Raw genomic sequence first — 72,089 nt, 5'->3', positions numbered from 1 at the left:
TCTTCGAGGAGCTTAATGTCCTCAGGGGAACACAGTATGTCAACCCATTGACTGTTCCTGAACTCCCTCAACCTCCAAGCCAAGATCTTGTCAGCTTTTTCTCCTTTCTCCATATACGTTTGTTTCAGGATGGCCAGTTTATGTTCAGTTTGGCCAACCAGGAGAGCCCCCAATTTCACTTTATATTGCTGGAGCTCTGCCCATTTACCCGGGAACATTTGGGGCTTCAATTTTCCCCCCGGCTGGACGGCTACAATTTTCTCTCTAAGGAGTTTTCATTCTTTCTGCCTTTCCCTATTTCTCCTTGCTCCCATCCCAATGAGAACCCCCCTTATCATGGCCTTAAATGCTTCCCAGAAAAAAAGCCACCCCCACCTCCCCGTTATCATTGATTGTGCAGTATTCCTTTATTGCACAGAGGAGGGTCTGGGACAGCTCTTTATCCCAAAACAACAAATCATTGCATGACCACCTTGTACTGCCTAAGGATCTCGGGGGCAAACCCAACCGGACCTTCACCAGGTCGTGATCTGACCACAGGGTGGTCTCCACCATGAAGTCAGCTATTCGCTCCTGCATGGAGGAGTCAGCCAAGATGTAGTCGATTCTCAAGAACGTGGCGTGAGTTTTAGAAAAGAAGGTAAACACGGGGTTGTACCCCTGCCGTGTTATGTGAGTGTCCAACTGTCCCAAATCCTCATTGACTCTGTGGAAGTGGGCGGTCATCCGCCACTGCGCCTGTGTGTCTGAATAGTTTCCCCCTGTCTTCCTGTTGGTTTTGGGATGTAAGACCATGTTGAAATCACTACCCATGATCAACACCCCCTCTGCAAAGGACATGATTTTGTTTTAAACCCTTCCCAATATTGGTCCTGGGCCTCATACGGACAATAGATAGAAATCACCATGAACATGGTTCCCCTAATCTCCCCCTTGGCCATCAAGTAGCGGCCCTCAAGGTTTTTACGTTGTGCCTTCGCTGTGAAGTGTGCCCTGGGAGAAACCACAAGTGTGACTTCTCTTTTTTTAACTGGGCATGAAGCATGGAATACATCTTTTATGTATTTGGCTCTCAGAGACGGCTCATAGCCCCTCACCCAGTGGGTCTCCTGTAGAAACAAGAAATGCAACTTTAATTGGTTGAATTCCCTCACCAGTAGGGATCTTTTGTGTGTAGAATTCAGACCTCGTACGTTCAGCAAACCCAACACCAGAACTTGCTGGGGTTCATCCATCAGGGAGGCAAATCCTTCCCATGATCCCTCCCGGGTCACATGTATTACATTCACCCTCGCTCTGGCTCAGACTCAGTGCAAACGTGCAGATCCCTGTGTGCACTGGATTACGGCCTGGTAGCTTGTGAAGAATAAAAAATCATATAAACAATAACACACACCTCAACTCTCCCGCCACTACCCCCCCACCCCCAAGCACCTGGGCAGCCTGTGACGTAGGAGTTTCCGCTGTGCCAGGCCACCAATCTCCTCCTCTGAGCTTATCAGAATGCAATACCACCTCTGAGCCCTCTCACCCTGCCCCCATTTGCACACAACAAAGTACGAACCATCACCAACAACCCTCCCCCCACTGCATCAGACCGCAAACCACCTTTACTTTCCCTCTAGTGTAACAAACATCATCCGGGACCCAAGACTCAGTTCCAGGAACCTGGGTCCGCGCTCCAGCAGCATCCAGATTCAAGACGGCACGTAGCCAGGGATCCGCCCAAGATTCCATGACCCGGGCTCTCAACCAATGTCCACTTCCAAAGCAGAGCAAGTGCCAAAGATTTCAGAGGCCCTGGGAGGATTGCAAAGACTCGGGTCTCTGCATGCTATGTGAATAACAAAGTCAGTTATTAGGAGCTGATGGGGATGTCGGGTTCGCTCTCCTGAATTTTCTGTTGCCGCAAATGCGGCCTCTTTCAATGAAACCATTAGCTTTCTGGGATTCCATCAGCTCCCTCCCTTGACGCTCAAGGTTGCCTTCCAGGGCAGTCCCATCCAAGAGCTCCTGTGTTACCCTCTGGATGTCTTCTTCCATAATTAAAGAGTATTTGCATCCATCATATTCAAAAGAAAGGGAGAATGGGAAGCCCCATCTGTACCTCACTCCCTTGGTCTGGAACCACTTTGTTAGGGGGCCACACAAACTTCGTCGTGTCAGGGTAAATGTTGAGGGTTCTTGATAAACGGTTATTGGAGTGTTTTCCCACTCGATCAGGCCTTTCTTCCTTGTGAGCCCGGGTGTGGTTTCGGAAGGGTTTTGATAAGATAAATACTGTTTTACGACCATGGGCCTGGTTTGTGGGCTTACCGGGATTCTCTGAGCTTGCAGAGATTGACACCCTCAGTCTGCGCTTATCTGCACTATTTCCAGTGTCTTGGCCCTTGTCCAATCTTGGGGAGACCACACATGTAGGTGAGGAGGGGGCGTCTCAGACTTGCTATAAGGCCAGCAGGTGAACGCTGTTGAAGAAAGCTGTTAGCAGCGCGTTCTTTTCAGGCGAGTGTCTATTCCGCGTTGTCAGGGGGATTGTTAGTAATTGCCTAAAGAGGCGGTATCAATTGCCAGTACGTGGGCCTTGCATGCCTCTTAGCCTGTTTTGACTGCGCCTGCATTAAGATGTATTGTGCCTGTTGGCATGTTGCACATGTTATGAATGGTTGTCTGTATTATGAGGATTAGTGCTGTATCTCTCTTCTCGCAGGACCTCTGAGGCAGGGATAGTACGGGGCGCATGAGGATCATGATTAGAGTGCATATTTCAGCTGCCGGCCCACAGAGGGGCAAGGCGGATTCCAGCCAGGAAGCAAAGTTGGAGCGGAGTGCTGAGGGGATACCGAGTCTTTCCAGGGAAATGGTGATGAGTTAATTTTAAGTATTACTGAGAAAGTACAACTCCCAGGACGTCTTCTGATTACTTTAAAGAACGGGGATCCACATTGGGTGATACCGTGGGCAATGGAGGACCCTGCGCTCCCAGGAAGAGTTGCCGGGACTGCACGTGTGGTCAATGTTCAATACTGCACTGGTGGAACTGTGTAAAATAGGCCTGTTACTCTCCTCGTGGCCAGCTGGGGAGTCGTGGGCCCCTGCAGCCCCCGAGATCGGGCCAGATGACGACGGTGTGACTTATCCACGGAAGCATTCAGCGTGGGTGGGCTGTCTACCTCCCGTTGGTGTGAGGCAGAAGTTGGGGGCTTCAGAGCACTGCTGGGGGGGTCTAATGTGCAAAGGGGGCACTGCCCCTTTCCAGATCCATCTTCACCATCCCCTCAAAAGTCTTTCTTGATCTGGACAGCAGGGAGTGGGGGGCCGGGACATCCAACCTACTGTGGGTGTCGGCCGCGCTATTTCAGCTGCTCCTGCTCTCTGGTCTTTGAAGCAGGGTGAACGAGGCGGGGAGCAAGAAGCCCTGCGGGGGATGAGCGGGGGGCTGTTTCACTTACCTCCCCAGCGCGGTTTTCCTTAACGTCCGTCTCCCCGATGCAGACCCTCTCGGACGCGGTGATCGTTAGTGCTCCAGCCCCACAGAAAGGGGGTTGGCCAGATGATGACCGGGCGGCTGTGCTCCCACGCCTCTCTGCACCAACGGGCTCTCCGGAGTCTGCCCCCACACTGGGTGGTCGAAGAGGTGTGTGGGTGTCAGCAGGGGTAATCACCAACCCCCTGAGGCTCTCAGGAGTCAGGCCTCGATCTCTCCTCAGCCTGGGCAGGCCTGGTGTGGCACAGAGGAGCGGGTTTCAGCACCTGCGAGCTCCACCTCTTCTGCCCAACCATGTATCTTCGTCTTTGCAGGGCCTAGAGACTCCGGATTTGCCCCCGTTTACTGCTCCAGGGGGTTAGGCAGGATGTGGGGGGGGTCAGATACTCACTCCCAGATGGTTAAGCGGGGCTCAATTCCCTTTTACGGCCAAAGAGGAGGAGATCGACGGAGATGCAGGACATCTCAGCGCCCCCTGGTGGCTCATGGAATGCTACTTTCGATTGCCATTGTACAAAAACCCATTTTTCTTTGAATTGTCCTGTGGTGGTGCATGCTGCTACATGACTGAGACACTTTGCATCATGTGTAGACATTTCTCTTACAATAAATGTTCTTGCTGCATTCATGGCATACGGTAGTAGGAAACAAACATAACAGTTTTCGTCTGATGTCTTTCTCCCACCTCTTTCCTATGCTGGTACCATAGGTCATTTTTCAAATGAATCTAATTATCAGGATATGCATTTATACCTTGATGGTAAAATTGAATTAGGCCCTTAGTTATATTGTAAAAAAGGCTCTCTGTACCTTTAGTGGGGACAATAATAGATGGCTCATCGACACCCTCCATATCCCTATTACTTTTTATAACATGTTGAAATGCCATAATAATGAGAAAAACACAAATCATAACAGCACATCCTATCACCACCAATATTCCATGAAAACCTATTGACTTTCAGGATGGTCGTGTAGCTCTGAAATGTTGAAGCCTCTCCATTTTGCATGTACTTTAATATGCACATTTGTTATCTCCTTTTCAATCACTTTTGAATCAGAAACTGTAATATAATTGCGATTATCACTCTCCAGATAACACAATTATTCTTGGGATATCCCAGAAACGTAATCATGTTTACTTCTTTTCATATTAGGGCTGGATAAGTCTGTAATATGTAGGAAAAAATAACATTAAACAGCGTGTGTGCTACTGTCACAATAGGTAGAATAAACGATGAAGGATACTCTTTTTTTCTTCAAACTCCAGATCTTCTTCTCGTTAATCCTATCTAAAAAGAGTTCCAGGATAGCTGCAAGTTTATTTTTCTCATCAGATTTTGAGAAACTCTGGACCTTAGTTTATGCTGCTTGTGTGCACTTAATTCTATTTATTCTTGTTTCTAGTCATTGAACGAGTCATCATTCATGGAACTTCTTCTCTTGCTTCGCTTGGATGGGTCAGCACACACATAACTACTTCTATTGCTTCACTGCAGGCAGTTGAATAAGGGGTCAATGTTTCACCTTTATAGGGTTTGATGGTGTGTAGATGTAGCCACGCTCTACATCCATTTAATTTTACAGTGGTGGGGCTAACTTCTTCCACTTCATGTGGCCCCTCAAAGAGGGGCGTACTCCAAATGCATATAAATTTGCACACTAGCACCTGGTCGCCTGGATACAGACTTGGGGGCTTTAGCAAATCTTCTGTTTCAAGAGGTTGATTAACTTATCACTTCTCTTTTTGACCCCTCCCTTCTGTTCTTGATCTGTTGAGATATAAAAGAAACATGTGCAATCATTGTTCTTAGGTAATCGTGCATTTCGTCATGTAATCCCTTCGCTACACTTTGGGCATCAGTTCTTACCCTATTTGGAGGATCAAGTGGGGTTCTCATACAGCGTCCAGGCACCAGCTCATGAGGAGTCAGATGGTAATCTGAGCCAGGCTGTTTTCTTAGGGCATGTAAGGCAAGCGGCAGGCAATGTAGCCATCCCTTTTTCAGAGTTTTTTTCAAATAGGCTATTCTCTCCTTTAATAATCTGTTTAATCCCTCACAGAAAACATTCGCCTGTGGGTGATAAGCAGAAGAAAACTTGTATTTGATACCTAACAGAAATACTATCTGTCCGAACAGCTCAGTCACAAAATGCGGTCCATTGTCAGACCGCAAAACCTCGCACACCCTCCACCTCGGGAACACCTCACATACAAGGAACATGGCGGCATATAGGGATTCAGGGTGTGTGCATGGACCTACCTCGATCCATCTAAAAAAAGGACATACTACAACCAGCATATATCTGTAACCGTTGCATATCTACCGCGTATCTGCATGATCTATATGTAGAGATGCTGAAATGGGCCACTGGTTCTAGGGATTGCTCCTCTTACTGTTCGCAAAGTGTGCCCTGCAGTAGATTTCTGGCACACAATACAATTTACAAAGAACTGTGCCACATGCTCTAATAGATTGGGAGAGAACCATTCTTCTGCAGTTGTAGCAGCAAGATTCTCTCGAGTCTTGTGTGATGGGTAGTGAAGCTGCTCCAGCACTACTCTCAGTAATGCTAGAGGCATAATAGGCTTTCCAGTGCTATCCTGTCTCCAAATTGCCTCAGTGGGGGATAAGGAACACTCCTGTTTTCTCCATAAGTCCTGTTCTTCTTGTGGAGCTCAACCTTGTATTCCAATTGACCGGACAATAGACAGCATGTTAAAGCCCTCCTTTGCAAACGTGTATCATCCTGTCATTTGTTTAAAATCTTCTATTTCCAAACTAGATATGTGTCGATAATAGGCTGCTTTTTGGCCTTTACATCAGCGGCTTTGTTTCTGTGGGAAATTAAATCTATTCTTTTAGAATGCACTGATCATTTTACGACTGCTAGGGTCAATGGAAGATGCAATGCTTCTCTAAGCCTGTCCAATAGGGCTGCATGTTGCACTGGAGTGCCTTCTGCACGGAGAAAGCCCCTCCTTTTCCGGCGTGACAAACCTGTGTGCACAGATGACGTTGCATAGGTGGAGTCAGAGTACACCATCACTTTCTCATCCGCAAATCTCTGCAGCGCTTCGATGAGTGCCACTAATTCTGCAGCCTGTGCTGAATAATTCAAAGACACTCTCATACTTGTCATTAGCTCAAATCCACCTTCTCTATTCAGTTTCACAACCACTGCCTTTCCCCAGTTGCCTGGTCAATTTTTGAAGAACCATCAATAAAAAACAACTTCCCTCCTCCTGAGGGCATTTTCTCTAGCCTCAGGAATATCATTATAGCATTTAGTGTATGTTGTGCAATCGTGTACATAATCATCCTCCTACTGGTTCTGCTATAAACTTGATGGATTTACTGTCGTGCATGTAACAATTTTTTTTGCGGGGTTTGAAATAACCACCTCAAACCCTGATGCTCTTTGTGTGGTCAATGAGGCCCTGGCCATATCACTCAGCACCATCCTAACGGAAGCCATCAATGCCATTGCCCCTCTACAAGTCCACAAAGCCAAACACATTAGACACTCAAACAATTGGTTCACCCCTGAACTCCTAGCCCTTCAAATTAAAAAGCATGCAGCCCTAGCCAAATGGCAAGCCAGCCAACTCATATCTGACAGACTGGAATTCAACAAACTCTCTAATGAATATAAAAAAGCCATTATCAACACCAAAGCTAACTCCTTCAGTAACAGAATAGACAATGCTAAATCCAACTCTAAAGAAATCTTCTCCATCTTCAGGGAGTTAGAAACCCCCGCCGCCTCTCCTCCTTCCATGCTAAAGAATCAAGCTTGGTACGCTGACATACAAGCAGCCATGTTCCACAAACTCGACACCTTGCAGAACAATATCAGAGCCAATCAACTCAACCCTCTCCTAACCAAAACATCCCAACCACCCAAAACTTAACAGCTGACTCCTGACACCACTCTTTTCTCATTCAGAGACGTCAATGAGACGGACGTCAGGAACATCCTCAAGAACATAAAACCTTCCACCTGCAAACGGGATATCTGCCCGCCACCCCTCCTCAAGGAATGCGCCGACCTGCTCAGACCCTTCATCGCTTCTTTTATCAATTCCTCTTTTGCCTCAGGAACAGTTCCTCCAAGCCTAAAAGAAGCATGGGTCCCCCCTTCTGAAAAAAGCTCACTTTATCCCTCCAATCCCAACAACTACAGACCCATAACCACTGTACCCTTTCTGCTCAAGATTCTGTACAAAGCAGCCTACCTGCAAGTCCAAGAATTCCTTGAATCCAATAAAATCACTCGGGAATCAGGTTTCTGCCCTCGTCACGGCACTGAGACGGCCCTATTGGACTTAAAAAAAACAAATAGATGACGTCAGAGACTCTGGTAAACCTGCCCTCCTCCTTCTCTTAGACTTAATCGGCAGCCTTTGACCTTGTGGACCACAATCGGCTATGCCCACATCTCTCCTCATCGACCTTCTTCTCCCCTAAAGCAATCACATGGATCACCTCCTTCCTTGAAGGTAGAGCTGTGCGTGTCTTCGCAGACCTTGCATCTGCTAAACCAAACACCATTCTTTTTGGTGTACCGCATTATAGAACATCTTTACTATCTCCCTCCTCAACCTACTTGATTCGCTCGCCATTATGTACACCAATTATGCCGACGACATTCAAGTCCTCATCCCTCTCTCAGGCAACTATGACAATGATTCCAACACTCTTAATGACATTTACGCCACCATCCACACCTGGATGGCTGAGAACTGGCTATGTTTGAATGGGGACAAGACAGAACTACTTCTGCTAGCCCCCACAGACACACGCATCATCCTTGATGACAAACGCCAAGCCTTCACCATCAACAACATCACCATCCCTGTCTCACAGTCAGTCAAAACTCTAGGAGTCTACCTAGATAATAAACTCACCATGTCCAGACAAATAAGCGCTATAGCAACCACTTCAGCCTACTACTACAAACTCATCAATGCCACCAGGCCGTTCCTATCCAGCACCATCTCCCTTTTAATTGCGCAAGCCATCTTAGGCTGGAGGCTAGACTACTGTAATGCACTCTTTACAGGGACCTCTTCAAAAAACCTGGACAAACTACAGACCATCCAGAATAATGCCCTATGCGCTGCACTGGGCATTGCCAAACGGGAACACATATCTACAGCCAGAAAAAATGTGCACTGGCTGCCTGTTCGACAGCAAATTCAGTTCAAGACCCTGGCTATCACGCACAGATGCATTCATCACACTGCTCCAGCCTACCTCTCCGAGAGAATCCTCCTACTTCTGGCAGCGAGACCCACTAGAACCCCTACACCAACCTACTGCCAATCCCTAGAATTAAAAGGACGAGACGAGGAGGCACATGCTTCCTCTTTATTGCATTCAGACAATGGAACTTGCTGCCTCAATCCATCAGAAATGAAGGCTGTCAAAACCAGGCTATTCAACTAAATAGCCTATTCTAATGTTTATTGCGCACTAACAATTTATGCTGCTGCCTTTGATACCTGATGCCTTATACGCACTGAAACCCACATTGTAAAGAGTTAACTACCTCTTAATCTGAAATTGTTACTGTAACTTGGCTATGTACCAAAAATGTACTACCACATGTATGCGGGCTAATGTAACCTATCGCCCACCTCGATTCTGCAACTAAGACATATTCATGTAACAGCCCCTCGATGCCCCTGGGCTGTGTGAGCACTCATATAAATGCAAATAAATAAATGTACTTTTGGGCTTTTCTAAAATTGCAAATAATGCATACTCTACAAATAACGTTATTGGACCCCCCCATTGTTATCCTTGAAGCCTTTTCAATTGCGAATGCAGCAGCAGCTAAAGATTGCTCACAGGGACAATGTGCCTTCTTAACTGGATCTAAAATCCCACTGTAATAAATTAATGGTTTGTGTCCATGTCCTAATGTCGTCTTCTGTGTAAGCACTGCTGTCATGACTTCTCTATTTGAATGGGAGCATAAAAATAATTCTTGGTTGCAATGTGGGATTCGCAACACAGGGGCTGTACTGATTGCCTTTTTTAATTCTTCAAATCCTTCATTCATCTCATCTGTCCATGTTTTGTGCTCTTGTTCACCTTTGATTCTTTAAGTCCTTTTAAAAGTGTTTGAATGTATGTACTGTAATCGAAAACCCAGGTGCTGCAATAATTGCATAAACCTAGAAACAGTTGCATTTACCTCACTATTTTAGGTGCTATGGTTTTCAGAATTGTTTCTGCTCTCTCAGGTGTGTCTTTTCTCCCTTCGTTAGGGATCAACTGTCCTACATACAAGACTTCTTCCAGACAATATTGTAAGTTCTCCTTGTCTACCTTGTGGCCTTTCTCTGAGAGTATAGTCATGAGTCTAACTGAGTCTTCACTACACATCAAAATGTCATCCAAGTACTGAATCATTACACTTTCTAGTTGGACATTACCCAGGTCCATCTAGAGGACTCTGTTAAAGATTGAAGGGGACTCACAGTACCCTTCGGGCAAACGGGTATGTTTCAGGTGGATATTTCTATATGAAAAGCAAATCAAATCTTGTGAGTCTTCATGAAGGGGAATGGAAAATAATGCATTTTTCAAATCGATAACTGTGAATGATTTGGCCTTAGATGGGATGTTGCACAGTATTGTCACAAGATTTGGAACTAAAGGAAACTCAGCTTTGACTATATTGTTTAGTAGGCGAAGGGGTACACAGCCGCATTACATGATGAATCTGATGGCACTAATATGCCCCGCTTTGTTAAAGCAGAAATGGTCTCAAATATACCTTCATCTGGACATGGGGTATTGCTTCGCTTGTGATAAAAGGGCTCCTGGTTTTAATTTAATTTTAACTGCACTTATCACTTTTAATAGACCCATATCATATGGGCGTGTGGTCCACAAAATCTCTGACACTCTCTTTAAGTCTTCTTGAAAGAATAACAGTCTTCTTTTTACCAACGCCATTCTCTGCAGTATTTTTATACTCTTTACTTTGATCCAATAAGTGATACTTATAAAAAACACTAGATCATCGTCAGAGTAGTCAGCTCTAAAAAGTTCTTTTTCTGTCAAATATTTCAACCTGTATCCTTCACTGAGGTCTATCACTGACCTCCATCCTCTTCCTTCATCATCTGTCCCATGAAGCATCACCCTTTCTTCTCTGACCACTGCTGCTTCTAATTTTAAGGAGATAATCTGACCTTCCTCATCTTCCATGGGAATCTCGGGTCTGAACAAAAATTCATCAGGTATTCTCAATATTTTACCTACCAATCTGGGAAACCATGATAATCAGATTGTCAATCCATACAAAAATACCTCTGTATCTAAAGGCACTCTTCATTAAACCCCTCTGGCCTTTTCAGGCTAATATAAACTCTCCACATTCACATAGTGTATCCCTGGAGTAGAGCACACTATCCCATTGTCAGATGAAGATATTGTCATGTTAGGTTTTGTCATCAAGTCATGTCCCAATTTGTGAAGTGGCGTCTGCCTAGAATATAGTAATGGCATTTCTCCTACAGAGATTGACATTTCGTCTGTAAAAGGAACTAAACTCATCGCCCAAGAGAATCCCGGAGCATTCATGACAGTACCTGACATAGGTTATTTTCCCTTGCAGACACAAGACCTGTGGCTACAGTGTCTACTAAAAATGAAAACGTCTTTTCTCCTATCATTACCCTGACCAATGATTCCTCTTGGGGGTCTGGTGTCACTGACAGTACTGAACACATCAGGTCGCTCTGTGGTCTGTCCTATTCTGTGTAGAATTCATTCATGCACCTAGGAAAGGGTTTCCTCCTATCATAGTCACACTTCATAATTTGGGTGTGGGTGCTTGTTGGGCTCCTGAGTTCATATTCCATTGTGGTACCATGGCCTGCTGTGTCTGTGCTTGCTGCAGTTGTCCTTGTTGTACTTACATGGGTACTTGTTGTGATTGCTCTAATGGTGATTGCATTGGCAACGCATCTGGCTGCATTTGTTGAGGTTGCAGCACATATGTTCGAGCCTGTGTGTGATCTTGGGCATACTATCCATGTGGTTCTGTATTATATTGTGGAGCATAACCCATCCCCCTTATCATAGCTTGCCAATTCTGTTGCATGCCTCCTCTGCATCTACATGTTCTAGCTATATGTCCTATTCTTCTGCAATTCCAGCATGGTTGCAGCGGTCCCCCATTAAATCCTCCTTTTCTCTGAGGGTTTTGAAATCCAACTTGTCCTACTGCTCTATGCCCATTCCCTCTTCCTCTTGGCCAAAGGTTGTATCCACTCTGGTCTGTCGGATATCCTGTGTTATTTTTCTGTCCTGACTACATCTCCTGTGTCACCTCTCCTTCATTACCCATCAATACTGCTCCCTCTATGGGCATTTCCGACAACTTCTTCTGAACTAACTTTGCTTCCTCTTTCTTTCTATTCTCTGCTTATTTCTTATTCTTCTCCTGCATTAATTGGCAGTGATGCACAATTATTAATTGTATTTCTGGCCATGGGTTTTCTTCTATTCCCACCTGTATTTTCAATTGCTGTTGCACTGGCTCGGGCAGTCCCTGATACAAAATGTCGTCAAATAATGCTACCGTTCTATCCCACTGTTCACCATCTATCTTGAATATCTTGAATGTAGGCAAAAGGGTCTTCATCCTCCCCCTTTTTCTTAGTCATTATCGCACCCATGTCTGATGTATCGGGGTATTGCACACTGAGTGCCCGTAATCTGTCTGCTCTGCAATTATTAAATGGTGCTCCAGCATGTGTCATGTTTTGTGCAGTCACATCTCCGTAACCTGCTTGTTTCCAAATGTCATCAGCTCTCTCCCTTAGAATAGCTGCTACCAGCCCTTTATGTAACCTATAGCTAACGTCATTCCTGATGTCATTCTCTCGAATTCATAAGTCCATTTTCCTGCACCAGAAATCAAACTCAGCAATTTACATCTTAAATTGTCTCTATCCATCTGAGACCATAATACATATAGTCGTCGTCCTCCCCCTTCTCCAAAAATGGGAATTGTGAAAATCACAGTCTATAATCATACTTGCTTTCACTCATCGTCTTCAAGGCAGAGAAAGCCTCGCCCGTTTGTCTCCTTCCTTGTAATAATCTTAATCTATTTACATATGGTGGGGATATATTCGCTGTACTGTGGGTTTGTGCTTGTGATCGCTCAGTACATGGTGTTGCTTCGGGTGTCTTTTCTATAGGGTCTGCTAAATCTGACCATTTCATCCCTTTTTCTACGCTTGATTCCTTTTCCTTTGAAAACATGCATGTGTCTTCTCTTTGTGCCGTCTCATTCTCCTCCCTTTCTTCGTCTGACATCATTATGCCCCAACTTGTGCGGCTGTTCTCCTTCTCCGCATCATCAAGGTCTAATCTATTAAAAGACATTTAATCTGTCTTTAATCTGTCTTCAGTTTCCCTTGATAGAGACCCTTCTGTGTTTTCTTGGGTTTTATGCCCATCTTTATCACTTATTTGCCTGTATACATTCCCAAGCCATTGCACTATGTCTTCTGTGTCCTGCCCATCAGCCATGCGGATCGCGGCATTCCTTGCAGATCCCTACTGGGCTGTTGTGACCATCTGTCTCCCTCCAATCGTTCTTGTGCTCCTATGATATAAATATTCTATTTTATCATCTTTTAATCCCCTACTTCTATTAATTTCTTCTTCTCTTCTCCTTATCTCCCTCAATTCATCTTCCTCTCTTCATCTTCCTCTCGCCTTCTTTGCAACCTATGTACTTTCCTTCTTTGGGCTTCTATCTCTTCTTGTTTCTTCTCTTCTAACCTCTCCTTTTATTTCCTTGACTCATATCTTCTTCGTTCTTCCTTTGGCTTGCACTCTTTATCCCTCTCTTCTTTGTATGCTCTTTCGCCTTCCTTTTCTTTCTTTTCCTGCTCTTCTCTCTCCTCTCTTTCTCGAACCTCATCAATGCCCTTATCATCTAAATTAAGCAATATCTGTCCTCCCATCCATTCATTATGTGCTATTGTTATTCCCTTAGTGTTGTCATTTATTTATTTCTGTTTTCTTGCTTCTCCTATCTCCATTTGTCGGTCATGGCTGTTCTTTCTCTCATCACACTGTTTACTTTCCTCGCATGTTGACATATCTCTGCATTCTCTACTTTTGCTCTCTTCTGCATTATCCTCACTGCTATAAGCAGGGGGAGGTGTACATACATTGGATTATTATACCTTGTTGCTGCTTTTAATTCCTTTAAATGATAACATTCTTTCTCCTCTGTATCTATGCTCGTATCTTCAGGGGGGAAAGGTGAGCCAAAGGCGTTTTATCCTGTCCTTCATGCTGATTGAGCATCCACTCCCTCTCAGCTGGATCTTCTTTCTCATTCTGGTACATTTTCCATAGCTCTAAAATGGCGCGCCTTTTCTGTAACTTTTTTCCCTTATATGTGGCATGCAAATATGACGTCATATGCCGCAATATGGCTTTTTACAGTGAACTGTCCTGAGGCCAGGGCATGAGTGGCTGAATAGTCATGCCTCGGACCAATTCCGAATGATATCTCCTTATCTTTGCTGTGTATCTTGGCAATCTCCTACACAGATATAAAAGAGGTGTGTACCCCAGGCTGGCGGATCGATTTCGATTGTCAATACTTACCCGTTCTTTTATTCAGTTCTTTATTTTATGAAATATAGCACACCAATCAATTGACACAGGCACCATCAATTACTGTTTATAATCCCAAAAGGAAATATTTTAACTACTTACCTTTTTATTTCAAAATTGTATGCACTGATATTCTGTTTGCTCCTTCGTTTACACTTTCCATCAGGTTTTATTATCTTGTTCTTTTTCTTTTGATTTTTTTCCTTCCTGGTTTATTTAAATCTCTTGTCCAAATATTCACCAATCTCTTTAATGTTTTACTATTGTTTTATATGTATTAGTCTAGACACAACAAAAGATTTATATTGACATTTTTATAACCCCACACATGTGCACTTCTTCAATATTTAAGCAATATGACCAGAGCGGCGGGGGCATTACCGACTCAGGTAATGGCCCATAGCCCATAGTTAAAGGCCCGAGCGAAGCACAGCAATTCTAAGAGCTTTTTCTTTATGTTAAATTAAGTAATGACGGTTTGCGACACAGAAGGATACATGGTTCTACTCTAACGTATCTCTAAACAAAGAAGCAAAGTAAAAAAGAAATCAAGGATTTATTGGAGTCGCCTAACGAATCAACTTGCAAAGCCTAATTATTGTTTGAAAATGTGTAGGTGTTGCTAAGTTACACAGCACCAACCCTACTTAATGTAGTTATTATTCAACTGCTATAGGTGTATGTCTATAGGAGCAGAACTGTCTGCAAAAGCAGAGGAGAGGACTGTAACACCTTACCGGTCTAGAAATTAATGACGTTTAAAGAGTATCTGCCCACGCTTATGCGCTCATTATCATACACTACTCAGAAAAACAACAAACTCAATACTAAACTAAGTCAATTGCTTTAATCTTATATGAATCCCTTACAATATCTTCTCCTATTCCAGTGGCACATACATACATTTGAATTAGCCAACAACAACCTTCTGGCGCAAGTGCCTATTATTTCACTCATCTTTTGACTTCCTCAAGGCTATACACTGAATTCCTGGTCTATAACAAGTTACTATACATGTTATTTACAAAAACTGATTGCAAATACATTTTTCCAATACAATTAGTAATTCCATCTGTGAATGAGAGTGGTTAAAAAAACAAGAACGTGGTGCATGAATTAAAGTAATGAACAATGCCTCATTACATACATGCTGTAAATTAATCCTATTGGTGTCCTTATGCTTCTTGGGAATCAGAATCCTTAAATGTATTTCAACCAATCCAGCCATTTTACAAATGCTAAAATAAGCTTGATTATGAAGATATTATTGGGCACACCCCTGCATTTTAAAATTATCTTTGTATTGAGCTTGACCACCCTCTTAACCCTCATGATGTATATCAAACCAAGAAATCAAGCCCACCGTTTTATGACTATGCTACATGTGCCTTTTCATTATTGTCAATAACACATTGGATGCTTCCATTCTCAATTATTGATGCATAATTCATTCTAATCATGAGTGTTAACCTATCGATCTGAGGTGATACATTTCAGGTTCTACTTGTCCTGTCCAATGTTACAAATTAGTTTTCGCCTTCGCTGTGGGTGGCCCCGTATTCTTGATGGATTATGTACAATGATTTCAAGGATGACATTTGGTTGCTTTTGTTCTCCAGAGTCCCCAGTAGTTGCTCTCACAAGTCAAAAAGGTTTATCTACAGGAGGGGTCTTCCACCTTTGGCTCTCCAGATGTTTTGCACTGCAACTCCCATCAACCTAGCTAGCATAGTCAATAGTGCGGTATCATAGGAGTTGTAGTCCAAAACATCTGGAGAGGAGCAGGTTGCAGACCCCCTATCTAAGGCATGAGTAACAGTGGCACATCAAAGAGTTATCCTCAATGTACGTTTGTGGCACATTGTCATTGGTTTCAAATTCTTAGATGCCAGCACCAGGCCTTTTAGAACTAGATTAATTATTGCTTTTATTAGCACCTCAGGTGTTAATCCTGCTCATAAAGAAAATGTGTATTGAGGTTAGGGCTGAAGACAGTATGGAGATGTTCTCTTTAATCATGCTTGCAGTATGGGGGTGACATGTATGGGAGTGTTTCCTATTGCTTTCAAAAAATCTGTATTTGACATGTAGATCTTTAGTTATGAACACATTCCTATTACAGTCTAGATTCAGCCAACTGCTTCAATACTCAAATCTAATGATTGGTGGTCCCCTACGTGAAGACAGTAGTGCATTTGCCCTAAAGAAGCAGTACTTGCTGCTAAAAAGGCAGATCATTACTTCAAATAAGAAATTTCTTCGTAATAGCCGAGCAATATATGTATTTATTTATTTCATTTATATAGTGCACAAACAACCCAGAGGCATTGAGGCACTGTTACAGATACAGATTAATTACTTTTTGACATTTGGCAACCTAGTGGTAGATGAAAATGTGCAATGCACAGTGGTTCAGACTAGCCAAACAGCTGTGTTTTAGTGCTTTTCGGAATACCCAGTAAGATGTTTCTGCTCTTGGGGAAGGAGTTCTACTGTTTTACTGTGAGGTAGGGGAAGCTAGAGCCACTGGTTGTTGCTCATTTCACTTTAGGTAGTAGTAGGTGGTCAACGTATGATGCCCTGATGGGTAAGGTCGAGTGAGCTTTGGCAATTTTCTGGGAGAGGTAGGGGGTGGCTGTGTTAGACAGGCATTTATGGGTGATGGATAAAGTTTTGAAAATGATGCGTTCCCGGATGTGCAACCAATGAGCATCTCCTCTAGCTGCTGGGATGTGCTCTTTTTTTGCAATGTTCAGCACAGCTCAGAGGGAATTGTTTTGTATTACTTGTAGTTTTTTGATGTTTTATTAAGAGGTGTCTGCAAAGAGGATATTGTAGTAATCTCATCTCGAGTCGGTGACTGCTCTGGCAATTGTTAAGCAGCTGCTTTTAGAAAGGAACAAACTGGCAGCATTTGATACTTTGGTGGTGTAGGCTGCAGAGGAGGAAAAGGCGTTGACTTGGCGGGACATAGAAAGCGTGGCTTCAAGGTGCACCCCTAGGGTTTTTATGGAAGGTGAGTTGGGGATAAATATGTTATCGATCTGTCTGGAAGGCAGTGTATTGTTTGTTGAGATTTTTTAGGGCTGTGCGTGGTCCAAAAAGTAGGATTTCGGTTTTGTCACCATTTAGACACAGGTGCTTGGCTGCCATCCACAACTGGACCACGGAGTAGGTATTGTTGAGTGTATTGGAGTCATGTACATAATTGCCTGAGTGTGGGAGCAAGATTTGGTTGTCATCGGCATAGTTAGTGTAGGCTATGCCGAGGGAATCCAAGATGTCAAAAGAGGCCTAGATAAAATATTATATAGGGTCAGGATATGCATAAGCCAAGTGACACCCCACATGGGATGGGGGATGGTGAGGCATTTGCATTTTCTGAGAAGACCCTCATGACTCTACCTTCAAGAAAGGATGCTATCCAGGCAGTGGCCACAGGGGAGAAGCTTTCAGAGGTATTGAGGTGGTGGCATAAGATTTTGTGGTCAACCAAGTCAAAAACAGCACACAATCTAGGAGGAGGAGAAATGCTGACTTTCTCTCATCCTTGATCTCATCCAGCTGATCTTTTAAGTCTAGCAGGGCTGATTCTGTGCCATGGCCAGGGCAGAAGCCAGACTGCTGCTCTCATAGGACGTGGTTGGTGTCAAGGAAGTGCTGAACTTGCACGTAGGCTGCCCTGTGAAGTATTTTTATTAAGAAGGGGACTGTTATAATTGGCCTATAGTTGGTGGGAATAGAGGAGTCTAAGGATGTTTTATTTAGGAGGGGGAGTACCCAAGCTTCCTTGAGGCTGACAGGCACTGTGCTTGTTGAGAATGAGGCTATTATGAATGCAGTGATGATTGGTGTTATGATTTCAGCACAGTCTTTGATGATGGGGGCTGGGCATATTTCTCCTTTGCATCTTGAAGGTTTTAGATTTTTGATTATTCCTAGGACTTCTATTTCTGAGATCTCCTTGAAATGAAACGGGGGGAACAAGAGGGTAGGGAATTTGGGTATTAGGGGATAGATGTCACTGGGGTAGAGGTGTACTTGTGACAATCGGCTAGATCGCTACACATTTTTTGTTTAGGGTGTCGATTTTGTTGAGCATAGCTGTTTGTATGCTGGAACACCAAATAGCATTAAATGGCCATAACATGCATCTCACACTCCTCTAAACCACTTTCCAATGTCCCAGTGCCAAACCTTTGTATTCCTTACTCAAATCAGGCCCATGAACAATCAGTATATTTATTTCATGTTAGCAGTTCTTGACACTAATAGCAGCATGTTTTGGCTCCGTATCCAACAATTCATGGCTAGCAAACTAGCAAATCATCACCTTCAAACCATCAGTTTAAGATTCCAAATCAGCAGTTTGTGATCTTTACATCAGCGTTTTATGACCCTAAACCAACAATTTTGCATTACTATTAAACAGGTAACTCATGATCCCTCAACACGAAGTTCATGTCCCTTAATCACACAGTTCAAAGGACCTGAACAAGAAATCAATGTTTAAAAAACCAGCAGGGCACTGAATGGGTCCTTTAAGACAGTCATTTATGGGGTTCCAAGAAACAGATTAGCAACGAAAAAGCCCCTTTACTGCAAAAGACAGCCATAACCTGGAGCCCTGTTGAGCCAGCATTACGATCTGTTAAATATTCTATTTCTAGCATCTATTTGTGGCAAAAGAGTTACATTCACAGTACTAGGACTAGAAGGTGGTAGATTGTCTGAATCGCTACCGCTGCCTTACTCTGATGTCATCAGGCATCCACTCTGTTTGTTATTAACTAGAGGACAACAACTTGTTTCGAGCAGTCGGCGTATGGAAAAACAGGTCTACTTCTGCCTAGCGAGTCCCGGGAAGTGAGTGAGCATGCCCCCTATTGAAAGCCTACTGGGTGTGATTCTATGCGCAAAGGCTGCTGAGTCAGTCTACATAAGGATCCAACCAGACATGCACCGTCTGAATAATGGGAGAACCCATACCCTATCCTCCAGGATTCTTGGCCTTCATCTACATGCTGTTTCTCTAGGATCACGTGGATGGTGGCCAGTGCATAAATTGTGGAGGTGCTTGCCAGGGCTCAGCACTGGCACTTATGTTTGATCCCGGCACTTTCTGTCTCAGACTCACTTTAACTATCATGTGGTGATAGTCAGTGTATCCGTCAACCACAATGAGCAGGTGCGAGCTCTAGTGAGCCCCAAAAATGATGACACTGTGGGGAGCAGCTATGGGTGGTGGCAACAGTTGTGGGGAACTGCCTACCCACAGTGTCACATGAGTGCTAGAAAATATTTCGACCCTGGCACATATTTATTTTACAAACTAAGCATTGACTGTGGCATTGTCTAGAGTGGCATCATAAGAAGTCCCCATGGGTTTTTTAAGTATGTTAATTGTTTGTCATAATTCACGCTGCTTTTTTGTACAGTGGACCCTTTTTGCCATAAATGTGATGTGACCAAGGAGATGGTACGCCTTTGTTTCATCGACAGTCGTTTTTATGACTGGTTTTGTTTTACAAATGCACCGGCAAAATTTGAGGGGGGCAGATAAGGGTTTTCGGGGGTCAGGAATAGGCAAAAATAGGTGGGGGAGGGAGGCTACGGCAGATCCTAAATTAAAAAAATGAAGGTGTTGATTACTTTTTTCGGCAAAATGTATTCATAAAAACACCAGTCGTAAAAATGACTGTCGATGATATGACATCGAAGCAAGTAGATACCCTATGTAGTTAGTCCTAATCCTTCCCTTATAGTGTTATCAGGGTTTTTGGACCCACTATCAGTTGATGATCCTAATTCAACAATATCTGCTCTACTAACCTCAGTGAATGCAGATTTGGAAAACCAGCAGTTTATAAGTCTATACATCAATTGTGAGTGGACCTTGTAGCAGCAGAGGCTAAATCCTGACGGGGCAATTTATAATCAAGGAAGCAGCAGCTCCCAGAAGCTAAATCAGAATGTCTTGATATTTGGACCAGCAATTCGGGCTTCACATGTGGTCATTCCGTGGACCACCAGTAATTCAGCAGTTGCTGCCCCACGCGCCAACAGTCCATAGCCCCTGCAGCATATGTTTAGGACGCACAAACAAGCAGAACATCACTTCTGCATGAGCAATTCACGACCCGCTACCTTAAACCAGCAGTTTGTATCCCCAAACTTTATTATCCAAGAATCGCTAGTACGCACCCTCTAAAAAAAACTATTCATGGCCTATACATCTGCAGTTCATGGCCTCCTAACCCATCAGTTTATGGCACCAAAGCAGTAGTTCATAACCCGAGCAGCTATATAGGGGCTGTTGATATGCCATGACCACACGATCGCTGAATCAACAGAGAATGGTATGTAAAGGATGATTACAGTATCCCCCAGCAAGCTGTACATTGCCTCTTGAACCTGTAGTTTGTATCCCCTAATCAAGGAGATTATTGTCCCAAGCCAGAAGTTAATGATCCAAGAGGCTACACAAGGAAACTCACTACCCCATTATACCAGCGATTCATGAGCCCCATTAACTAGCAGTTCATGACCCCATGAAGCAGCAGTTTGTGATGTAATAAATAGATGATGACGTCTCCAAATGTAGGTTTTAATGTCAGTCAAGTCTTCAGTTTAGAACCATAACACAAACAAAGCCGCAGGACAAAGGCCCAGGATCAAGGCCACACTTGCTCTCCTCTGCTCTGCTGCGAGAGCCCTTCTGAAGAAGGATCAGGCCGCCACTGACCAAGGAAACACCATAGTGTCCCCTGACATTGCCGGCATTTGTTATTCTCCACGTGGAGCCGGCCTTGCCAAAATGGCAGACTCTGTTCCCTTGGCAATGGGACACAACACTGTTGCCTCCCGTAGCATCACTGCCACGGGCCTGAACTCTGATAGGCTGGTGGCGACGGGCCCACCTCAACATGTGCATTGATTGTTGGCCTTTTGCGCACCACATAGCAGCCGCTCAACATATGTGCCCATAGCTGCTGCTCCGCCCAACCGCTCACCAACTCATAGCTGGACAAGCCCCCATCTTAAGATGCCATATCCATCACAGTGGGACAAACCAAGACTAACGCACAGACCATAGGGTCTCACCCAGATGGTTACTAGGTGCATCCCCTCTAATGAGGATGGGAAGGCCCCCAGGATCTCAGCAGTCGCACCAACGCACATTTAGGCTGCCCCCAGCACAAATTTGGATGCTGCCATAGAGACAGAATGCTCTCCGTCTCAGCACGCTGCCCCCATGACTACTGTGACACCCAAATGTGCCCCCATGATTGCTGCTGGTGCCCCATGACCACTGCTAATTCTCAATGTACCCCCATGATTGCTGCTGGTGCCCCCATGACTGCTGCTGGTACCCCCATGACCACTGCTAATTCTCAATCTACCCCCATGATTGCTGCTGCTGGTGCCCCCATGACTGCTGCTGGTACTCCCATGACCACTGCTAATTCTCAATGTACCCCCATGATTGCTGCTGGTGCCCCCAGGACCACTGCTAATTCTAGATGTGCCCCTATGGTTGCTGCTGGTGCTCCCAGGATTGCTGCTGGTGCCCTCGTGACCTCTGCTAACTCTCAATGTACCCCCATGATTGCTGCTGGTGCCCCCGTGACCACTGCTAACTCTCAATGTACCGCCATGATTGCAGCTGGTGCCCCCATGATTGCTGCTGGTGCCCCCATGACCACTGCTAACTCTAGATGTGCCCCCATGATTTCTGCTGGTGCCCCCAGGGCCACTGCTAATTCTAGATGTGCCCCATGATTGCTGCTGGTGCCCCCATGACCACTGCTAATTCTCAATCTACCCCCATGACTGCTAATGCCCCATGACCACCGCTAATGCCAAATGTGCCCCCATGAATGCTGCTGGGGCCCTCATCTCTTGTGGAAACTCAATATGTGCCCCCATTGTTGCTGGTTGTGTCCCCAGGACTATTGTAATATCTCAACGCGCCTCAACTGATGCTGATAGTGCTATGAATACTGTGAATCCAAAAAGTACTCCCATTAAGGCTGCAGCTGCCCCCTTGACTACGCTCAGATGCACTCTCATTAATGCACGGTCACTCCCTGCCCATGCGCTTGACATCCATTACCTTATCTGCAACTCCAACCTTGACCTTCTAATTATTAGTGAAACCTGGCTTCATGAAGCCTCAGGACCTGCTCTTGCCCTGGCCCTACCTGGAGGTTGCACAATCTTTAGACAAGATCGGGGCTATCAGAAAGGAGGGGGAGTGGCACTGATCACTAAGGAGTCCATCTGGACACAACTGCGACTACATGCTCATCAAGGTTAACCCGTCACCTAACTGCACTATTACCCTCCACATTAGCTTGTAACCAACTTCCAAGATTCCCTCCTTCATGCCCTTGCTGACAACCTAAATAAACTACCATGTCTATCCTCATGGGAGACATGAACCTAGGCCTAAATGACCCTGCGGACGGCCATGCAGCTTCACTCAACAACATCCTCTCCATATTGGGCTTCAAACAAGCTGTGACAGTACCCACCCATAGCAAAGGACACACCTTGGATTGGACATCCCATCACAACTGCCCTCCTCATCCATTATACCCATTCCATGATCCCACCATTCCGCCATCCACATTGACCGTAACGTCACCAAACGCACACCTCCCTCCCTATATCACTGCCGCCTGCTCTCACCAGAAGTTCTAAGCAACTCACCAAGGAAGGGCTCTTAGCACACCTCCTGGTTCCCGAACTCAGGCCACTGTTTACCAATAACCTGGACACCTTGGGTGCCACCTACAACTCGATTATATCGTAAACTGTGGACACTATAGCCCTATTCACCCAGAGAAAAGCCAAGGTCACCAAACATACCAACTCTTGGTTCTCTCCTGAACTTCTCAAACTACGCACCAAGAAAAGGACAGCGCTCGCAACATGGATGGCCAAACCTAGTAACAGCACCAAACTTGCCTTCAAAAACATCGGTAAAGACTATAAAGCTGCCATTATTGCAGCCAGAGCCAATTCCCTCAACTCCAGGATAGCTAATGCTAAATCAGGATCCAGAGACATTTTTGCTATCTTCAGGGAACTGGAAGCTCCCGCACCCACCCCGCCCTCCCTAACCAAGGACAAGGACTGGTGTAATAAGATCCAGAATGCTATGCTGGACAAACTGTACCTCCTCCAAGTCAAAATCATCACTAACCAAAAAGCTTTAAAACTACAACTAATGAGATCCAGATGGCCGCCGGGGAGACGACCCTGTGCTAGGTGCACTCCGAGAGCCCCCAGCCAAAAAAGTGGGATAATTGGAGCAACTCCCCTACCTGGGTGCCCCTACCTGCTGGTGCTGGCGTTTCGGGCAGCGGTGCCTAGTGGTGGAGCAGAACGGGCTCGGAGGAGAAGGTGTTCGGCTGGAGCAGCAGTGCATGGCCTGCTGCGGGGAGCGCCGGTGGAGTTGGGCTGGTGTACAGCCCCGGGTGAGAGGGGCCGCGTCGGCAAAAGGAGGCAGAGTGACTGGGCTGCGCGGTGCTGCCTGTGGGGTGTGCAGGTGGAGCCGGCGCTCGCAGCCCGGCAGGAGTGAAGCATTGTTGGCGGAGGGGCGGGGACACGAGCGGGACCCGCAGCCTGGGACTGCCTCCACCCCAGGATCATCCCCGGATTGCGGCCGGTGCAAGGTGCCCTGGGGCGGAGAGAGTGGGTGACCCTAGACCCCAGCGGAGGGAGGAGGAGGGGCCCTCCGCAGTGAGGAGCGCAGCGGAGCAGCTCCGGGGGAAGACCCGGAGCTCCAACAGCAGCCTGCGGGAGGCTGATGCAGAGGCGCCCCTAGGACAGAGTGAGTGGGTGGCCTTTGGCCCTAGTGGATGGAGGAGGTGGGGCCTCGCCGAGGTGAAGAATAAAGAGGAGCAGCTCCGGGGGAAGACTCGGGGCTCCAGCACTGAGGTGTGTTTTGCGCCTCGTTGGCAGGCTGGCACTGACAGCATCTGCAGGGAGCGCAAGGTGAGCGTAGGGGGCAGGGGGGGCTTTGTGGGGCTTTGAGAGTACTGTGGCATGGAAAAAGAATAATAAAGGGAAAAATTAAAATGAATACTGCCTAGGTGCTGCCTGGGACCCTGTGCAGCTTGCCTGCCCCTTGGCCCCCCTCACCCCCCCACCTGAACTTTTAAATTGGGACTGTGCTAGCAGTGGACAGAGAAGTTGGTTAGGGCTACCCATGGGCCCCCCTCATCCCCTCACTTTAAATTGGTCAGTACCTGCATTGGAGTCAGAAATGGGTGCGGGCAGCTCGCTCCAGGGGCGGAGCTGCTCGAGGACCGGCGTGTGGAGCTCGGAGTACCCTTAATAACAGGAGGCCCAGCCCCACTTCAGGGGGAAGGAGCGGAGGAGCTTCTGGACCAATTCCAAAAGGCCTCAGGCCACTGTAGGGTCGCGCCTGGACACTAAGAGGGTGCAAAAACCCCAGAAATACTGGACTCATGGCTGGGGGTGCACACGACCCAGTGGTCTGGGGGGTAAGGGGCATGCCGATCTAACGGCGGGCAGAGAAAGCAAGTCTGCACAAGGAAGTGACGTTGGATTTAGGCAAAGGCGGCGGCGGTGCCAAGAGGTCCCATCATTGTGGAGGATGTCTAAGAACAGAGGAAAGGTTCCAGGGACCCCGGCAAAAGGTGAGAAGAAATCACCGGAGGGCATGCTTCAGAAACAATGGCGAAAGGAAGAGGGAGCAGAGCCTGAGGGAAGGAAGGAGAGCGATAGGAGCGAGGAGGGGATGGCCCTGGAAGATGAACGAGGGGAAGAAAGGGTCACAAAGAAGCTCTTGGAGGAGTGTTTTCAAACTTTTGGAAATAGAATGGTCAATGTAATGCAAGCGAACTCGACAAAATGAAGGAGGACCTCACGGTGGCGGTCCGTGAGGTGAAGAGCGACTTGACCAGCCTGGGTTCAAGGGTGGACACTAATGAAAGGGCTCTCCAAGATTTAGCAGAGGACTCTCATAAAGTGCAAGAATGGGTGGAGAGCCTTACCAAGGCCACCCACAATCTGGAGCTTCAGACCAAAGATCTTGAGAACAGGTCAAGGAGGGCCAACATTAGGGTGACATTTTTGCGGCAATCAGTCACGGACTCAGACCTCCCAGAGATGGTTAGGTTAATGTTTTCTCCCCTGGCAGATGTCTCAAGTCCGGAAGAGATCAGGGTAGACAGGGCTCATAGAGTGTGGCCCAGAAGGGATGAGCCTGGTGCCCGACCATGTGATGTGTTAGTGGCGCTGCACGACTATACGCAAAAAGAAAATCTTACGGCAGCGAGGGGGGCGGACACCATCAGCTTCAATGGGTCCTCCATTCAGCTGTACCAGGATTTGTCGGCTATTACTCTCAACAAGAGGAGGCAGATGCGCCCGATAACGCAGGAGCTTCAGAAGAGGGGCAGGAGATACAAGTGGACATTTCCGTTTGGTTTGGTGTTTACACTGGATAGAAGGCAAAGAAGGGTTACATCAGTGGAGGAAGGGGCGGCCATCCTCGGGATAGAGGTGGATCACTCCTTGGGTGAATCACCGGACAGGGGTAAAGCCAGCCCCAAATGTAGGGAGTGGGAGTGGTCGACCCAGGAACCAAGAAGGAAAGTGAGGAGGAGGAGGGGCCCGGCGGGCCTGGAGGGGGAGCCCTGAGCCTGGTCACCAAATTGATTTCTAGGTTATGAGATGGTTCATTTTTGGGGATACCCAGGGAGGGGTGTGTGGACGAGGCAGTAGTGGCTGAGGGGTAGGGTTGGGGTCATGGAGGATCACCTAAGGGTCAGGGTGGACCTGCCAATGGGGTCACTGGAATGGGGAAGTGGCACTGCTCCCGAGGGAGAGGTTGGGAGGGGCTAGAGGCCGGCAGTGCGCACCTGGTGAGGGGGGGTCACGGGTCTCGTGGGGGGGAATCAGGGTATGGGTATTGGTTCTCCCGGGAGGAGATCCAGGGTCTCTATGGGCAAAGGGTAAAGTCTTGAAAATCTTGTCCCTGCTGTAATGGGCGTTTCCCGGGACAATTTGGGCAGGTTTCTGGTGTTGAATCTTCAAAAAGGCAGGGAGGTGTGGTCAGTGGCTACCTTTTATGCACCGAATACGGGACAGGACCACTTCCTACAAACAATGCTGTGTAAATTGGAAAGGGCTGCTAGGGGCAACATAATACTCACAGGGGACTTCAATTTAGCTTGGGATCCGGCAAGAGATAGGAGTGCGAGACTCTTCAAGTGCAAACTAAACCCTCCAGAGAACTGCAGTACAAAATAGAGGACCTCTCATTGGTTGACGCATGGCGGGAAAAGAGGGGTGACGATAGTGGGTACACTTTCTATTCTCATGTGCACAGATTAGCTTCCAGGATAGATTATGTCTGGTTGTCTCGTTCCCTGGTAGGTAGGCTTAGGGAGATTGAGGTGGGCTCGATTTCGATTTCAGACCATGCTCTGATTGTCCTGGAGCTTGCGGTGCCATCGCAGGTGGCGGGCCTGTGGAAATAGAAGTACCCTTCTCAAATTTTTAAGGACAAGGTGCTGCGGGAGGTGCTGCGACAGGAGATTGGTCACTTTTTTCAGAGGAATGAGACTGAGGGCATGGATCCGGGGATAATCTGGGATGCCTTTAAAGCCACCATTAGAGGGACGATTATTGGGATCAAGGCTAGTAGGGATAGGGAATGTAGGAAGATAGAAGAAGATTTGGAGGCTAATTTGAAAGTGGACAAGCAGGAACTAGCTGTTAGACCCTCCGCAGAGACCAGGAGGAGGTATAGGGTGATTAAGGGCCAATTGGACACTATAGTCTCGGCTAAGGCGGAGAGGGCACTGCTACACCTTAAGCCGAAGTATTACGTGAAGGTGAACAGGGCGGATAGGCTATTGGCAAGAAAGCTGAGGAGCAAGGAGAAAGAACAATACTGAGAATTAAGACGGCGGGGGGGAGGGAGGTGACGGGACCCAAGAAATCAAAAGGGAGTTTGCGAGTTATTACGGGGAGGTGTATAAATCTGACAGTTCAGCGGGAGGGGATCAGGGGAGGTTTTTGGAAGGATGCCATCTCGCTGGGATTGAGGTAGCTGATAGGGAGGAGCTTGAGAATGACTTAACTATAGAGGAGGTCCACAAGGCTATTGCCTCTTCATAAAGCCCCAGGGCCTGACGGCTTCACAGCAGATTTTTATAGAAGGTTTAGGGACGTCTTGGCCCCGAGAATGGTTGCTTTATATAACACTTTTGGGGGAGGGAAAGGGATAACCTCATCTATGGAGGAGGCGAAAGTGGTACTACTCCCTAAACAGGGGAAAGATCTTACATTGTGCGGTGCCTACAGACTGATTGCTCTAATCAGTTTAGACGCGAAGATCTTTACTAAGATTTTGGTGCCCATGCTCGAACCCCTCCTCCCATCCCTAGTGGAGCAGGACCAGTCTGGTTTTGTTAGGGGGAGACAAACGCATGACAACACCTGGAGGATTGCCCATATTATAGAGAAAGTGAACAAATCTAAGATGAAGGCTATTGTGGTGGCCCTCGATGCTGAGAAATCGTTTGATAGAGTAGAATAGGGCTTTCTCTTCACTATGCATAAGATGGGCTTCGGGGAAAAATTCATGGGCAAGATAGTGGCGAACTACTGTAGTCCCACATTGCGGCTGATGATTAATGGGGAGGCATCTGATCCGGTGACAGTCTCTAGAGGTATGAAGCAAGGCTGTCCGCTATCGCCACTACTTTTTGCGATATATCTGGAGCCGCTCCTAATTAAAATCAGATTTCACCAGGAGATTAATGGGGTGATGTTTGGGGGAAGGTAGCATAAGGTGGCCACCTTCGCAGACGATATGCTGCTGACCCTGACGAACCCCTGAGTATCCCTGAAAGCAGTTGAGAGAGGTTTTGGGGAGTTTGGCCAAATAGCAGGGCTACGGATTAATAAAAGTAAGTCAGAGGTGCTGTGTCTACAGATATCCCCCGGGGTAGAAAAAGATTTGAAGGAGAGCTTTGAATTTGCCTGGGCGAAGGGTAGGATAAGGTATTTGGGGACTGTTACCACGGGGACGATAGAGCAAATGTACGAGGCAACCTCTCTCCCTCTTCTGGGGACAATCAAGGGATTGCTTCTGGGCTGGGGACCACTGGCTGTGTCTTGGTTAAGCAGGATCAATGCCTTAAAGATGGTTATCCTTCCAAAGCTATTGTATTTATTTATGGCGCTGCCGGTTAGGGTACCGGCCCCCTTCTTCAGAAAGTTAGGCAGGCTTACTCAGGCCTAGATATGGGGGATGAAGAAACCTAGAGTTCCTAGTAGGTTTATGGAATTGCCCAGAAATAGAGGAGGCATGGGGAACCGGTATGGTGAACTACTACCGGGCAGCTCAGATGAGGGTACTATGTGATTGGACGAAAGATGACAGGGGTAAGGTGTGAAAGGAAAGGGATAGAGCAGTGGTAGGATACAGGCTAGAGGGGGTTCTGTAGCTTCCTTGGGAGGACAGGCCCAGGAGGATGTACTGCAGTGCAATTTAGCAGTTGGTGGGTAGGTTATGGGATGAAGCGGTGCGTAGATCAAAGTTCACTACCTTTCCTTCACCTCTCACACCCATCTTTGCAAATTCTCAGTTCACCCCTGGGCTGGGAGCTGACTCCGGGTTTGACGCATGGCATGAGGGGGGCTGTAGGTGCCTTAGAGACCTCTATGAAGGTGGGAAAGTGAGAGACTTCTCTACCTGTAAGAGCGTTTTTGAGGTGGGGGAAGAGGAGCGATTCCGATATATGCAGCTAAGACATTGGGCCCTACATCTAGCTATAAAGGGGGCGGCCACAAGGGATCTTACCCAATTTGAGAAATATGTGACTACTAAAGGAGGGGACAGACACCTAGTGGGGGATTTGTATAGGTTGCTCAAAGAGGGGGAAGTGGCGGGCAAGAGGGGCTTTATGGCCAATTGGGAGAAAGAAGATGGGCAATCAATTACGCTAGAACAGTGGCAATCCCTGTGGGCATCTATTCCCAAATTGACAAACTCTTTACAAATCCAAGAAATTAGGGTGAAGTTGATGTAGCAATGGCACCTCACCCCCTGCAGGTTAGCTAAAATATATCGGTCCAAGACTGCCCTGTGTAGCCGGGGATGTGGGGAAGAGGGCTCCTGGAGACACGTCTGGGGGCAATGACCAAAGGTTGCCCCGTTCTGGGTCATGATTCAGGAGGTGGTGCATGACATGATGGGCATTGCTATAGTTGGGGGTATAGACACTGGGCTGTTTATATTGGGGCTGTAAGATACCCTGGACGAGATGCGGTCGAAGGCCCAAAAGAAGGTTTATGTGATCTTGGTGTTGGCAGGGGCACAGTTAATAGCACAGAAATGGAAGGCGAAGCGCCCACGGAACATGAATGGGTAGGAAGGATTTGGAGGCTAGCAGCTCTGGAGAAAGTGACATACTCGTTAAGAGGAGAACACCAGCAGTTTCTTTTGGACTGGGATTTGGTTTTGCAATTTCTTAAAAGAGACTCCAGGGCGGCCTGGTGCCTACGCAGCATGAAGCTTCTGGGACTGGCGTAACACCATTAAAAACTGTATTATGAAAAAAAACTACAACTATCCAACCTACACCAGAATACTTCATGCAAAGTCCCAGCATTCTAATTCAAAGAAATAAATAAACAGGAAGTCCTGATAATCCTTAATTCGATCAAGCCATCAAACTGTAAGGGTGATTCCTGCCCAGTACAGCTCTTCAAAGCCAGTGCACCCACCTTGGCACTGTTCATGACAGCGTTCATCAATTCCTCCTTCAAAACCAACTGTGTCCCTTCCTGCCTCAAAGAAGCTTTGGTGCGTCCACTGTTGAAAAAACCCACACTGGACCCAAATATCCCTGGAAATTACAGACCTATCACAACAGTCCTGTTCCACCTGAAGATTCTGGATAAGGCAGCATACCTTCAGGTCCACAAATACCTGGAGACTCATCACCTACTAGGTCTCCGACAATCAGGCTTCTGTCCTAACCACAGAAGGAAAACTGCATTATTGGACCTTAAAAACCAGATCGATGACCTCAGATATGTAGGCAAACGCGCCCTGCTGCTTTGGTTCCATGTGTTAAAATTGCAGCAAAAAATGCCGTTTACACAACAAATCGCAGCAAAAAGGCAGTGGTTTTGCCGCCGCAATCAATGTAAAGGATGCAGGGGACACCTCTGCAATCCCCAGACCCATTATACCATTTAAAGGGAGCGGGGGACACCCCCGCAACCCCCGCCCCCCTTAAATGGTATAATGGGTACACCTTTACCGGGTCAAACCACAGCATTTTTGCTGCAAATTTTTGTAAAGGCGATATTTTTGCTGCAATTTTATTACTGCATACCCCTGCTGCTCCTTGATCTGTCCGCGGCCTTTGATTTGGTTTACCATGCTAGCCTATGCCACCCCCTTTACACAGCTGCCAACTTTTTTGCCAAATGCCACTGCCTGGATCTCATCCTTTCTCAAGGAAAGAACAATAAATGTTTTCTCGGACCAAGCCTGCGGGAGGCCCAAACTAATCAAATGTGGAGTTCCACAAGGATCTTGTATTTCGCCCACTCTCTCCAACCTGTTCATAAGGTCGCTATTTCGTTTTCTGGACTCCCTAGGCATTGCATATACTAATTATGCTGATGATACAGTTCCTCATACCCCTTACGGGAGATTATGAGGCTGACAAGGAATCCTTTGATACTATCTACACCACGATCCAAACCTGGATGGCTGAGAATTGGTTGTACTTAAACGGTGAAAAAACTAAACTTCTACTCATCGGCTCACCGGAAACACGCAAGAGACTGGATGCAAAATACAACTCCTTCATCGACAATACCCCTATCGCTGTATCACAGGTAGTAGGCACTCTTGGAGTTTACCTAGACTCTAACCTCACAATGGTTAGGCAGGTTAACGCCATTTCATCTACACCATCTATCACTCGAAATTAATCACTGCAGCCAGACCATTTCTGACGCAACAAAACTGCCTCACCATCTCCAGAGCAATAATTGGGTCCCGACTTGACTATTGCAACGCACTTCTGCTAGGTACTTCTGCCAAAAACATTATGAAACTTCAGACGGTACAAAACAATGCCCTCAGAGCAGTCACTGGCATTTCAAGAAGGGACCACATCTCAGCCACTAAGAAATCTGTTCATTGGCTCCCCATTAAGGAGAGTATAATTTTCAAGACTCTCGCACTAACCCATAAATGTCTTCACAATTCAGCACCCCGCTACCTCTCTCAGAGATTCACCTTACCGCACACCGACAGACCCGCAAGAACAGCCTACACTAACTGTGTAGCCATCCCTAAAAGTGTGAGGGCAAGAGCAGGGGGATCGAGTTTTCCAGTCATCTCGGCCACCAACTGGAACTCGCTACCCTCCCCGCGACCCCACTGAGAGGCATTGAGTCACACACAGCATTCAGGAAAGCAATTAAAACACTGTTGTTTGTGTAGAATCAGGTGGTAATTACCCACTTATCTTGCATGTATCATATATGTATTACTGTATTCTTTAAGGCACATGTTCCCTGTAACCTATGCAATGCCTACTGTTCACGCAACTAATACATCTTCTTGAAATAGTGCCTCAATGTCTCCGGGCTGTAGGCGCTTTACAAATGCAAAAATAAAAATAATTAAATGCGTGTCCTCCATGAGAGGAAGGCATGGCACACCGACTATTCCTTCATGGCCTGCAACCAGCAATGAGTCTTCATTAAACCAGAAATTCACACCCTTAAGCTATTTGCATCTGCCCCATAGCTGTCAATTACCGGTCACAATCAGCGTGCCTCTTCTTCCAGCATGTTATGTTATGTTATTTGGCATTTATATAGCGCTCTATATATCACTGGTATGACCTCAAAGTGCTGGTAGGTTGAACGCCCTTGGGAACCGCAGTTCAGGTCAGTAGAGAGCGATGGTGTCATAGGGTGCGTGGGTGCACCAGTTATGTGGGCAGGTGATGTAATTGGTAGCTGCATCCTGGCGTTAGGTGTGGTGTTGAAGATATTAGTTGTATGTGTTTTCAGTCTGGTGGGTGGATATCCAGTCTGGGTTTGGCTGCGTTAGGCCTGAAGGACGCTTATATGAGCAGCTAGGCCGGAATGTCATGGTATAGCTGTGTTTTATTAGGGTGATAAGGTGTTCATTGGATTGTGTTCGTATGTGAACAGCTAAGCCAAATTTTATCAGAGGTATAGCTGTGTTCTAGTTGTGTGATGGTGTATAGTAGAGAGTAGGTGTAGTGATGTGATATGATGTGATGGTTCCTCTTTGAAGAACCCGAGACCAGGCATGTGAACGGGATGGCAGGGAACACATCGGCACATGGACACACAGTGACAGTGGTTTGGTTTCATGGTGACAGAAGGGGCCATATGGATATATAGCAACAGCATAGGGGGCAAGAAAACAGAGTACAGAGTGACACATGGGCATGGGGGGGCACACATGATGACGAGAGGGTTGGGTAATACATTGGATACATAGCAACATCACGGGACCAGGATGGCAGGGAGCACAGCGACACCCGGACACACATGGGCAGGTTTTACAGCGATAGGCTAGGACATAGGGATATACAACAACGGCATGGAGGAACAAGAAGCAGGCTACACAGGGACACGTGTATGGGTTCTAGAGGGTAGGGTAATTCCATCCATCCAATCACTGAATCCATTAATTTCTTCCATTTATTCATCCATTCCTTCCATTAACCATCCATTACATTAAAGCATCAATCCATTTCTTCTATTTTTTCATATATTCATTCCACGTATCCATTCTGTCAATGCATCCATCCGTTTCTTCCACTTCTTCATCCATTCATTCCATCCAACCGATGCCTTCCATCACTTCCATCAATTCCATTACTTTCAGTCTATTCATTCCATCCATCTATTCCATCAATTCCGTCCATTCCATCCATTCCATCCGTCCATGCATCATTTCCATATATATACATTCCATTCATTCCGCGTGCATCATGCCATCCATTCCATCCATTCATTCCACATGCGTCCATCCATTCCATCCATTCCTTCCATACATTACATCCACTCCTTCCAATCCATCCCCTCCATCCATTCCATCTCATCCGTTGCATCCATTTCCTTCATTCTATTCATTGCATCCATTCTATCTAGTTCATTCATTGTATTCAGTTCATCCATTCTGTCAATTTCATCCATTCCTTCAGTTTCACCCATTCCATCCATTCTACCCATTCTATCCCTCCATTCCATTCATCCATACATTCCATCCATACATTCCATCCATCTCATATGGAATGCCTACCTAGAGGATGGTGGCAGGCAGCAGCCTTGATGCACAAATCTGAACTCACGCCATAATGTCTTGCAATTGTGCTGGCAATAGTGCTCAAGTTAGCGATCACAGCGTTCGCAACCTCGTCGCCAGCGTGATTACCATTCAGAAGGTAGCTGTAATAACTTGGAAGCTGATTGAACACCCGAGCCAGCAGGTAAGTTATTAAGTAGATTTATTGTAGTTCAATGCCAGGAACAAAACATTGGCATGTCCTTCCAAGTCAGCATAACTCCAACTGCCAAGCTTAGAACCCACACACACCAACACTCCACTCACACTGACATCACTACATTCCATTTAGCAGTGATGTCATCCACTCAGCTAGTAAGCACATTACAACACTTCTCCCTCCTTTACTTTGTTGGAAACAGATAATGATCACACCTAAACCATCACCAGACAAAAACCCCTGCATATACGTGTGGCCAGCACGTAATGCTCCAACTAGTTACACCACTGGCGACAAGAAACTGCCCCCAGAGAACTCCAAAACCCTGACACACCAAGGAACAGGAAAGTGCTCCACCAAAGGAGTAAGAACCCAATAAAACCTACATGGCACCCCCAAGATACTAACACTGTGCCAACACGTTGGGCAACTTGACACGTAAGTGTCTACCAAACCCTTATACCAAGTCCTACGCCCAACTCTACACCACTTCCACTCCTCCCTTTATAACAAACAGAGAGGAACCCAACGCATTCTACAAAGGGCTCACTCCTTCCAAAAACAGAACTGGACAACCTTCGAGAAACAAAATAAAAACTACGCACCTCCACCTGTTCCAAGCTGCCCCTTAGAACCTAGGTCCTGCCACGACCCAGCGTCCCCAATAGATAACTACCTAACACTCCTCAACCCTCAGTGCACAAACATCCTCCCGTCCTAGTCTGCCCCCTAGGACACCAGGGCTGCCACCCCCGGGCACACTCCACACAGCTCAACAGAGCAACAACAAGCACAACAACGGAACAGTTCACTACAGCACCCCTAAGGATACCACAAAACCACAAAACCCTTAACCTTAGAGAACCAACCCGCAAGAAAGCGGCACACAGCCAGGACCAACCACCTGGACTAGACACGCACCAACCACACACACTAACCGCCCTGGACCCCAGGTCCAGCCTACTGCCAGCCGCAGCACACCTACTACACACCTTGGACCCCAGGTCCAGCCTACTGCCACCCGCATCACACCTACCACATACCATGGACCCCAGGTCCAGCCTCCTGCGAACGTAAAACGCAGCACACTTCACTTAATGGACCCCTGGTCCGGCCAAACTGCACCAACGCAGCACACTCGCCACTCACCACTCACCATGGACCTGGACCCCGGGTCCAGCCTACTGCCAGCCGCAGCACACCTACTACACACCTTGGACCCCAGGTCCAGCCTACTGCCACCCGCAGCACACCTACCACATACCATGGACCCCAGGTCCAGCCTCCTGCGAACGCAAAACGCAGCGCACTTCACTTAATGGACCCCTGGTCCGGCCAAACTGCACCAACGCAGCACACTCGCCACTCATCATGGACCCCAGGTCCAGCCTCACCTGCTGCACCCCAGCAGAACACCTCAATAACCAACCACTCCTACACAACGCAACGTTCACCTCACGCACCAATGCAAACCCCAAAACCGGATGGTTGGCATACACGCAAAACATTGCACACATTTTAAATACAAAATGATGTGTAAAAATGCATTATATCACGTAATTATTGGTAAAGGATAACTGTAGGCGCATATAAATACACACAGCACAGGATAAACAATGCTGTTCACAAAGCAATTCAACCCGCAAGTGCCCCCACCCACGAGTCCGTACCTCCAATAATGGAAATACAACCTGCAAGAAAACATTTTAAGTAATGAACAGTTCCATCTGCAAAGAATCATTGAATGAGAGAAAACAATATGCAATGTAATATAAAATAATGCAGGAACACACTCAACAACTTCTCATTAGCACACAAGATTGCAATTTCTCAATACAACACAAAGCAATCACCCATACACAACTCTCAGCGCGCGCACTATTCACTCATACGGGCCCATGCACACGCACACACTACACAACCGGTAATATTAAAATCTCACTAGTGAAACAGGTTCCCCAAACACAGGAACACCCTCTGCATCAAAACAAACCGCTGTGACAAAAGATCTAACACCTCCAAAACCCACACAGCACGACTCAGGTCGCAGGCTGCAGGCGAATCATGTCTCGCGCCCAACCTGATAAAACAGCAGTGTAAACAGTTCACGTCACTGCGTCTTCCCAAAACGAGTTCACCACTCCACATGAAGTCCCTTTGGGTGTCCACTAACACCCTTTCCATCAGGACATCCAAATCCACATCGTTGCCATGCTCCAATTTCCTTCCGGCAACATGTGAAAGTAAGGAACAGTAGTCTAGAGCTCCGTATGAGCAACGCAAACGAAGCACTTCCTTGCGTTCCAGCCCAGCACACTGGAACGCACGCCCCGACCAGGCCGACGTCACTCCTGAACGCCGGTTGGCCCTCCAGTGAGTGACCCAACCGCGTTCCAGCTCCTGGTGCTGGGACGCATGCCCAGAGAAAGGCAACGTCACCATTAGGCTTGAGCTGCAGCTGCGGCAACATCTCCGCAGCTCAACGATAGCCGCGGTTTCCATGGAGTCCGCAACGCCGGGGCACCGCCTCCCCGTCACGCTCCTCCTTGAAACACAGAGCGGACCACCATGCTCACCCGGGCAAACGCTCGATTGATGTTCAGCGGTTAAGTGCATGTCGGCACTCGGTACCGCTCTCCTTCAGCACCTCACCAATGCAGACCTCTGCCTGAGAGTCAAGTGGCGACGACCACCTCCTAGTGCGCCGCTCCTCAGCAGAGCCGACAAAGATGCCGCGGTCAGCGTACAGGCACACCGCGTTCTCACTGCTGCACAATGACTTGTGCACCGGGAGCCTCCGGATTACACCGCACACCGACACGTGTGCCGTACAGTTTCCATACACCTGCTGGGGATCTGCCAGCACAAACTCCACCCGGCCAGCTTGATACAGATGGCAGAAGCTTCCCAGGTACCGCACACCGAACTGTGTGCCGATAAATTACCGTTCCCAGAACCACCCGGTAACTGGGACAGTCGGCCCACACTGGAACAGCTGCTGCTGTTAACTCTGCACACCGGACTGTGTGCCCACTAGGTCCTCAATTCAGCACCGCCCGGCCTGCTGAGGAAGGAATAAGCCTAGTCCAACAACTGTGGGCCCCTACTTGCTGACTTCCTCAAGGACATGTATTATATGGAGGGCAATGTTTCCTGGATCTGGTCTGCCCCCTCCACGACAGGAATCCCATCCTCGTCGCCAGTGTAATAACTTGGAAGCTGATTGAACACCCGAGCCAGCAGGTAAGTTATTAAGTAGATTTATTGTAGTTCAATGCCAGGAACAAAACATTGGCATGTCCTTCCAAGTCAGCATAACTCCAACTGCCAAGCTTAGAACCCACACACACCAACACTCCACTCACACTGACATCACTACATTCCATTTAGCAGTGATGTCATCCACTCAGCTAGTAAGCACATTACAACAGTAGCCATGGAGCACGGTAGGACCGAGTACGCGAGTCGGAAGATCACAAGCCTCCTAATACCCACTTAGCACATGGCCTTTGTAGTTTGTTTGTGGCCAGGATCAGCGCATGCATTGATCCTTGTTGAATGACAAGGAGCCACCTAGTGGTGAAGTGATAAACAGCATCTCAGAAGGGTGTGCACAGTGTGCATCAGAGCTGCATTGGGGCCAAAACAGTGGAGACATGTGTCAGTGAGACAGCCGATAAAAAAGAGCGATATATACAAATACTGCTCTCATGTAAAACGTAATGGCCCCATCGCTAAAACAGGTAGCCACTTTGACTCCCACTTTTTCTCTATCTTGATCTAGTACCATGCTGCCAATCTCTACAGCTATATCAGTTCACCCACAGAACATGCTTCCTGTCTAGGTCAACTGCCTCCGCCTCTGTGTCCCTCGTTTTCTTTTTCCAATTTTGCTGACAAGCGGCTGGAAACAGCGGCCTTTTGGGCCTTACGAAACATCTGAATAAAAGAACATATAAGTAGAACTCCTGCTCTTCTGGGCCTGAGACGGCACTCGATCAAATGATATCATGTGGAGCAGCCTCTGCCACAAAGGCAAAGTCCTCTTGCTGTGTGACCATATGTACCATTAACATGGTTATTAATAACATCTGCGGTTACAACGCTTAGAAGCGGGAGGAATCCAGCATGAAGCACTTCATCAGAATGCACATTATTATATAATTAAAGCAAAGCGCCTGCTCACCATATTCGTGATCCAGGCTTCTTATTTGCACCTCTCTGTGACACAGTACAAGGCGAGTGTCTGCCAAGGGGCGGACACCTTAACCACTGCGAATGGCTGAGCACAACTCAAAACTGCAAAAGGGAGGGAGGAATCTTGCTGATACCTTTCTGGTCGCTACCCTACTAAACAGCACAACCCTGCGCAAATGACTAGCAACCCCGGCGGGTGCATCACCCAATCAGGTTGCTCCAAACACGGGATGGATCTACCGATGCAAGCGCAGGTTCCGAGCATCCTGAATGGTCGCCACACCCCGAACTGCTGTGTTCTCACCTCCCCTGCCTCTTGCATCCTAATCCAGTCCCTACAACGATTTTGCTCCTCCAGCAGCAGTCCCCCTTCCCGAAAATCTCCTTACCTTCCTCTTCAGGGCTCCTTTGGCTGGGTCACGCGGCTTCCTGGTGAAACCATGGAAATGGAAGTGAGACTCTGTGCAGAGGTCCGCCTTCCATTTCCAGGGAAACCTTGCCTGACTGACACCGGCCGCTGCTGCGAACGAAGAAGCGCGGGCAGGTTTTTAAATTGTTTTCATTGCTATTAGCACATTGAGGGTTTGCCTTGGGGTGCTAATAGCAATAATCCTGCATTCTGTGGGCTACACAAGCCGAGTAACGGCACTGGGACTTGGCGTTACAGCCCTCGCTTCGTCAGGCCTGTGACTTGGGCCCTGGGTTGTTACCGGCCGGTGTAGCATGCAGAGCGCAGGATTATTGCTATATTAAAATCATTTCACACAAAGAACAAAATGTGGAATTCTGTGACCAGTGCCCCTGTATACATGCTGTTGAAGATATCCTTAGCCCAGATAGTTATTAACATGTGTATATTATAAACAATTGGAATCAGAATAACTGTCAATACCACACAGAGCCAACCCTTTTATTGTGTATGAAAATTATATCTGTCATCGATCATAAAATGAAATAATGTAGAATTAAATCTTTGGTTATTTTTAGAAACTGCATGGCATTTTATTTAGCCTTCGGGTGATTTCTGGGTACCACACTGATTAATGTACCAGGAATGCAGAAACACTTGTTGTTGGATTGTGAATTTATTTGATTTAATTTGCCAAGCATGATCACTTTGAAAGATAAGGTTTTTCAGCTATTATCCGTTTCGTGTTTTTCAGGACCCACTATTCCCTCTTATGACCTAAATGCCATTTTAGGTTTGGCTCATAGGTGGTGCTTAGCACCACCTATAAGCCAAAACGATTGCATTGGTGTGCAGCTAAGAGGGAGGTGGGATATGAGGAGGGGCACACAGCCTGTTGGTGTTGTTTGGCTATTTACACATCCATTAACCACCAGCTAATGCCTATGGCCATTCCTAACCACTTCCTGCCTCTCCCGGACTGAAATACAACCTCTTCTCATCCCTTTTAGCTAACTTTATTAAGCAACAGCCTCTGCCTGTGTGTTGTACGTGACTGCCAGTGTTATTTCAAAGCAGTCTTCAAGTTAACGTCTTAATGTGTACTTTAAATGCACTACTGTTGTCATGAAAATATCTTAACAAAGTGTGCCTTCAGCCACTTGATTTATAAGCAGTAGACCTGTTGTTGCACCGGGGCCCCATTAAAACCAAGCATTGGCTAAACCAGCAGTTGTGCCTTGTGTATAGGTATTCAATAGGCGTTTTCCAGGCATTGCTATTATATGCCAGATACTGCACCATTTGCAGCTGCGAGGATTGATGTCCAGTTAGTTCCATTATTGCAATGTCTGGCCAATGCCTGTCAATGTCTTACAAGTACCAAAATTGTTAGCATTGCCAATGCTTGTTTAAATTATTATGTCCTCTGCACATTTTACTGGCAGTGCTGCTTTCTCTCTGGAATAAAAGCCTCACTAATTACGTGGGTAGCTATGACTACAGCTAGAAACTGTAGAAGAGGTGGTGGAGACCCACCCAGAGGTCACCAAGTCCTTTCCTCAAGGGCTCCAGGGACACCAGATGTTCAGGACCTCCCTCCACTGTCAATGTAACTACGTCTCATTTAGTGTCACTGTATACAAGTGTATGTTTTGTGAAGATTCTAAACACACGCGGAGGATGTGACCTACAGACTTCTGCTCGGTCTGTGAGACACACAAGTCATTTGGCAGAGTGCTAGTCCTAAAAATAAAGTGTGAGGACTCTGGGGCGCATTGGGAGGTGTCACGGGACATACAAGTGAAATATGCAAATTTCATTCAGGCTTGTCTTTCAGGACTGAAAGACAGCAAACATGACAAAAACGCATTTACCAGAAGAACAGGTGTTCATATTACCTTGCTGATGAAGTATACAATATCCGCACAAGCATAAAATGTACGCACATTTTAAATATGAGAACATGTAACAAACATGTACTGTATAGTAAAATGTCAATAGAGCGTAAGACTATGGTTCGATTCCCGGCTGCAGCCTGTAATTATTTCTTTCTTTCTTAAACACACAGGAGGGGACAGCGTGGGTCCCGCGATTTGAACAGGGACGTCATTTCACCAAAATGCCTGGGGTAGCGGAAGTGACATCACAATGCCACACCCCCAAGAGTGACATCACAGGAAGTGGTCATGTGAGCCCGCCCCGTGTGACATCACATGAAGTGATGTCATTTGGCCACACCCCCACGTGACATCACAGGAAGTGGCATCATAAAGCATTATCCCTCAGTACAGTAAGAAAAATATGGTTACGACATCACTGTATTGTGACATTTCATACAAGAATCGATCTGTTGCTACTGTAGGTATGGAGGTCATATGTCCAAACACCCCTGTGACATGCCTAGTGTTGAAATCCCATGTCTAACTTAGCATCACTTTTGCCAGGATATGTTAACATACAGCCTACACTTTCAAATGAGAGTGACATTTTTGGAAAAATAGATTACACAGCAGCAATAGATGCTTTTGTGGCAGCAACATCAAGCTTGAGCATATGTTTTTACCATAAACCTCATCACTCACTAATGTGCAATTTGCTGAGCGCACGATTGCGGCCAAGGACCACACACCTGTAATCACAGTTTTCACAGCTCTTGAAATCTTGCACAACCTCAGGGACCCACTCTTTAAGCAAACAAATACAGCACTCACCTCTAAGTGGAACAACAACCGTCACAATAGTGATATGTTGCAGTGGCCGAGGGCCACTTCAGTCCAATCTTACAACACAGTGGCATTTTTGTCCTTCAGACACAGCAGAGAGAGCGAGCAATGAGATGCCTCGAAGAAGCCTTCCCAGTGGAGCATAAACTTTAGCAGGAGGAGGCTTCAGGTGCGGGACCACCAGCCCACCTCCAAACACATGCTCTCAGTCACCGCAAACTCAACCCCCTTCTTAGCCAGGAGCTCAGCTGCCCTTTCCTATTTAGCAGTAAACAGACCTCCAGCTGCCACCTCCTCGAAGTACATGAGGGCACATCACAAATCCCAACTCCGTTTTCATCTCAAGCCTCTGCCACCTGCCGCAAGCAGCACTGATGCAGGTTGGCCATTATTATCACACTATAGGATCAGAGTAGGGGAGCATCATGTCGAGGTACTTAACATGGGGCCTTGTTTTTCCCCAGACCCTTGCCTCTGTGTTCGTACACACACACAGACCCACCCATTCAGAAGCGCACAAACACAATCCGATGGACATAAAATTCACACACGTACTGTGTCACATGTGCAGACACAAGTCTTAAGTCTGACGCATGTAGCCTGGAGGAGGTGTGTGGGTGATATCAACTCGCTCACAGCCAAGGCCAGGATGGTGATGACCAGAGGCAGTTTCTGCCTGCAGCATTAATTGACCACATCCCAGCAAGTTGTACCGGTCCAAACATGGTCTCACTGGCAGAGAGCTGTAGTTAGGCCAGCTCTTGGGTGACAGCCGGCCAAACATGTGCTCACTCCCGAGAACCATGTGTAGCCTGCAGGCCACAAGGACGCTGCCCACCAGCACAACAACCACGAGCCACCAGGGGACACCACCGCTCCCATATCGGGCAACTACGTTCCTGGCACTCAGCTTCAGCTGCAGAGATAGCTCAGTGGGTTAATGGACCAATTACCTGGGTCTGGGTTCAAGCTGCAGGTCGTGTAGCCAATAAGATAGCTCACTGGGCAATGCGTCTGCTGCAGAGATTTGGGCATAAAGCCACAGGTTTCAGTTGCAACAGGGCAAACTGAGCTTTTCATCTGTGCAGGTGGATAAAAGGAGTGCCACTGATGTGATATAGCGACACCCGTCATTTACAGCCCAGGGGAATGGCAAGCATGCAGGAAATGGGCTAGATAAATCTATCGCCATTTTTGAACAGAAGCCAGGGCGTGCGTTCAAGGCATAGATGGGAAGCAAGGGGAATATGCATGCACACATCCGAGACAAGACTCAGGGCAGAAGGGACCGTGCACACAGGAGACATGAAGGCACGGAAAGCACCCACACACATCAGAAGCAATGTACAATGGCTGCTACATACAGGCAAGAGACATGGCGAAACCAAACCCACAGAAGAAAGAACGACAAAAACACAGGACAGCAGAGAGTGCTCGGACTTCAATCTAGTAGCGACATGCAGCACTATCAGGGCAGCAGTAAAATATTGCACATTTCAAAGCGGAGACGTCAACCCGAAATCAGGGGCTTATGAATTTCAACAACCCTATGGAACTAACTCTTTAGAATAATAATGAAGAAAGGCGGTGTCTGTCCTGCCAGTATTCAAACCAGACTGAAGAATACAGACCTCTCTGCAGCAGGCACTTTAACCCACTGAGCTATCTGGCCGAGAGAGCTGCCTGTTTGCTGCTGCAGATCAATACCCAATGGTCGTCATTGGGAGCTTAGCTTGTAGTTTCAGCTACGAGAGCAGTTGGGATACTAATGGGAAGTGAACTGTGCATAAAAAGTGTTTGGACAAACAGCCTAATCAAATCAATCGCCTGGCGTTCTGCAAGCTGCACGCTGTGAACACAGAGAATATGCGTCTATCCAATGGAGAAGAAAGCAACAAGAAGTACCTTTGGAATATCTAGCACACACGTGCAGCGCATTCTACACCATGCACAATGGTATTCATTTGGCCGATGACGAGTTACCTCATATCACTATTGTGACGGTTGTTGTGGCTCTTAGGAACAAGGTCACATAAGGTCATCCATTTCAATCATTTAACTGTCCACAATTCACGAAAGGTAAACCCTCTGATGCAGAATGTCAAATTGCCCACATTGGAGAGCATGCGTCGTGATGGGCAAGTGTGCACAGAGGCTAGAGGCAATTCAGCTTGTATTGGCAGTCTAGCCCAGTCTCTTGAACATTTTCTCACCCCTCGCTCAGTGCTTTTGGAAATAACAAAAATAGAATTCATGCTTGTAGAAATAGAAGCTAGCCTAAAGTGCAATTTCAACATATTTACAAAGCTAATTTGTTGGGCTCACAGGGTTCAACCCGTATAACATGCACGGAAAGTTGGAAACATTAAGTAGTAAAGCTTCTTACCTGCCTAGACCTGCATCTTGTGACTGAAAGTGGAAATGAAGGAGACGGTACACTTTTTTTCTCCTTCACTTTACTCAGGTTCAGCCAATGATTAGGAACTTAGCAAGGCCCGGGTAGGCTATGCATTATTACTGACACTCAGACGGTCGCAGGAGCCAGAGGAGAGCAATTTAGTTAAAAAAAAGTACGAGCAAACAGCTCAGCTCACACATCCGGGCCAGCCACAGGCGGGCAGCCCCACCCCCACCATTTGTTTTCGTTCTACTTTGACACTCTGTGAGAGAGTGCGTGAGGCCAGGACTGCATCCTGGCTGGCGGCGCCGCGTCGCCGGCAGATCATGGGTCTGTGCAAGCGAATGGAATGGGCCCAATTCACAGAACATTTGCCAATGGTGTTTTGCCATTTGAAAATGCTTCTGTGAATTAGGCCCTGTGTCTGCCACTCTGCTACTCTGCGCCACGGCTTTGCTTATCATGCAGCATTCATCAAAGGAAAACTTTCTTTGATGAATGCTGCATGCAAAAACCGGCCCCAGGGGTGGCTCATAAAACTGGCCCATTCAGAATCCAAGGTCAATTTTGTTCGGCCACGGTAGGGCCAATCCAACCCTGGAGGAGGGCTCATTAGCTCCAGAAAGTTAATTTATAAATAATGGTGGTTGAGGCTGGCCTGGCTGGGCGCTAACTATCTCTTGATTTCACACGTGTGTGGGGTCAGGGAGGGACTCTGCAATATTGTAGCAGTCTGGGCCTGGGCAAACCCTGCCTCCAGTCCCAGGCTCGTCGCTAACTGCAACAGAAGCCAGCCCTATGCCACCCTTGCGCTCGCATTGCAAAGTCATCTTGCAAAGTAGCTCCCCTGCAACCCACCATTCCAACAAGGTAACGGTTGTTCAGCTGAGTCTGACACTCGACCGGGCCGGAGAGAGAGACACATAATGCATCTTCTCTCCAGCCCAGCCCCAGATGGGGCTCAGCCCTGAATGAATTCTCCTGATGGGGGCTTGGGGCCGGGCCCCAGAGTCCCCATGTACTCAGCACCCCTGAGTGACAGCCCCCAAAATCAGAAAGGTGCGAGGCTGGTGTCGTTGTGAGTTCTGCCTGGATGGCCACGGCTCTGCAGGCCGCAGGCAGGTGCACTGACCCATGAGCAGCACGCCACACGACAAGGAGACGAGGACCCACCCAGCAGAGCACACTACCCACTCCCGCGCTGTTCTGCTCTCACTCCTACCTTCTTTCAGAGCTAGAGGGATGAAAACCAGCAGTGATGCACACGAGTCACACGTGCTGTTGCTGTGCGCAAGGCGAGGTGAGGCAAAGTGGAGGAACCCACACGCGGCACCGTGCTTGCTGTGGTGGCCACGCCCCCTCAGAGGTCGCAAGACATTAGCAGAGGTCGCCAGCCAATCGGCACAGGTCGCTCTTGCGACCTCTGGCGACCCCCAAATGACGTCCCTGGATTTGAACCCTAATTATGCGTGTCATGGATGTATATCTATGAACCCATCAGGGGACACATCTGAAGAAGTCAAAAGGCAGGCATAGGGTGAGGCCTTTCTTGTCATTACAACCAAATCAAAAGTCTTGTACCTGACCCCATTTTCAGTCGACTACAATGGGTGTTGCTACCACCAGAGCCGGTCCGTGGCATGTGCAGTGTGTGCAGTGGCAGAGGGCCCCGCTCTCAGGGGGGGACCACACATGTACCAGTGCCTGCCGTGACTATAGCAGGTCACATTATTTTAAAGAGTGGCTGTGCTGCTTCCTTGGACGATTTGTCCTTTTTCCGAGCATGGCCAACCCCCAAGGCAATGTGATGCTCTTAAGACAAATACCCCCTCCCAGCGGCCCATCGGATGCTGCAGGCCCCATAATTACTGCTAATCACTTTCTTTGCTCTAGCCTAGCATTTAAAGCAGCAGCGATTTACACATCATGGCTCATTTAAGAGACCATTGTTTTGGGCAAGGTATTTCCGTCTTAAGAAGTGCTAAGGGTCATTTTTATTCTAAAAGCACACATAAAGCACCAGTTACATGCCTAAATGCACACCCTCCTCCAGGCCACTTAAAATATATCTCACAGAGCAGTTTTAAACATACATTATTTTCAGATGTTCAAATTTAACACACCAAAAATTGTTTTTTTTTGGTAGTATGTGATATTTTCTGAAACACAAACAGGTAACTAACATTTTCTCACAATAGTCTAAGTCCTGAAAGTACATTTTAAAAACTCAAAGGCCATGCTGTGCTTTCTGCTGAATTGCATTCTGGTATTTGCAGTCTTCCATTCAAGGAGAGGAGACTAATGCCACAATTGAAAATGTTCTGCCTAACATGTTTCTATAAGGATGTGTACATTTGTGTGAATATCTTGCTATGGTTTGTATACTTTTTAAGTCATATTTATAAAAACAGATCACTATTCAAAGCCAAATATGGCGGTACGGGTAAACGATGAGCAGGAAAGTCATTTATATATGCCCAGAGGTTGCAATCCTGGAAATGTTATTTTCCCCCATTCTGACTATGTGTTTTTTTAGGGCATAATTAGAGGATGCATGTAGATGGCCACACTTTTTTCCAGAGGGTGGCTGCTACCCCCGCTTGGATATGTTTGAGTCCTGCAATCTTGCTCAAGTGTTCCGCTACAAGGATTTCACCCAGCTTGTCCTAGTACAGACCCTTACCCACAAGACCACATAAAAGTGTCATCAAAAAACATGTCTCTAACTGGGATTTTGTTTTCCTGGGAACATTTCACTACAGATTGTTCGGATTAAAAGGTGGTCCCCTTTTACACTTTGCCAGAGTAGTTATTTGAAATTGTCGTCTCTCAGGTCATTTTTTGGTGTTGATTAATTTAATGTTTTTTAAATTTAAATACCAATGCTCTTTTGTCTGGTCCACATTCTTCTAAGGGGAAAGGACATTTGAATCAAACTTGTGTATTTAATTTTAAAATATGCACACTTACTGTGCGTATATTCATATGTGCCAGCTTTTGATGTTTGCTATGGGGCCAGACGTTCCCACACCTAGTGATGCGAGGCAGCCGTATCCCTCCCATAGTGGAAACACCACATTTTACAGCACGTTTTGCAGCAGCAATGAGAAAAAAGGCATATGATTAACAGAAGCTATAAACATAACATCTCAGCAACAGTCACCTAACCTGCTCAGTTGCCCTTGCAACAGTCTGTTATAGGAGTCCATGTTTTCCCTTTCAATTCCTGCACCCCGCCAAACAGTTGTGGACTGGTCACCCCCTTCAATGAATGCTCAGGGGGTACATTGATGAGGCTCCCTTCTCATTGTGTCTGGTACTGGAAAATAAAGCCTCACTCCTGATATTGCCACATAGGTAAATGTTAACATGGGAAAAATCATATACCGGACATCACAATGGGGGTCATTCCAAGGTGGGCAGTAAGGGATACCGGGCACCGGTAAGGAAACCAGTGCCGGTGATCCCTTACCGCCCTACTACAAGGTCACTTAGCGGGTCCCACCAGGAACAGCTAGTCTGACCAGCCGTTCTGGACGGGACCCGTTAAGGGACCAGGGCGCTAATAATGGGCTTGAAAGTCGCGAGCCTGTTATTAGCGCCCTCCCCGTTCCCATTGGGAATGGGGAACGTCTGTTCATTGGGGACTTACCGGTCCCTCCAGGGTCAGAGTGGACCGGTAAGTTCCCATTGAACGACGCCGGAGGTGGTACTGGTATGGGAGGCAGCCGTGGAGCTAATTGCTCCATGGCTACCACCATACTCGGAATGAGGGCCATTGTATTTGTCTCCTGCCTTACTAATGGAAAAGTGTTTTTAATGTACCTGCTCATGATATTTTGCATATTAAAGCCACACGGTCCCATTCATGGAATTTGTTGCACGGTTCAAAGTGACTTTGCACTGCTAAAAAGTGACTTTGCATTGCAGACACAAACCCCGATTCATGGAACTGTGCAAAGTGTATTTTTGCAGAGCAAAGTCAGTGCAGTCAGCAAAAAGTCATGTTTACAATACAAAATGACTTGGCACTGCAAAAGTACACTTTGCACAGTTCCATGAATCAGGGTTTGTGTCGGCAGTGCAAAGTCACTTTTCAGCAGTGAAAATAATTCCATGAATCGGGCCCTTGTTCTGTGAAATAACTTTCTATAATATCATGGGTCGCTATTTATGCAAATAAGGGGGCCCGCACATCTTATGCCGCCCCGCAAACCCTAGGGCTGGCCTTGGCTGCCACTGTAGTTACTAATATGGGGATTGAAATGAAGCATTGGCCCTCACTATAACTCTGGCGGTAGCCGTGCCCTTATTAAAGGCACGGCTGCCGCCGGAGTTGTTTTTTTTCCGGCACCCGCGAATGGGCAGTAACCGGGTCATGCTGAGTTTGGAAGACCCGGTAATTGCCCATTCGGGGGTGCCGTTATGACGGCCTCCCGATCCCCATTCTGCATCATAGGGCAGAATGGGGGTCGGGAGCATGGTTGCACCGGCACCGTTTATAACGGTGCCGGTGCAATCATGAGTTCTGCTCGCGGGTGCCGGTATGCCTGCCTGGTCGTCCGGCACCAGCAAGCAGAACTCGTAGTGTGGTGGAGAGATAACAACAGTACCGGTAGCACTACCAGCGCCGTTGTTGCCTTTCCGCCACACTCATAATGAGGCCCATTGTCTGCTGTATTGTGCTAAATGGGATGTGTGTCAACCTGCCTCACTACAACGTGCTTTCTCATACTCCATTGCTCACGCCACTCCATTCAGATTTCCTTAAACCCCACGCTTACACACACGTACGTTTTTTTAAGCGACAAACGTGCGCACGCAGAGGCCTGCCCGGTCTCATGCGACACCAGGTTTCGTTCCCTCATGATGTGCGAGCGTGCGTCTGTCATGCCTCCGCCTTTCCTGAGCAGGGTGTGGCGCAGCTTCCAGAAGCAACGTCACCAGGTGAATAATGCCCGCGCTTCCGGGGACGCTTGAGAGTGGACAGCCTCCAGCATCCCTTATATCACCTGTGGGGCTGTGATATGATCGCGATATATGCGAATCGAAAGCAGATGTGAAGACAGTTAGAAGGACCTGTTTCCTTCTTACAGCACACTTGCCTTTCACTCGGGGCCTTTACAAAACGATAGGTTCGCTCGTAAAGGAAACTGATCATGTAATATGTGTGGTGTACTCACTGATACCTAGCAAGTCCCGATGGTCGTTAGGCCGTATTTACAGGGAGAGGATAGCAAAAACCCACGGTTCCATTTGACCTCACTTTCATGGCCGTTAATCATGCCATGACAAAAAGTAAGATAATGGGAGCATACCGTTTCCAAAAATACACAGGGATACAAATGCAGTTACACAATTGAGTCATCGGTAGGTGGAGGCTTTTATGTTTATCTGACAAGGGAACTTTCTCCACCATTGTATTTGATTCAAGAAACAACAAAAAGAAAAGCATTACTTGAAAAGAAAGATGGTTTCATTTTAAATATTACTTATTGCAATTTTGTCTTTGGAAGAAATGTGTATTTTACCCTCATGGACACTTTGGCACTTTTCTTATTTCAGGGTCAACAAACAGATAACCATGTATAAAATCACTTCCAATGCAAAGTGTCAGCAGGGGTAGAATATTAACATCCGTTTGACATATATACGTGCATATATACACATATCGTACACTGTGATACACATTGTCGACTGTGTATTGCATTACATTAAATTGGTAAATAGTATATACACTCAAGTAAAACAATCTCAATGGATTTTCTTTTGTGTACCAAAATACCTGAATATTTAGTCCGCTACTTTGTCAAGTTTTAGAGAAACCCTGAATCGCCGTACTGTTCTTCGCAGGCGATAATATTCAGTTTCTTTCTGTCAGAAAGCCTTTGCATTCGCCCTGCTTTGATGTCGGAGAACGACTCCCAGGCCCTTCTGCTGAGAGTTCTGAACATCATCACAAAGTTCTCGTTGGTCACCAGGTAGACCAAGGGGTTTATGGCACTGTTCATGCAGGCCAAGCCCCGGGTCAACTGGTAGGACAGGTAGATGTTCCTCAGAGTCTGGGTACAAGTTCCTCGAAGTTGCCAACCTCTGGCCAACAAGTTAAGGTTCCGAAACAAATGGTAAGGAAAGAAACAGACTGAAAACAAGACCATCACTATGACAACCAGTTTGATGCTTCTTCTCTTCAGAATTGGATCCACATTTTGGTTCCTTGCCAACACAACCAGAATATGCGAGTAACATCCAATAATGATCACAAAAGGGATTACGAACCCTGTTACCATTATGGTCATGCTGTATGGCAAGTATTTGCCTAAGCTCTCATTGGACGTGGAATCGTAGCAGTGGGTGGCGTTCTCGTTGGTCTTTGTGAACAGCAAATCCGGCACGATCTGAACGAGCACCCATACCCACACAGCGGCACTGACAAGGAGCGAGCATCGCTTGGTACTGAATCGACCAATCATTTTCATGGGATGGACGATCCCCAGGTAGCGCTGGATGCTGATGCAGGTCAGGAACCCAATGCTGGCATAGAGGTTGGCATTAAAAAGGCAGCGTGTAACCCTGCAGAAGCCCAGACCAAAGGTCCACTTGCCGCCGTTGATGTAGTAGGAGGCCAGGAAGGGCAGGGTGATCACGTAGAGCAGATCGGCCACCCCAAGGTTGCACACCAAGATGTTCAGGTTATTCCACTTCTTCCAGTTCACACACAGATTCCACAAGCCCAGGCCATTGCCCAGGATCCCGGCCAGGCATACAGTCATGTACACAGCCGGGAGGTACCGGTAAGTGAAGTCTCTGTTGACCTGGCAATTCGCTAGGCTATAATTGGAATCCGGTGGAATCGAAGAGAGGTCTGTAGGCTCTTTGGCATCCATATTTGCCTTAAAATCAGATGATTACCGTCGAGAGTATCCAATCTCCAGCGAAACATCGGCGACACGATTGTATTCACCCCCACACCTCTCCAGAGCACGATTGGTCCATCCATGAAACCTTATTTTGTTCGCATCCGGGCCTGAATAGGACTGCAGCTTGGACTTTGCAGAGTCGGCGAGCGTTCCATATAGCCTTTTTTGTCCATCTCTGCCGTGAAAATGTAAGGCTCACATTTCTGTGCTCACTTGCTGCAAGAGCAGCGACTCATAAATCCTGTCTTGAGCCGCCCCATTCTACACTTTTCCCCGCTCAGTTTGGAGACTTCGCTGCTCGATTGCCAGTAGTGTATTTATCCCTTGCGCTGCCCCGTGTTTATTTTCCAGCCACGGAGTTTAACGTTGTTTACGCCTGAAGCAGAGGTCCCGTGTGCGCGCTGCACGCCCACGAGGCGCTTCCTGTCTTATCGCTTGGACGGCACAGAACAGGTGCGAGAATGTCTGGCACTGTTCCGTTTTTTCGACGGGTTCAAAGTTCACTTTCCGGTCCACGCCCTCTCCAGTCAAATCATAATTAATAACCGCACAGGAGGGGAGCGCATGAACCCCCTTCTCTTGTGATTCAGAACCACATGATATTTCGTGCACAAAAGTGAAAAACGCTTTGCATGCAAGGGCTCCACGGACCTTCTTGTTCACATTCCAGCATTTGCGGATTATTTTAATGCTATGAAAAATGACATCTGAATCAGGAAATGCCTTTGTTTGCTGTGCTTTCCAAGTGTACCTACCAACTCTAGAGCCACGAGGGCATATTTGAACATCAGGTAATTATGATATTAGTAGATTGTCCAACAATTCCACTGAGGGAATTGTTGCAACTTTTGTCTGAACATGTGGTGTGTAGCTAGTGCATACAGCCCGGGAGGGGCTGGGGGTGATGGCGCATGCAATTGATTCTTCGGTGCACTCTTGGCACTCACACACATCTCTATACCCAACAGTCACACCAGAGTAGTACCAAACTGCCTTCATGCCCGCTCATTCCCTGAGTTGCCATGCCACCTACAGCCAGGCCATGCACACAGTGGCACACAAGTAGCGGCCACGCTCCAACCCATGAGCTATGCCCCACTAGCACCACCACTCTGTTAGAAGACACTCAGTGACTCTGTGATAAGTGGCTCATCGCAGGACCCCTTACTAAAATGCATGCTACATGAATGAACAATACAGGGTCCAACACATGGTCTACAACTGCTGCCTGCCATAGTGTGGAGCCCGTGACTAATTTCCCCAGTGCACATCTAACCACTAAACAACCAACAGCACACCACTTTACTAAAGGGAGTGACCCATTGTGTAATGGTTTACAGTGTGGCCTGTCACTAATTGACACACAATACCGCTCATCTTTCACTGGCCAACCACGTGGCCCTCAATAGAGCCCACTTAACAGCAACCCACTGGCTGGCCTTCTTCAAGTGGCACTCTTTGAACCATATTTCTAATTGCTGTTTGCAATTGGATCGCCCGTAGTCACTTCTCTATCGGCAATAGGCAATCACTGGCCACCTTGCACCATACATTCCCAATGTGCACCTTGTGTAAATCGGCTATCAGCCTTTTAGCCTAATCATACTTGGTAAATGTCATGACATAATTCTGCACAGACCCACTACATGCCCATTGTCTTCCTGTAGTTTACTGAAGTCTCTCTTGCTCCCTGCCCTGCTAAATGACTACCCTTGTATCATCCTCCAATGCCCCAGATGCCATCTTCACAATAATCTGGTCTGCCTACAACTGTCTATGGTATGCCTTAAGTGACTTTAGTCAAAACATAATGAATGGAAGGCTTGGACTTAACAGCCATCAACTGTGCTTGTGGCACCCTTCCATACCATAATTGTGTAGCTCATCTATGCTACCATCAATATGCAAATCAGTCTTGATCTAGCCACCAATTAAAGCAGTGTAGCCTGAAATGCTATGCCACGTCACATCTGTGATAGAATATAGCATTAATGCCCACTCCGGTGGGCACGAGTTAAAGGCCAGAGTGAAGCAAGGGCTTTTGACAAAGGTCCCTAGGCTGATAAGACCCGATCCGACCTACCGCAGAGGGTCCTGAGGTTTTAGCACCCTGCATTTTCAATCCAGAAACTCGGGGTGTTAAAAAAAAATATTTTCATTCATTGAATGGGACGCAGGCGGCGTCTAGTTCAGTGAATGAAAATACTGTGGAAAGGTGGCTGCCATGGATCTGGAAGACGGGGCTCCTTATGGAGCCCCTCTTCTATTTCCATGGTGACCACAGAGCGGCAGCAGAAGCGCGGCAGAAGTGGCAGAGGGGCTGCCACCGCCAATGAAAAGAGGTAAGTGGGGAGGGGGTGGGGGAAGGGAAACTTTAAAAAAAAGATAAGGGCTGGTGGTGGGAAGATGGTGCTGTGGGCGGGAGAAGCAGCCTTGAGGTTCCATGGAACAGAGGCTGAGATTGGCAGTTTCAGCCCGCGATCTGCGGAACCTAATTGGCGGCTCCCCCACCCCAAGTGGTAATACAAGAAACAAAGGACATGTTTGGGGCCTTGTTAGGCTTCATCAGTGGGTTGCAGCTTGATTCTTTTGGTGGAGTAAGCAAGAACACATGAGTGTGCTCACACATGCTATACCTCACGGGAGTTCATGGAGAGAGAGCCCTCCCATTGAGGGCCCATAGGTGAGTTTATTGGAAGTGAATGCAAGGGTACAAAGCAGGCTGTAAAGATTGGAGGGGGTTATCTCTACTTCTGCCCTCTATTTGTTTGGGGTAGAGGCACAGAGCACCCCCGCCAAGGTTCTCCATATGGGAGCTGACAGTTATTAAAAAGCATGAGAATCCTAAGCAATGTGTAACTTCATAGATCAAGGAAGAAATGAAGGTTAGTTTCAGAAAATACGGAGTATACTTTCTTTAGACTCAAATTGTAATATTGTGTGAGGATCCCCCCACTTGGGCAACCAGAAAGGGAAAAGTTAGGTTGTACTTTATCTTGCATATTATGCCCAGTCCAAATAAGTTCAATAATGCTCTGCTTTTCTTCTACAGGTCCAACCACCAAAAAGTACCTTAGATGCCACAGGAGAACAGGATCCAAGATGAATCGGGGACCCCTAGATTATTCCTGAGGCTGAAAGATGCTCTTCCTCCACACAGTACCTTTGGTGCCTCGGCAAGCAAAGTGGTGAAGCTTCTTGGCTTTACTTGACAAGACTCCTGGAGGATGGCCCCCCTTCAGATGAAGGAGTCGCTAGGACATAGATGTCAAGAGAAAAGAAGGAAACAGGCATTGTCGGAAAGGTAGCACTTTCGCTCTTCATGGTGGTCTCCGTTGGCGGTCGTTACTCCAGCTGTGGATATCCCGCAAAGGTGACGTACTGTGGCCTCTGACAAGGCTTGGCTGAAGGAGATAAGACCCTTGGGGACCTTGGATACCTTCTGGTGATCACGAGTGCAGTGGCAGAAGTAGGTGCCAGGTTTCGGGATTTTGTGGTTTACTGACTTTCTGTTCTTTGGTGTAGCAGCCATAGCACAGACCTTTGGATGGCTTTTGGTGACCTGGACTCTTTCAGTGGGCTGGACTGTGGGCCCTCACCAAGGCTGGACTTTCGGGACCTCTTTGGATTTTTGTGGCGGCAAATCCACCTGAGGACCCTTCTCTGCACACAGTGACCTGGATCTTCTCTGGCAGGAAAAAGTGGTCAGCTGTCGTGCCAGAGATGCCCATTGATGGGTTCTTCACTAAAATGGAACTTTTACAGCTCCAGTGTCAAACAGCACTACGTCAGTGTACTTACCCCCTCTTCTGGAAGATACGCAGCAATCTGGCTTCCAGTGGTCACAAACATTCCTTCATACCCTGGGTGGCACAACTGGATTTTTTCAGATCGAAATGTCCAAGGACTCCTCTTCTGGGCTCACAGAGACCCCTTCTCCAGACGGCAGGCACACCAAACTGGTTTCTAGGATATTTCAAAAGAGCAGCAGATGCACGATGGTCCCTTGTATCTCGGGAAGTGGTCGCCTATCCAGGTCTTCTCTTGACTACGTCCTTGGGTCAGCTCAGCAGTTTTCATATTCCTTGAAGAAATGCAGCTGCAGACTCGTTCCTCTGACTGGACCCAGGATTCAAGCTTGAGGTTTCAGCTTCAGAACAGCTTTGGTTTCAACTTGCTGCTTCAGAACACATTGGTGAGTGAGGGGTCCCCAGTTATACACATCTGTTCCCCATTTAGTCAGGCTGATCCAGGCTCAGTCAGCCAATCGTACAATCATTCATGCAAGCATACAGTCAATCAGGGTCACAGTCATTCAGGCCATTCACCCAAAACCAGACACTCATAACTCAGAATGTGAATTGGAGTAAGCACCCAGCCTTTCAGAGAACTACATTGCATTCACTGCAGTTTCAGTTAGGACTGGCCCAGGCATTGTGTCACACAACAAAACCAGACATCCACAAAACAGAATCTGATTTGACTTTACACTCCATTCATACAGGTCCCAACCCAAGGGTGTACCCACAACACACAGTCCCTGGGAAGGCGCCATATAAGGTCCTTCCAGCCAATCGCCAGTCAGGGAAAAGGGGACAGAGTCAGGGCTTCCCAGGACTTTGGGAAATAATGGGTAAAGGCAATAAAACCAAGAGGCTACAGTGTCCATCTTGCTTTTGTTCAGGAATCCATTGATTCCTATGGCAGGGCAAGTGTCTCCCGAAAATGGAGGACACTCAGAGCCAGTGTCAAGTCAGCAAATAGCTGCCACCAGCCCATTACCTGCTCTCTGGGCAACACACATGTGCCCAAAAATACACACAAGGGGTACAAAGGTGGGTAAGGCAAGTCCCATGCTCAGCAATAAAAATCAATCCAAAGAGCCACAAAAGAATGCACAAGATATGAGAAAAACAAAAATGTATTATAACAAAGCCTAGGCTGGGAATTATCAAAAAGACATTCAACAGTATTACAGAAAATGGCTGGTTTTATAGCAAATTACAGAAGAGAAATGACAACAAATGTTACAGGTTTTCACATTTTCCCCACCTCTGATTGAGCATCGTCATTTGCACAATAGGCGAATCCATATAATAGATTACTCTTTTGGCCTATTCTAGCCTTGTGACCGGATCAAAATGTCAGTTTATTACTTAATTAACATTACTCTTTTTAATTTGTATCAGATGAACTTGCCATTTGATTGGCTGTTTCAGGAAGAGTATGTGTGAAGTGAGTGGCTGAGTACGTTTCAACCAATCCCTGTGTGAGAGGTGACAGTGTTAAAATGAATGTATGACTTTTACATCCCCTCCTCATTGACCTAATTGATTGCCACTGTCTTACCATTCCCATCATTGTGAATTGTGCATCCCCAGTTCAGCTTTGCAACTCTTTGTTGGAAACGTTACACACTTCTCCTTCCTTTCTCATGATTCCATTTGCTTTGCTTCTGGCCTTATCCTCCGAGGGCTTGGTTGCTGGCAACCTGGATTATCTTACAATAGCATGAATATATATATGTATATATTTGTTTATTTACATTGTAATATTATAAATATGCTCTTCACTAATATTACGTGTGTACTGTGATGGTTGGTCAAGAGTTCCCATAAAGGTCGCTGATACCTGATTAATTCTACTTTATGTATAATGGTGTTGTGGATTGCTCCTTCCTTAGCAATTGGAGCGCCTTCAGCGAGAACCTTTCCTAAAGAGGGCAATGTTGAGCCTTACTCATTCTATCTGGATAGGAATACTCTTCACTGCTCATTGTGTGGTTCTTACTAGCTTGTGACTTTCATTAGGATACGTTTTGATGCCCTGCCTAGGAACAGAAATTGTTACATATCTTTTGAACACAAGCTTGGGAACTCAGCTAAGCTGATGTGTTTTGACCAATCCATGTACTGTGTTTGTCCTTTAGTTGAGGCTCTGAAATTTTCTTTGTTGCTTTTTCATGACCTCACTACCGCACTTCAGGCCTGGAAAATGTTTGCCCTGATTGTCTTAACCAATCACTAAGCGGCATTTAGTCTTGGGGCCTCATTCCGAGATTGGAGGCAGCCATGGCGCTATTTGCGCCATGGCTGCCTCCAATACCGGGTCCGGCACCGGTCTTCAATGGGGACTTACTGGTGCATTCCGACCCTGGAGGGACCGGTAAGGCCCCATTGAACAAACCATTCCCCATTCCCATTGAGCCCCTATAGGGAAGGGGGAGGGCGCTAATAACGGGCTTGTGACTAGCAAACCCATTATTAGCGCCATGGTCCCTTAGCGGGACCCGTAAGGAACGTGTGGTCAGACCACACATTCCTTACAGTTCCCACTATGGGACCTCGGAATTGGGCGGTAAGGGATTACCGGCACCAGTCTCCTTACCGGTGCCGGTAATCCCTTACCGCCCAACTCATAATGACCCCTTTGGTGTGACAAGTTGCAACACGGTATGTGTGCACCTCTCTGCGAGGACCTGGCTGATGCTTTCTGTTGAAAGGGTTGGGGTTTTCATATTTCAAAGATGGCTAACTGGGTCTTGAGGCCTACATGTGTTATTTATTCAATTAGTGTAAAGGGTTAATGTGATTCGCTAGCATCATGAGTGCTCCTCAATGTGTCCCTCACTAATGCTAAATTCTGCTATATCTATTAAGGACACATGGTTATGTTCAAATGTAAGGTGTGTGTATTGTGGCATGGCTACTGGCGTCTCATTTGGCCTACATAGGGACGTTTCTATGTGAGGGACTGCTCTCTTTGTGCTGTGTGCCTTCTTACAATGACTTTTGAAGTTTATATTTTCATGCCCATTTGTGGCTGAAAGACCCTTAGCCAGTCCGAAGGACTGCCACCCCAAGTCCTGCCCAAGGATCACGGCTCAAACCCGAACACCGAGAGGGAGGTCGAAGACGCTACGGAGATTGCCTGGTGGGGAAAGGACATACCCAGAACAGCCTCCCCAATAAACAACAATGCGGTGAACAGAGAGCAATGTAAAGTCGGTAGCAAACGAGCCGCGGTCATTAAAGTAAAGGCTGAGGGGCAGACTCTAAGAAACTTGAACGTCCCTACAGCGGCCATAGTCGCGGAAAGAGAAAGTCTAATCACACCAGGACCAGGAGAGAATGCCTGGGGTAAACGCACGTGTCTTCCCAAACACACACAGAGACGAGGGGAAGCAAGGAAATCCTCCATGTAAGGAACCCGGAAGCAACGGATTGGGAAAGAATAAAGAGTTTAGAAAACAAAATAGAGTTAGGTAACGCTGGGATTCACTTACCTAAAACTCTGGTGCATAGAAGTTCTGAAGGCAGTATACACGCGGCAGCAGTGCAGTATCCATTATGGAAACCTATGTTCTGGAAAGAAGGGGGCAGGGCTTCGGGGGCTTGTCAAAGCTCCACGGTATGGTGGATCTTGATTGGTCTAGGACTCTTCAGCCCCTACATTAACTAGACAGCAAGAAAGGACTGAGTTATTCTCCCTTCTGTTTCAGAACAGAGTCGGAGGGGAAGAAGGAGCTTCAGAACTGCGTTGGGCATATGAGGACTAAAATCAAGTTTTGCCCTTATCCTCGAAGGAGCCCCAGAACAAAGCTGTATTTGGACTACCTTTAAGGAGAACATTACCCTGATATTTGTATTTTTGCAGTTTTATAGCCAATAAAGACTTCTTTTGTTTCCAAGCCTTATCCTGTCAAGTGTGTTCTTACAGTGGCGTTGGATGTATTCTCCACCATTGTTATTCAAAAGATAAGCTTGATGGTTTCTTCCACTGCGCATAATCAGTCAATTCAACGTCCAATATTCAACATTACACTTCCTCCTTGGTTATTGTCCAAAAAATAATATCAAGTTAGTTCTTTTTTTCAAGAGTATTTAATCTCTGATGGTGATTTATCTACATCCAACACGTGTTTCAACCTCAATTTACACAGGTCTTCATCAGGGCCATTAAATCACCTTCAAATTCATATATTACAATAACAACATTTATACCAAATCATTCAAACCCCAATTATCATAAATCATACATTATATGATGCACATTTTGGTACGGCAATCCAATAAAAATAATAACATTGGTAAATACCGCATAGAATGGGTATCAGAGATCGTTCCACATCCAGGGGATGGAGTTACAGTTTCAGCAGAAGACAGACAACAAAAATATATGTGTACACATAAGAACATTTTGAATACTGTCTTCCATTTCATATAGGTGATGTATTACTAATTATGAAATTTACTTATTATAGAAGTTACAAACGCTGAGTGGTTTGAGCAGCAGAGTTCATGTCCCCCCAGTTTTAGTGGAGGTGTACCAGTTTGATTGACATTTTCTCTGACTTTCTTGCAATTATACCACATTACCAGAAATGGCAGAATATTTGACGTCTAGAGATGAAGATGTTATAGCATTATTCGCCCTTAGAAGGAGTACATTTAATTAATTTAGAAATACTAGTATGACTACAGAAACATTGAGACAGAAATGTGTTAAACTCAAGAGATTGTCAAGAAAGGACATTAATACGTTTTGGGAGATGACAACTACGAAGCAATATCTTGAATAGAGCAAAATACAGAGAGGTTTAAGGATATGGATTTTTCCCAAATCCACAAAAAAGATGATGCAGATCTAGCCAACAAATGGAAAGAAAACCTCAATGAAGGGTCTAAGGTAATGATTCAACTACTAACAGAACATGCAACCAGAGAACATGCTCGGGTAATTGAAGCAATAGAAATAGTAAAATAGGAGATTGAGTTAATGGATGCGATTCCTGCTACTAAAGAAAACATTATAAAAAGTTGTATGAAGTATTGAAAGGTGAAATTGTGTAAATCATGCAAGTTCTTAAGGGATGACAAAGATTATTTTTGTTTAGTTTTTGTTTTTATTAATATACTTATAGCCATGTGGCTATGTATATACAACAATAATACATAACAATGACAACACAAACCTAAAAAGGTTACATTTACACAATACCTAGTAGTAGCATCCGTGTTAGTACAATGTTAAATCAATTCTCTAGAGTAAAAATGATTTCATCATCTTTTTAAAATTCCCTTTGAATAATACGGTATTAAACAATAGTTATCTTACTTAGTCCATGATGTTCTATGGTACAAAGGTGCCTCTACAAATGTATTCTAATGTTGAAAATAACAAATTATTAGACAAAGATTGCACATTCTAAAAACAGTAAAAAATATCCACAATACGTAATTAAAACAATACCATAAAATAGATAAGATTGCAATCATTGCCATTCATAAAACTTTGCCAGATGTTGGAAAGATTGTCAATATCTAACATGTTATTGAAAGATTTGAGATATTTCAAGCGCAGTTCCAACAGGCTATCACAATGCAGCATCAAATGTTCAAGAGACTCTACTACCTCATTGCCACATAAGCGGCACATACGCATGGATCTAGACAAGCCTACCTGCGCACCTTTTATTTCCAGTGCTTCACTGTTATAAAACCTAATTAACAGATAATAGTGAACTATTTTTTGGCTAGGATAGGCCATAATGTATTGTGGTTTTAATTCTCATGCAAGCCGATATTGACAATAAGAACCAATATGGGATTTCGTCACTAATTCGATCACATTACATTCGTGGCCTAGTAATATCAGACTCTTGTTTAATCAGCCTTTGAACTGTCGGTACCCATTGTGATCTGAGTATTGGATGAAACGAGCAAACCATGTTGTGTACACTGTTCTCAATTTGCTCAAAAGCCACCATGTACGGAACAACAATAATGTCATTTTCCAAGTTAATAATAATTAGTATCACATATGACAAGTCTTCTGGTAAATTCGTACTCAATAAATTTCACATCAAACTCTAAATATAAATATTCAACAGGTATACATTTGGGTAACTGCAAAAGCTTACGCAAATCATAGCTTCAAGTTTCTTCAAATTTTTTATATGTTTGTTTCCCCAAATTTCAATGGCATACATGAGCATCGCACAGCTTTTGGATGTGTACATCATCAGGACAGTGTAGACTGAATAACCATTGTTCCTCCCAATGAAGGCCCTGATCGCACTGGCGAATACTCTAAATCTTTCTCTAATTGAGAGCCATTGACTCTCCCATCTTAGTTAGTCAGCTACTATCACACCAAGATAATTATAGTGATGGACTTGTTCAAGCTGTTCATTGTTCATGAACCAGACCCTATTACTTGGTTTTGATTTTTTTTGCTATGAAGGACATTACTTTACTTTGCCCAATGTTTATCGTAAGCCCCTTATCTATAGAGGAGTCCGCCAGTGCATTCAACATCTTCTGTAGGCCTGCAGGGGTGTAGTCCAACAACAGCAGGTCGTCGGTGTATGCCAACCACCCTATAAATTAGCTACTAACATTTATAGGGTATGTTGATAACAGTGCAAATGCCTGTTGCATATCCGCTAGATATAAAGTCAAAAGGGTACCTGCAACCATGCAGCCCTGTTTTCTGCCACAACTAGTCAGTATCAAGCCTGAAAATATCCTTTTTGCGTCTAACCTTATACGTACTGCGGTGTCACAATACAAAAGCATTAGCATTTTTAGAAGACCCAGCAGGATGTTCCATTCACTTAACTTCTTCCAAAGCCGGTTCCTAAGGACTGAGTGAAAACTGTAGTCAAATCTATGAACGCGAAGTAAACGCTCAACTCTCTCCTTTTCCAGGCATATTCGATCCCTGATGTTAATAGGACCAGATTATGCGTAGTGCTTGACCTTTTCCTAAATCCAATTTGATTGATTGGCAATATAGAGTTAGCACCAATCCACTCGTTGAGCTCTAATAACAGGACCCTTGCAAATATCTTTGAAGGAACATCTAGAGTAGCTAGCATTCTAAAATTGCCAGGGTCATCCCATGCGCCTTTCTTATAAACAGTGAGAATGTGACTAACATTACAGGTTTTAGGGATCCTAACAATCAGTCCTATTTCGGGAAATAGAATAAGCAGGGCAGTGGCCCACAATTCAGGGGCCAATTTTATTAGACTATTGCACACCCTGCCCGGGCCCGCAGCCCTGGAGTTATTTAAGTATCCAATAATCTCTATAACATCCGAGACTGATGAGAAGTCCATACTTGTTCTGTTATGCAATTGATAGTTAGCTCTCTTTTTCTCATACTGCGGATCACTTCCCATATGCCTGTTGAGTTTTGCGACTGTGCAAGATGAGTAATTTATTTCCAATGCTCGACCACACATCTAAACAGATGATCTCGAAGCCAGAATCTGTAGGATTTTTCGATAGATTTTACCTTATCTGAGACCGACTTTGAGGAAAATCCAATAAGGTCATACGAGATGCAATCTCATTCTGCATGATCTTTTTAGCTTTGCTAATACACTTATCATTACCGTTTTTGTTATGCCTCACCTTAGATTTTTCTAGAAGAGATTTATAGGTCCTATTCTCCTGCACATATTTGCTAATAGTACCCACCATGGCACTAAACTGAGGGATAATCCCATTATCATTATTATTATTATTATTTAGACAACCCTCAGATATGAACACAGGTAGCACTTGGGTTGCCACCATGTTTGCCTTATCTAAGTTGCTTGGGTGCCGCATAATACGATTTTCTCCCTCATTTATAAAAATCTGTCCATTCTTATCAAAATTCAGGGTGGTTTTATTAACTTTAGGAAGACATGAGGCTGCTAGTATTAGCAATTACAAAATCAATTGTGGAGGCAGAAGGACCATCTACCCATTTATATGCCCGTGGAGCATCGCTCATCGTACACCCATTCAGTGTAGAGAGACCATGTTTTAACAGCATTTTACCCCATACTTTCCCTGGTTTATTTGTTTCCCCCTTAGTGAATGGTGTTGGCTTGTACTTATGCAGGACATCTTGAGCGCAGTCTACTACGTCAATTTCTGCATTTAGATCCCCCACAATCCACACTGGGTATTTATGCCCATATTGATTAAGGATGTTATCTAACACCTTGATGTTTTCTTTGGTGGCTTTCATGTTTGGCGGATCGTAAACATTTACTAATAATATCACTACCTGTTGGCAGGATAGCATGGCAGCCAATACGTAAGGGGTAGAATCGCCTGTCATAGTTACTACCCATGGGGACCATACCGATATCATTAATATGCCTTTGGGTCTCCCTTTAGACCCCTTCTCTGCTAACTGCTGGACAGTACAGCACCCATCAAATTGGATATTATCGATGCACCAGGTCTCTTGTAATGCCACAAATTGTAAGTTATCTAGTACAGTTACTAGACCTTCAGAATCAAATATATGTGCATGTCCCCTGGTGTTCCAAGCATATTGGAGGTTATCATCATCAATGCTCCGACATAAAGTGGGACTTAAAGGCTAATGGAAGCCACTGCCAGTACCCAATATTAGATGATTCTTATGCATCAAGCTGGTTTTCTCTACTTGTATTAACTGCTAGGGGCACTTGTAGGGTTACATTTATTTCTTTCTTGCTACCAGTGATACCATTACCAATCTCATCCTCTCGATCCACTGCATCCACACCCACAAGTGTGGCGTGGGGAATACTGACTTGTGTGAAATTATTGGATTTCTCTTGTAGACATTGTTTTATTATCAGTATTAACACTACTTTACATAGATAACCCATTCTTAACAAGTCAACTTCATACGTCATCACATACCCTAAGGTGGTCTTTGTGAAAAACCAAACATTGGTGATGTACTCATTAACTACTTCAACCTGGTCGACAATCTTTATTTCACATGAGGTGATGGTTCTTAAGGGGACTACTGAATGCAATATACATAAGACCGCAGCTCTATTTAATGGCTTCTGGTTGTTCTCTTTACATACTTGGGAGATTTTTAGGGCTTTTACCTGGGTACTATTGGCTATTACCTTGACTGTTTCATTAATTCTTACAGGTATCATTGTGGGGATTATATTTGTGCTGGCCATAGCTTTGGTAGGGCATTTTGGGTCTTCAGTTAGGTCAGGGGTTTCCCCAGACATCCTTTTCTGGAGCTTTGTCTGGTATTGACCACAGGTATTCTTGAGATTTCCTGCTGTATATCTAATGCTGTATGGTCAAAACAGTTTTGTCTACCACTATTAACGGCATTCACAATTACAGGTAGTGTACCACCTGGTGGTGGACTGTCTTTGAAGCTCACTATTGGGGAGGTCACAGTCTTATGGTTCTTAGTATACTTTCATAGTTTTACCTTGTTACTATACATAAAGGCCTGCTTTACTGATTTTTGATTGCGTTTTACATATACTTTATCTTTCCCTCTCTTGCCTTTTTTTGTGTGTGGCTTGATGCCTGCAGCCGTTTCATTCAAGCCTGTGAGATCTACTTCTACCACCGTTTCTAATGCTGGTACAATTTGTCCTCCAAATCCGCTCGGAGTTGTACACACACCACGGTTGCACACAATCTTCGGAGTCAGATACAAACTTTTATGAAGCAGTAGGGTTTCGAATATCCATTTTTTGCTCTTGGCATTCACATTATGCGATCAGTGTTTTTAACAAATTCTCAAATGCGTTAAACATATCATCTGCTGTCATACTTCTGTCATTGTCACTTTCATCTGTCGCTTGGATCACTGGGATCATCAATGGCTTTAGAAATAGCTGTCTGATTCTTCAAATTATGCCCCAAAAAACCAAACACAGGTGTGCCAAACAAAGATTCACTATGTCTGTCATTTTCCTTTGCATTACACATAGGGGTAGCACTCAAGATGGTATTCATAGAAGGGAGGCCCAACTGCTCTAGCATTCCCTTCACCCGTGGGATTGATGGGGCTTCCCCGGCCGATACCTCCATAATATATCCCAGGTATTCAATGTAAGGATCTTCTAAATTGCAACTACACAGGTCAAGGTTATTTATGGTGTGATGAGTAAGACTCCCACTTGCATTATGTACCATAACCGGTACCTTTTGTGTGTTTTCAAACAATGTGTGGATCAATCAGCACACCAGATTTTTGTGTGAATATAATAAGTATATTTTATACAAGGAGATAATGCATTTTAAGGTGCGGAGGAGAAAGATGACAGCCCTGGCATATGGGCTGCAAAGACATAAAACACAGATCAAGTTCCCAAATCTGGGAACTCCCATCCTCTGCACTCTATGGGTGGCTCAATAATGAGTCCTATTATTAAGAAAAAGATTTAGGTAATATATTCAATTGAGATTAACAGGACAATTATCAAAAATAATTGTTCAATTGCATATGTACACATATACACAGTGACAAAATGTACATTAGTTTAAATCCAATGATTTATTTAGAAGCCCAACACGTTTCGTGAAATGATTCACTTCTTCAGGGGCAATTTTCATAATTTTTCAAACTTTTCAAACAATCTCTGAAAAACATAACGTTCAAATAAATCCACATTAGAACCAATCATCTCAATGCAGAGTATCTTATATACCTTTACAAAGGTCATCATATTAGTTATATAATAACGCCTAATTATGTGGATGTAGATCCAAATAGATAAACACATATTATGCTCATACATTTGTTTCTTACTAATAGTCATAGACACACTGTGTCTTGTGTGTACAAAAAAGTCCATCATAAGCTGAATCACATAAAATGTCTAATTTGGTATGTTGTGTTTTAACCCCAATAGTCAATTAAGTAATTGCTGTCAAAAGTAGGGCATGTCAGAAAAAAAGAAAAATTACCTATGGTTTTGATTGCATCAGTCATCAAAAATATAGTTTTACATCATAGAGTAGGTGGGAGGTAGATCATCTGTCTATTTGTGTCAGAATATGCTGAGATCCTATTCGAGAAGTATGCAAAAAAAATATTATTGAAATGGATAGAAAGGTGAGAAGAAATAAGTATAGTAAAGGCTATGGCATAGCTGTATTTTACCAGAAAGGGTCTAAACACAATTAACAAGTAAATACTGAAGAGGGATCCCGTTCAGTAGTGTGGTCAGCCATTTTGTTCAGCAAAGAATGGGCCAGGGAAAACCCTGATCTGGAAAGAAATCCGAAAAAAAGGGAGGAATTAAATGACCCTGGAGAGCTTAAAGGCAAACAAGCATCAAGGGTCTAAGTATGCTTATGTTGTACGAAATAGTGTAGAAGAAAAGAAGAAGAACATTGTCTTCCGGGGGGAGCTGTCTCCTGGCAGGATCCGCTACGAAGGAAGTGACTGGAAGCAGTCCTTAAATACTCGGAAGTGTAGCAATGCAGATCAACGTATTGCGTCGAAAAAACGTCTGACGTCACGGTGTAAACACTGTGACGCCATCACATGCATGCGCAATTGCCGTCAATGTCGAAATAAGTACGAAGAAAGAAGGGTTGTTGGGGAATGTCCTTGGAAAAGATCCAATTAGAAATGAATCAAAAACTAGGGGGCGATCCTGTGTGTTTAGCAGGAACATGTATATTCTGATGTAAAGTGTCTTGGTAAACACAAAAGAATTTGTAAACAAATATTTGTTAATGGATGCTAGAAGCAAACTCGACTAGCAGAAAAACATCTGAATGATGTTTAACGAGTAAAAGCATCTAAAAAAGAACCAATAAAACCGGATGATGCGCATTAAAAAGGATTTTGGGATAATAGTAAGAGTTAATAAATGTGATCCACGTCGTAACAGTGGTAAAAAAATATGTAAAAACAAAATAGAAAATATAGAATAATAACAAAGATAAATAGTGTAAAAAAGTCCTGTTGTGTGGGGTACCTCTCAGAAAAATCAGTTGTTGTCATAGTTTGAATTCACACATCTCATGTACTAAATTTGAATTCACACGTCTCATGTACTAAACCTATCTAATCTGTGATGAAAAAATGACAATAATGAAAAAAATCACAACATAATCAGAACCAACAATTTTTCACAATTGTTTACAGGGAGATATGATGGAGAAAGATCATTAGTAACAGTGAGGCTGTCTTAACAAAAGCTCAGAATCTCAAAACCATATCATGAGGGAGACATCATCAGAAACAGCAGGGTTGTTTAAACTAGAGATTAAGTCTCTGAATAACTGGAACAAGAATCATAGACCTGGGGGGTTGTAAAAAGGTCTGCAAAATATTTAGGGAGGGTAATTATCACCTAGATTCATCTTATCTCTGGTAAGATTTGTTAGAAAGGACCCATGTAGAAGTCTTCATTTAGACCCAATGGGGCTAATGCATCAAGTTTGAGGATCCAGTATAATTCTCTTTGAGCAAGTCTTTTTACATTGTCTCTTCCCCTAGGTAAGTGTTTCATAATTTCCAGGACCACCCATCGGATCTGTGAGATGTTATGTCGGTTCTCCTTTAAATGCCTAAATACTGGTGACTTCTGATTGCCTGTTCTTATATCAGATTTGTGCTCGGTAAGTCTTTCCTTTATTTTTCTTGTGGTCTTGCCTACATAGTATTTGCCACAAGGGCATTTCAAGGCGTAAATTAGATTTTTATTGTCGCAAATTGGAAAATCTTTTAGAAGAATTTTCTTGCCACTGTTGGGATGTCGGATGTGGTCCCCTTTCAAAATGTTAGAACAATGTTGACAATTGTGCCGTGTTTTGGTTTAGCCAGAAAGATTTGCTGTTGACTTTTTTGTTTTTCAGCTCTGATGAATGAGTCTCTAAAGTTCTTGCCCCTTTTGAAGGCCAACATCGGGGGTTCTGGGAATAGTTTGTTGAAATTGCTATCAGACTTATTAATGTCCCCCCTATTCCCGGAACCCCTGATGTTGGCCTTCAAAAGGGGAAAGAACTTTAGAGACACCTTTTGTGTGTTTCCCACTGCTAGAGGGACTAAATTACCTCCCTCTATCTCCAGCCGAGTAGAAGGGCAGCAATCCTTTTTACACAACATTTGCTTAATTAATGTTTCAACTTTACTACTGGATGTAATACCCTCAGATGTAATTACGGGTGTGTTACAAGGAGGTCCATTCAGTTCTTTTTGGGACTCATAATACCCATTCCACTCACTGATTTGTGACTTAGTAGGGCCAAGCATTACATCATCTAATAGCTTGGCACTTACACATCCCAACTGATTTGTCAAATCCACCACTAATTCCCTTGCTGCCATATTCACGGCTTACACATCTCGGACTGATTTTTTTGGGAAATATTCTGTTAACTGCTTACAAGATACACCAGATGTTTTAGCGTTGGTAATAATTTTAGGAAGACATATACTCCTTCCACACATCACCTTGTGCTCACTGACCTCTCCCGGTGTCTCACCCATTGCTTGACACTTCATGATAAATGTGTGGGTAGGTTTAGGATTAGACCTTCCAATGCCTTCATATTTACCGGAAACTATTTCACAGGTAAAATGGTGTTTCACTCAGTAATGAGGAGTTGCCTGTAACTGCCGTGAAGCGGAAGTCAAATGGAAATCCACCCAAGTGGAAATCAACCCAACCACACTTCCAACCGTAGCAATCTCCTAACAGTACACACCACTGTCCCAGAACAGTAATTCGACCGATTGCGTGAGGCGTGGCGAGTAAGTCGGTTAATAACAGATGGACTGAGGGATAACTAAGGTAGTGGCTGTACAAGTCAAACACAAGTCAGGTTAGATTCAACAAGCCAACCTTGCCCAATATTACCAATTGCTACCATGTGTCACCAATGTACTTTAAGGAAGATTGCGTATATAACTTTGGCTTCGGCTTCCAAACATGTAATTTACTCGCAGCTCTTAATAATTTGTGTTACAATGTCGCGGTAACATGCAGTACTCACAAGCTCTTACGAACACCTACCCTCTTAAACATAAGCTTTGAAGTTACAAATATTTTGCAAAAGTGAAAAAGTGCTCAATAAGCTCAGCTCATCAATGGTAGTGAAACTAAACAGAGCTTACTTACCCAATTATTGAGCAGTATGTGTACAATGGCGGCATTGTGATACTGCTAAATACCTGTCATGCTAATCATACTTGTTGTGCTAACGACAAACAGATATTTAACTCCCATGCTCTCTATGCCCCGAAGTCGCCGAACAATCAAACAGTGACTTGCCAAGCGACTTCCACAAAGCGTGCACGCAAAGCGCGTGCCGACTGATTAAGTAAGGCTTCCGGGAGTTAGGAGGTGTGTCCACACACGCTTCTAAGATGAAAAGATAAATAAAATTAGATACTTATTTACTAAGATGCTACAGCACAAAGTTCAATTATAGTTCACTTTTGCTTTTTCTAGCCAAGAGCGGCGGAGTAATGTTGTTTGTACCCCCTAATGGATCCTTCAGCTCCTAGTATGCTCTGACAGCAAACGGCGACTTGCCAAGCGACCTCCACAAAGCGTGCATGCAAAGCGCGAGCCGGCTGATTAAGTAAGGCTTCCGGGAGTTAGGAGGTGTGTCCACACACACTTCCCCTAATGGATCCTTCAGCTCCTAGTATGCTCTGCCAGCAACAGTGACTTGCCAAGCGACTTCCACAAAGATTATAGAGATGATAGGGTATATTGCTTCAAAACAAATATGATGATCCCAGTAAACCACAATCCAAAACTAGTACAATTGAATCATCTCCAGCCAGTACAGACCCTGACAGTGATCCAAAAGGAGGGGTGGATAACTCAGAAGCCTCTGGGGGCAAGAGTCATTTTGGATCAGCTTAATAAAGTGCAATTTCAAAGCCAACAACAAAAAGTAAGATTCCAAAATCCTTTAGTTTCAAATATGATAACAAGCCCACCAGTAAACGCGGTACCAGAGGTGGGAAACATACCAGGGGCAGAGGCAGCAGACATTCAACAAAGAGTCACTCGATTATGGACACACAACCAACAGAACATGCACATCTTATACTTCACTTATCAAATAAAGAGTTAAAGGATGAAGAACTGTCATTACTTAATAAAGGAATGTCTTTTGCACCATCAATTGAAAGTGATTGGATCACCACACAGATTGATCTGTTCAAGTTTATCGGAAAATTAAAATTAAAGAGGTTTTTCCACAACCAACAGAAATTGTTAGTGCCAAAGGTGAGACAAGGTCCGGATAGTGATTGGACAGTAAAGGATATTTTCACAACACAGACTCTAACATGTCTTTTAGAAAACAATGAAGATGTAAATGAATTTCGAATTTTATAAGATCTATATATTGAACCTAAACTACTTACCAAAAATGAGTTGAAAAATAAATGGAAATGTTGCCCTGTATTTGGGGTAGAGAATTTCATTGACCTATTTCATAGAGCAATTGTTTGAGATATTCACAGCACACAAGACGGTAGGGTGAAAAATTGGAGAAGAAATTATTTTAGACCAATGGAAAGACGAGCATTAATATCCCTGAAATCGGATTGTGTTATAGTAATTAAACAGGTAGATAAAGGGGGAAATGTGGTAGTCATGAATAGAGATGATCATATCAAGATGGGTGAACTAAAATTGAGCACGGTTGGTTGCTATGAGAAAGTAGAAGCCACCACAGTTAAAGGCATTGGCAAAGAAGCTATGAATTTGATTGAGAAATGGATGAAATCAGGTTTATTGACAGAAGAGGAGAAACCATTTTTAAGAGTTGACAATCCTAAACTACCAACTATTTATTTCTTACCAAAGGTACACAAAGAATATACTAGAATCCTGGAGGGAAGACCCATTGTTAGTGCTATAGGATGGGTAACTGAGCAGTTCTCTAAATACATTGACGCCAAGTTGGAAAAGGTTCATAGACAATGGGCCTCATTACACGGTAGGCGCTAAGGGATTACTGGCACCGGTAAGGTCACCGATGCCGGTAATCCCTTAGCACCCTACTACGAGGTTCCTCAGTGGGTCCCGTCCTTAACGCCTGGTCTGACCAGGTGTTAAGGACGGTACCAGCTAAGGGACTTCAAAGCTAATAACGGTACCGCAAATTGCGGTACCGTTATTAGCTCCTTCCCCATTCCCATTGAGCCCTATGTGGGCTCAATGGGAATGGGGAATGGTAATTGGCATGGGGACTTACCGGGTCCTCCAGGGTCGGAATGATCCGGTAAATCCCCATACCGCCTACCCGGATCCGGTATGCGGTAAGGGAGTAGCCATGCCGCTAATAACAGCATGGTTACCTCCTATCGTGTAATGAGGCCCCATGTGTTTTTGCTTTGGCATGATAATCAAACAAATCTTTATATATTTGTAACATACTTGAATGAAAGCAAAATGGGTATTTAATTCACAATCAAGAGAAAATCGTTTTTTTTGGATACCACACTTTATGTGAGACAAAATCGTATCATGTCCAAAACATTTAGAAAGCCTACAGAAGTCAATTTGGTATTGTTGACGTGTAGCTGCCATAAAAACAGTGTTATAGAAAATATACCAGTTGGAGAATATGTCAGAGCCAGAAGGAATTGTAAAGAAGATGATAAATTCCAGAATGAGTGTGATATTCCTGATGGTAGATGTATAGAAAGAGGATATAAGGAAGAATATATAACGAAAGCTAGAAACAAGAGCTGGAGCTTAAATAGACATGACCTGTTAAAACCAAAGGTCAAAAACAAAATAGAGAATTTCAAGAATATTATAATAGTGACACAATTTTCAGATAACAATAAAAGATTCTACAATATGTTGCATAGAATTTGGAAAATCCTTATGCTTTACAAAGAACTGGTATATTACATTGGAGAAAAAAACAGGATTGCATGTACGAAAGCACCAACTCTGAAGAATTGTTTGAGTCGATCGTTCCTACAACTGGTTCCCAAAAATGTGACATGGCTACACCATAATGTGACTGGTTTTCATAAATGTGGGCATTGCTCTATGTATCAATATACACAGGAAGGTTGAACTGTGAGAATCAATAATGAAGAAGTGCATATACGTGAATTAATCAACTGCCAAATGAAATTTGTAGTGTATGCTATTATCGGTATATGTTTGATTGGTATACATTGGTAGCACCATAAGAGAATTGAGATTTAGAATACGAGAGCATGTTAACACTCTGCAGAGAGAAGACCTAAGATTACCCTTGGCCATCCACTGGAAGTTAAAACATCAAATGGAGAGCAAAACGGGAATCAAATGTATAGTCTTAACAACAGTGTTCAAGAATCCGAGAGGAGGTGACAAACAGAAATAACTCCATAAATTAGAAGCAAAGATGATCTGTAAATACAGGACAGTTTTAATCAGTTTGAATTCCAACCATGAAATGGGGGTCTTTTTGTGAATGTACAAGTTAAAAAATAGGGGGTCTTTTTGTGAATGTACAAGATAAAAAATAGTATGGGCCTCATTATAAGTGAGGCAGTAAGGGGTTAACGGCGCTGGTAAAGGTGCCAGCGCCATTAACCCCGTACTGTCTCATTACGAGGTCCCCTTGCGGGACCCACTCTGGACTTCTGATCAGACCAGACGTCCTTTGCGGGTCCCGCGAGGGGACCAGCATGCTAACAACGGGCCCGTCATTAACAGGCCCGTTGTTAGCATGCTCCCCATTCCCATTGAGTCCTATGGGGGCTCAAGTGGGAATGGGGATGGTCCGGGTTCCCTGAATGGGTAAATACCGGGCCCTCCAAAGTTGGAATTGCCCGCTATTTCCCATTCAGGGACCACAGAGCCGGAAAAAAAAGTTTGGAGGCAGCCATGCCCTTGTTAAGGGCATGGCTGCCTCCAAACTCGTAATGAGGCCCTATGTCTTTAAACCTAATATGGACCCAGGT

The 72,089-nt window shown here is 45.4% G+C and overlaps 1 protein-coding gene across 1 annotated transcript; it reads right to left on the bottom strand.

The window, feature by feature from the left end:
* Positions 1-47,889: 47,889 nt before the first annotated feature.
* On the bottom strand, positions 47,890-50,790 carry LOC138580645 (P2Y purinoceptor 1-like). The gene has a single exon (XM_069651345.1). The coding sequence runs from the start codon at positions 50,337-50,339 to the stop codon at positions 49,269-49,271; it is 1,071 nt and encodes a 356-aa protein (XP_069507446.1). The 5' UTR covers positions 50,340-50,790; the 3' UTR covers positions 47,890-49,268.
* Between the last annotated feature and the right edge of the window lie 21,299 nt (positions 50,791-72,089).

The sequence above is a fragment of the Ambystoma mexicanum genome, chromosome 3p (assembly GCF_040938575.1).
Source record: "Ambystoma mexicanum isolate Mex_15411 chromosome 3p, UKY_AmexF1_1, whole genome shotgun sequence".
NCBI lineage: Eukaryota > Metazoa > Chordata > Amphibia > Caudata > Ambystomatidae > Ambystoma > Ambystoma mexicanum.
Note: the sequence above shows the minus strand (reverse complement) of the source record. Positions and strands in the feature narration are given on the sequence as shown.

What these genes read in the sequence shown, in the direction of transcription:
- LOC138580645 (XM_069651345.1), bottom strand. Translation starts at nt 50,339, where the DNA reads ATGGATGCCAAAGAGCCTACAGACCTCTCTTCGATTCCACCGGATTCC.